Below are 72,089 nucleotides of genomic sequence, written 5' to 3'. Positions count from 1 at the left end.
AACTTCTCCTGGGACTAGATATTCAGAGTTAAAAACCCATGGGTTGTATCTTCCATACATTCAATGAGCGTGCTTTATTGCCTAGGCAATTTCTTTGGCCTTATCTTTCTCTTACCCATCATTGTCGCCAGTTGGATAATTCTAAAGCACAAAAACGTTTGTAAGTGTACTTGCCTCCTCTTGGAAGCCAAAGAGAAGTAAAAGAAAATCTCAGGAAAAGCACTATTAGATACTAGATGATATATATTCATCTATATATATTCATCATATATATAAAGAAGGCCCTTGACACACATTATGGATAGAGAAATATTCACACTAAAAGAAACATATACGATAATAAGAACACTTAAAAAAAAAGCTTAGGATTTTAAGAAGAACTCAAGTTTTACAAAAGGGAAAATAGGCAGAAAGAATTTTTCCAAAAGTGTTGATGAGGCATTTGGTATCCCAGTTTTGCTGAAACATTCCAAACTGAGGTCGCTAGACACAGGCCTCCTCAAGGCACTAGAAGTTATAGTGTGACCCTCAGGCACATACAGCACAGGCTGCCAGAGTTGAAGACTTGAGGCTTTCTGTAGGGCATTAAACAAATAAATATTCTATAAATCCACCTATTTTTTTTAAGTTTATTTATTTTGAGAGAGACAGTGCATGTGGGGTAGGGGGTGAAGGGCAGAGAGAGGAGAGAATCCCAAGCAGGCTTTCCACTGTCAAAGTGGAGCCCAACTCAGGACTTGATCTTACAAACTGAGATCATGACCTGAGCCGAAATTCAGAGTCAGATGCTTGACCGACTGAGCCACCCAGGTGCCCCAAACCCACCTAATTTTTAAACTTCCTAAAACCTTGCAAGGATTAGATCTAAATAAAGAGATAGTTTTGACTAGGAAGAGAACATATACAGCTTTTGTATTAGTTGATTTATTTAGAACAAAATATGTGAGGCCAAAGTCCATCAGATACATAAGCTTGATAAGCAAATTCTACACCCATGAGAAAGTTTACAACTTTTTCTAAACAAATGTAGTCTCCTAAAACAAGCTGCAGAGAAACAAAAGTTGCCATTTCATGGAGGATGCCAGTGTAAATTCTTTAAAGGTAGGATATCACAGTAGAACATTAAAAAAAATTTTTTTTAACGTTTATTTATTTTTGAGACAGAGAGAGACAGAGTATGAGTAGGGGAGGGTCAGAGAGAGAGGGAGACACAGAATCTGAAACAGGCTCCAGCTTCTGAGCTGTCAGCACAGAGCCCGACGTGGGGCTCGAACCCACAGACCGTGAGATCATGACCTGAGCCGAAGTCGGCTGCTTAACCGACTGAGCCACCCAGGCACCCCCACGGTAAAACACCTTAACAATCTAGTCAGGAGCTTAATGTCATGGTGAGATAATTAGTAGAGATTTACATTTGAGTTAAATCTTTATCCTTTGTAACTAATGTTTTCTAGAGGTAAATATACTTCCCTTGTCTTCATTATAGAAAGAAACTGAAAGTAGCCTTGATGATTTATATTAGCAAAAGCCTTTGTGTCAATAACCTTTTCCGCTCAAAGTTTCTCTTTCATTACTGCTATAATTGGAGTCAAAAAATTTTTTTTAATTAGGCTTTTTAAAAATTAAGGCTGAATTAAAGTAGTTAGGGCTTCTAATTTTCTATTTCGGGACTAATGTCAGTTAAAACTAGCCAGAGCACATGACTCTCTCTCTCTTAGAGATATTCACTACAGTCTCTCTCCTCCTTCCTTCCGACTACTTCATTCCAATTCCTATGGCCTGTTCCAAGTTCATCAACTGAGGATTGAATTCCTTAGCCTAGCTATTGATCTGTTTCACCCGTGCAATTTAAGATTATTCCCTCATATTATCATCCTTGGGCATAAAAAAAGATTCAAGAGCCATTTCATAAAAACTATTCCCTCAAAAATGGGGATCTTGTCCTCTCTAAACACCCTCAGAGGATCATACACCATTTCCTGCTGTACTCCATGGCTTCAAACCTGCCTCTTGTCATTCCTGTGTTCTTTACAAGTGGCCCTTTGTCCTGTTTTCCTGTCAGCACAAGCATTTGCTGACCAGTTGCAACCAGGAATACAGCAGGGAAAAAGATCATGATCTTCTTTAGCCCTAAAGCTCATGGAACAAACCTCCCAAACATCTAAATAATCCACCATAGAACCTATCATATATATGTAATCCATAAAAACTTCAAAACCTCTCTAAACTTTTATTGATTGATTGGTTGATTGATTGATTTGGCCTGTTTTCACTTCTTGGAGGAATGAGTGGATTATTGTAAGAAAATGCCATTTATTTTCATGTTAGAAATAACACATAAGTATGATTAGCAGGAGGGGGTATGGTGCTTAAATAATCGGAGTGCCCAAGATCTTGTTCTTGGAAGCAGCTGGGTGAGTAATCACTGTTTTGTGTCCTTGTGTGGGTGCAGTTTGATTATTCTTATCTGGGTCTCGAGCTTTCTTCACAGGAAGGGTAGAAAGTTCCACACAGTAATGAGAAGGAAGCCTTGCGACAGGCACAGAATATGAGCTTAGCAGAAAAGCAGTTTATGTCAGAGCCCGAAAAGACTGACAGAACAGTGTAGAAAGGCTGGGCTGCTCCACGGGGACACAGGATCAAACCAGGCCTGGAGGGTTGTAGGCATGTCCTCTCAGACACAGGAGACACCATGCTACATTTTGTGGTAACACTCTCAGATGATGTTTTGCACGCTCATTTCATTTTGTAAATATTTATTGAGCACTTCTCTGTCCCAAGGACAGTTCTGAGGTTGGTTATGTATCCATCAGCAAACATGGAGCCCTTTAAGGAGTTTTCATTCTAGTGGGGGGACAGAGACTATAAATTAGACACATAATTAATTAGAATAAAGGGGATAAAGGGACGCCTTGGTGGCTCAGTCGGTTAAAGTGTCTGACTTCGGCTCAGGTCACGATCTTGAGGTTCATGAGTTCGAGCCCTGCGTTGGGCTCTGTGCTGACATCTCAGAGCCTGGAACCTGATTCAGATTCTGTGTCTCCCCCTCTCTCTGCCCCTCCCTTGCTCACACTGTCTCTGTCTTTCAAAAATGAATAAATGTTAAAGAATTGTAAAAAAAAAAAAAAAAAAAAGGGAGTAGGAGAAAACAGAGCAGAGTGCCAGAGCTCCAGATTGTGGGTGTGGGAGAGACACAATCTTTAGTACCATGATTAGCAAGGTCCCCATTGAGGAGTGCTTTAAAGTGAGATCATGTCTGTGTTTGTGTGCATCCTTTTTATTTTTGCCTCATCTTTTAAATGTCTATTTATTTTGAGAGAGCGAGCGAGTGTGAGTGGGGAAGAGGTAGAGAGGAAGAGAGAGAATCTCAAGCAGGTTCCGTGCTGTCAGTGCAGAGCCTGATGAAGGGCTTGATCTAATGAAATGTGAGATCATGACCTGAGCTGAAATCAAGAGTCAGTTGCTCAGCTGACTGAGCCACCCAGGCACCCTGAAATCACTTCATTTTAATTAGTTAGCAAATCTTTAAACTGCTTCTGCCTTTTTAAGATTATTTTTTTATGCCCTGTTAAAGAGCAAAGCAGGAGTAAAGTGGCCAAAAGTGGTGTTAGCAGAGAAAATACCAGCTACAGAATATGAGTCAGTGGGCTGCATTGGTTAGTGTCCAGCATAAAGCAGGGCTGTGATCAATTAGTGGCATATTCCTGCGGTTGTGTTAGGACCCAGGACTGAAGGACTTGATGACTGTAGCTAACCCTCTCTTCTATAGGGACTTCTGCGGCAACTGTCTACCAAGTAGTACATCTTTAATTGTCCTCAACTTACCCGGGGTTTCAAGGATGCTCGTTGTTTTAATATTCTGACACTGAACTTGGTGAGCAAGGCTGCTTTAGACTTAGGCCACATCACTGATGATTTCATATGCCGCCTCGATTCTTAGCCTTCCCAGAATCAGTATGTCTAGTTACTTGGTACATTTCCTCCCTCTGTCCCACACTGTTTAAATTTTTGTATTTAAAATTTCTGTGTTTTTCTCATACTCTGTTAAATTATTTCTCATCTCCTTGATCTCCCCTACCTTCCTCATTAATCCCCACTCCCACCACACACACACACGCCAAGCAGAAAATGAGCTTCTTGTAAGCAGAGACCACCTATAGGCACAAAAAAATTATTTTTATTTAATGATTTTTGACTTCCAATTGTAGTCAGGATTAATAATAGCAAATATATTTGTTTACAAAATACTTTACCATTTATTGTCTTCTTTGATCCTCAAAGCAACTCTGTGAAGCAGGTAGGTCCAATAACGTTGTTATCCCAAAGCAGAGAAGACTGAGGTACAGAGAACTCACTGACTTGCTTAAAATCATACCAGCAGGAAGTCCTTCAGGAGTAGCACTTCAGTCCTGATGATCGGACTCGGAACCCTGAACCCATTCATGGACCCGGTAATCATTTCAGCTGCCATTTCTGAATTTGATTCTGTATCACCTGGAACTGCATATAGTACAAAGGTGGAATATTTCCTTTTTTCTTATAATACCTTACCCCATCCATTTTATTGGATTTTATTTTAGCTAGTCTGGTACATTAGGCCAGCATCCTTCTAGAGAATAGTATGCAATCTCTCCTTACTCTCTCCTGAGTTATCAGCCTCTAAGAAAATTAAAATAATTCTGTAAGGGCCTCTATCCTTATTAAAGCTAAGTGAAAATTTTCCTGTCCATTCACATAGACTAGCAAGTTCTAGGATTTAACTTCACTGGCCTTTCCCTAGTAAAAAATATGTCATCTCTGCATACCTTATATTACTATTTACACAATAATTTGTGGCAAATGTTTTTTGTTTTCTAGAGAGAGAAAGAGGGTGGGGGAGAGGGAGAATAAGAATCTTGAGCAGGCTCCACACTTGCTCAGCATGGAGCCTGACACAGGGCTTGATCCCATGACCCTGGGATCATGACCTGACCAAAAATCAAGTCAGATGCTCAACAGACTGAGCTACCCAAGCACCCTAATTTGTGGCAAATGGTAAGCAAGATAAGTCGTGCACTGATCACTGAGGAACAATACTGCTAGATTCCTGAGTCCATAGCCCATTTAGCCTTGCTTCATGTTTCTGCCTCAGATCCATTCCCATTCCTGTACAAAGCAGCCTTCTTGTATGTACTCAGATACATGTGAAGTCTTCATTGGTATGATGCTTAGAGTGACAAAACTATTAAGACCACTCTCTGTAAAGCATCCCTGCATTACTCTCTGTCCACATTTACTACCAACACTCAAGTGATACCCACTCATTCAGCACATACCCACTAAGGTTGTATTCTCTCATGTCCATGTATGAGAGAACCAACCAAAAACACTTTCAGCCATACCTTGGCTAACCACTTAGTCATTGGTCTTTGGAAGCCCATAACACCTGTCAGCACAACCCTCTACTCTTCCTCATGGATGGCTCTCAAGTTTGTCCTTCCTCATTCTATGAATTTAACTTCTGACTCAGTCTTCCTCTTTGTCTCAGGCATGGCCTCACTCTAATTTTCAAGAAGGGTAAAGAGTAATTGAGCAATGAGGAAGTACTGGTAAGTGGTGGAGTAAGTTAACTCTTTGTGCTTCCATCCTTAAGTCCTTAATACCAACACATATTTGACATTAATACCAACACAGATTTGACATTTAAAGGTACTGGCGTTGTACCATTCATCATTTCATTTATGTAAACTAAAGTGTTTACTTAAACAACTCCTAAAGAGGCAGAGTAGCATCCCAGGTAAGATGATGGGCTTTGCAATTAGTAAGAGCTGTGTTCACACCCATTTCCTAGTGTTGAAACCCTCAGCAAGTCACTTACCTTCTCTACACTTCATTTTCCTTGTCTGTAATGTAGGGACAATAATAGTTGCTACCTCACTTAACACAGTGTCTCAGTTAGGATGAATGGCAGAAAGTGTTAGCTATTGTTATTGACACGCGATTGTTATTGACATTTAAAAGTGCTTAAATACTTGGATTTACTGTCAGTCCTCATACACCTCCTGACAACTACTGCTGCTGTCCAGCCTGTGGCTGTTAATTGTACAGAAAACAGAACTTCTATCTCTGCTGTAGTGGAGGAGGGAGGCCTCATGTAAGATTGCAGGGCAAAGCTGTTGCCCTGTGAAGCTTAAATGTCACCATCTGGGCGTAAACAGTATGACTTTGGAAGCAAATGTTTAAGGCATGGACACTTGTCTATAAGCAATTCAGTCTCCTGACAACGTACTGGGTGGTTTTAGTATTATTTCCTACTCTGACTTGTTTAGTCTTGAGAGGTGGGATTTGGTTTTCTTTTTACATATCTTGCAAAGGTTTCAGAAACTTGAGGCAAATTATGCCCTAAATTTCAAAATGAAAGCCACTAATTTCTTCCAAGACTGAAATGTATAAAATTATTTTTCCTATTTTTCTCCTTCTGCCAATTAGCAACAATACAGATGAAAAATCTAAAGAGGTTATCCATTTACATCCTCAAGAAGACAGCGGTGTAAATCCTCAAACTCCGCAAACAAATCAGGAAAACACCAGGTACCTAATGTACATACTGAATTTGTAATGTTTTCAATAACTCAGATATCGAAAGTGAGAACAGGTTTGCGTAAGATGTTGCTCTGGCTGGATCACTGGGACCACCGGAGTTAGAAAGCTCTTCAGGAGCTGGAAATGCCTTGATTGTTGCTTTTCTTAGATTCTTGTTTCCAGGGAGCTGGGTGGTGGCTGTTGGCGCTGTGCACAGGGCGCTGTTTCCTCAAAGCATTTCCACAAAGCATTTTTGTACCATGATACTATGCACCTTTGAGAAGAAGCAAGCTTTTGTTTTTCTTGTGGAACACAAGCGTTCGGCACTCGGGTGTCCTCGGGGTTCCCCCCTTGCCTTCAATGTGCAGGATCACCTCAGGGTCCTGTGGAGATGCTGCATTTACCCCCCCTGCTTTCTGACTCCCACTGAACTCTGGGCCTCACCTGGCCTCCTGGGACTGCTCTCTCCTTCCTGTCCTCCCCCATGGGGGCCTGTCCCCACACCTCATCCCTGCATTCCACCTAGTCAAAGTACCAGCTTCCTACCATGGCTGTTGTGTGGTCAATGTTTAGCTGTTTGCTAAAGGATGGAGTGAAAAGGGAAATTACCAAATTATGTGTGCCAAAGTGGCATGCAATGCAGAGTGAATGTTAGAAATCAGTGGACTAGGGGCGCCTGAGTGGCTCAGACAGTTAAGTTTCCCACTTCGGCTCAGGTCAGGATCTCAAGGCTCAAGGGTTTGAGCCCCGCATTGGGCTCTGTGCTGACAGCTCAGAGCCTGGAGCCTGCTTTGGATTCTGTCTCCCTCTCTCTCTCCTCTTCTCCCACTCATGCTCTGTTCTCTCTCTCTCTCTCTCAAAAATAAGTAAACATTAAAAAAAAAAAAAGAACTCACTGGACTAAAAAGTGACTGCTTTTATAAATAAAGTTACGGGAACGCAGCCTTCCCCACCGTTAGTCTATTTATGGCTTCTTTCAAGCTGCAACAGCAGAGTTGAGTAGAAGGCACAGAGGCCTAGACTGCGTGTTTGTCTTTACAAAACTTAATTCAAAAACAATTCCATAAGAGGGCTTAAAATATCATTTGATTCCTCCTCCTTCCTGCCTGGTCATCTGCCTAAACACCTTACCACCTTTCTTCCATCTAAGTTCCATTAATCAGGCTCAGAATTCACTCATCTAAGGAGCTCTCACAAAGTGTTCCCGTCCAAAGTGATGTCTTTCTTTAAAGGTCACAGCACTTCCTACCCTATTTTTTAAATAAACTATTTATTCAAGACTAATAAGTGCTCATTACCAAAGACATAGAAAATAAAAATATAAAGAATATAAAAATTACCTGTAATAGCCTCCACCCAGTGGTTAGTATTTTAAGTTTCTTTTCTTTCCATATTGTTTTATATATGCAGGATTATACACTGAGATTATATTCACTGTATAATACTGAATCCCAATTTTGTTTTCACCAAATGAAAACCATTTTATCATTAAAAGCTTAAATATGACACAGAAGTCAATGTCATTTTTTTTGCCTATTAACACTATTGTATTCACTTGCTCATTCCTCCATTCTTCAAAAATGAATTAGTCACTTATAACATGTACTATACATTATGCTTATGTTTTCTTTCTCATGGTAACTTATGAGTAACGACTCCTTTTTAAATTCCCCCCAACTTTTGTGTGTAGACTTAATCAAATGAGTATAGATATATGAGAGGGAATTATTTGAAATTTCACCTTAAATAATTTTTTGGAAATGTTTTTTTTACATCAAGGTGCATCTCAAATTGTATACACTGACCGTTGACTGCCATATTAATAATAATAATATAGGAAGTCCTTAATGAATTTGTCTCAAATCTCTTTTTTAAGATTGGGATTTTGGCCACAGTGTTCCACAGGAGCAAGGCTGATCGTCTGGGACAACATATGGTAGACAAGGAGTGAGTTAGTGTCTGTACCAAGCTTCAGACTCAGACACCCAAGCCAGGTGCAAGGGCAGAGAGGGAGGTACAGGGAAGGAGGCAGACTCCAGAGCCACAGCTGCATGCTGAAGGACATGAGCATGTTCAAAGACGACACAGGTTAACAAACGGTGCTGGGAAGTCTTACGAGGTAGACAGGGAACAATGATGGGGGATCAGGTGGCAGAAATAATGAGGTGTCCGTGAGCCGATGGGTCTCATCAGGGATCAGATGTCTACTGGCAGAAGGACAGTCCGGCCGTTACGAAGAGGAGAGGCTCAGCATGGGCAGGGAAGCATTTGGGCATCATGGACGATCCAGTAATTTCTTTCAGCCCTGACTGTGTTAGGGGAGGAAGATGTGTTCTCTGGGGTGGGCCCTCCTCCAAGCTGCCTGCTTCTGGTTACTTTCCCGGCCACAACACGGCTCAGAAGAGATTCAGAGATATTTGCTGTGTTAGGATGAGCCTATGTTTCTGGAATGAGGCCCTTTTTATTTAGTTGCCCAATGCTGAGAACATTTTTCCTTTGATAAAAGAAGGAATGAGGAAAGGTCAGCTTATTCATTAATCGCTCTCTTATCTACTCAGTGTCTCAACTTATGCAATATCTTCTTGGGCCCTACAGAGCAACCATAAAAGAGGCAGTAAACATTTCTTCTGAACTCATAATTTTGTATAAGGCTACCATTAGGATTATCAGCAATAAACTCTGAGTAATTCATCTCAGCCATGCTGACATCTAAATAAAAATATCCTGTTATTTCAGTGCCCTTCCTTGACAAAGTATATAAAGCTGGAGAACACCTTGAATTAAAATGTTGGTTGGAAAGGAATCAATTCGTTTCAACAGAATAAGATGTGAAATGTGTAAAATCTTGGAAGTGACCTCACAGAGATGCAAGCCTGTGCACTTGGAGATGCGGAAGCACCCCCAGGATCTAGTCAAAGCTCCCTCCTTTTAGTCTGGATTACTGTCACTCCTTCACACCTTGTGCTGAAAGCACACACCATCTACTGAGGGGAGAAGACTGCCCCTGGGGTATATAAATAGTCTCACTTACCTAATGGAAGAAGGTGTTGCCTAGGATTTCTGTTTGCAAGTTTGTTACTCTCCTTTCTTATACTCAAGTGCCCATACTATGGAATGGGTTCATTAATGAGAATATGAAAATCCAGGAGGAAGATGTGAAAAAGAAATAAGTCACATATAATTACACTACTCAGTGATAACCGCTCAGTATTTAGATCCGTTTTCTGTCAATCTTTCTCCATATGTTTATACACACGTCTTTTCTTTTATAGTGCAAAATCTCCTAATACATCAGAGTAAAATTTGGCTATATTCATTTTTACTTTCCTTAGGATAAAAAGTATTTTCTGTTAATTAAAAAGGTATGAAATGATTCTGGGGGATAGATTTTTATTTTATTTTTTGAGAGACAGCAAACTTGCGTGAGAGATGGGGAGGAGCAGAGGGAGAGAATCTTAAATAGGCTCCATGCCCAGCCAGATGGTCTAGATCTCAGGGTCCCCGAGCCAAAATCAAGAGTAGGAACTTTGTGGTGCCTGGTGGCTCAGAGGGTTGGGCATCCAACTTCAGCTCAGGCTATGATCTTGCAGTCTGTGAGTTCAAGCCCTGTATCAGCTCAGAGCATGGAGCCTGTTTAGGATTCTGTGTCTCCCTCTCTCTCTGTTCCTCTCCCAATAGCGCTCTGCCTTTGTCTCTCTCAAAATTAAATAGAAGCATTAAAAAAAAAAAAAAAAAAAGAGTAGGACCCTTAAGTTCCTGAGTCATCTAATAGGCCTTGAGGGAGAAGTTTTTTTTAGAGAAATATCTTAAACAACGAGCTTTAGATATTTTCTAAGCTCTATTTAAGAAATTAAAAAAATTAAAGTATATAAATAAGTCATCCTAGAGTCCTTAACTGGTCTACATACTTACAGATCAAAAATTTATTTGGTGTAATATTTGGGTCATGCTAATCACCTAGAATATACTGGAATCTTTCTGGATATTTAACAATAGATTTGCATATGACTACTGCTACCTACCATATAATTCTGGGTTTTAAGTTGCTTTTAGAGTGTATTCTGGAAGTACACTGTAAAGGAGGGCTAAAAATTAATTGTTGGGAATTGGCCTTTCTTGGAATTAAAATTCCCTATCACATGAAAAAAATGTAAATTCCTTTTTTCCCACCCAGAATAAAGTAGGTTCATGAATATTGTGATTAACAACTATCTGATGGCTGGGACATTTAATTTTATGAAATTCATGAGATTTTTTTGCCTATTACATCAGTTACATATAAGAAATACTGTATATACTAACTATGCGTAAAATGCTGTATTGTCTAACTTTATATGTACTATTGAGAAATTCTATTAATCTCTGGCCTTACATTTTTCATATGTAAAGCGGGGACTAGTCCAGCTGGTCCCCAAAGTTATTCCTAGTGCTAACATTTGAACTTTTTTTCTTGTTTGCCTTTTGTGTACGTGTAAGTGTGAGGTGTAAGTTAGTCTATGACATTCAAATAAAATGTTCTGTCTCCACCACTATCATGAGAAAGGAATAAAAAATTTTTTCTTTCCAAACTACATCTGGAAATATGGTTTGTACTTTTTATTTTTTAAATGTTTGTTTATTTATTTATTATTGAGAGAGAGAGAGAATTCTTATGCTGTCAATGCAGAGCCTGATGCGGGGCTTGATCGTAGGAACTATGAGATCCTGACCTGAGCTGAAATCAAGAGCCGGAAGCTTAATGGGCTGGCCACTCATATGCTCCTGGTTTGTACTTTTTAAAGCCTCAAAAGCCAAGAGTAAACAAAATGAGTATGTGTTCCTTCTAAGCAATGCCTTCTTTTCTGTACTTGATTGGCTTCACAGTCCCTGTGCAGGTAGTGGCTCACCACAGGAATGCTCTTGCTGGTAACAGCCAAATAAGAAGGTCAACTGGCTGGCAGGTGCTTACCAGCTACAAACAGGGGTGGCACAGCTCCCAGGGCCAACATCAAAGAGGAGGCAGAATTATCCTCTGCTTAGCCATTCTCTTTCAGGTTTTCACAAATACCTAGTGTGGGATTCACCACGACAGGCCCATTCATGCTGCTACCCCCACCTCTCACAAGCATGATGTAAATATACTCATTTAGGAGGCCAGGAATCATCCACCATCTCGATGTATGTTCCAGAAGTTGGCCTCTGTTCAGTGGCATCCTCACACATCTCCCTCCACCCTACTGGCATTCATACAGTCTCAAAGCAGATCTAGCACGTAACTCACACCTGGGCTACACACGGGCCTGGTCTCCATGCTCTCCTCTTTCTCACTGCCGCAGTTGGACAAAGGCTTCAGGGGGAGCTGCAGAAACCACGACTGTTTACTCCCCTACTTCACTCAAAGCCTTGACTTGACTGCCAGTACCGTCAGGGCTTCAAGAAGTTCACTGTCAACACTCTCCTTTTGAACTAAGTCACTAAAAGGATCTCAAGGCTAAGGGTCGTACCAGGTACAAACAGAGGCGCCACTTCCTAACACAGCTTGTACTGCCTGGTACCGGACGTTTCCTGTGCAGACCGTTGTAGCTCATTCCTTATAGAGGCAAACCCCACTTCGCTCCCAGTATCTGACATTGTTAAAACAAAATCTCTCCGTACTTTCCCAGTATTTAGTAAATTCATGCTGGGGGAGAATTGGCAGACATGTTTGAGGCACGTGACAGCAACACAGCTTATTTCATTCAGTATATACAGGTATTTATTATGCACCCACTACAGACCTGGAACTGTCTAAGTGCTGGAGCTACAGCAAGAAAACTCTTACCCCTGTCTCACAGAGCTTGTCAGAACAAGAGGGAATGGGGCTCAGAACCTTTCAAATGGAGCCTTAATTGGGCCATTTGAAAATAAATTAATCAATGTGAAAAGTAATCAATTATATTAAGAATGGTTGGATGAACCCCAGGGATAGATTTTACTGATGGAAGGAAAGTTCCAGTGCAACCCCAATTCTTGAATCTAATCTAGAATTGGTAACTAGGAAACCAAATCCCAGCCAAGTTTTCTTAACCTTTAATTTACTCATAAAAAACAACAACAACAACAACAACAAACCTTACTTCTAAGACTAGAGATAGAAGGGAAAATGTTTTCATCTTATTGAGATTTAACTGACATACACCATTTTATACAGATGGCTGCAGAGAACAATAAATAGTTTTACACATAAGTATCAACATTGATCACAGAACACTTCTGTTCTATCACTTTTTTGCAACTGTAAGAATTCACAGAAACAATTCCCGCTCATTGTGTCCTTAACTAGACTTCCTTCAAGTCATCATAGAGTATCCACATTCTACAATCTAAGTTACTAAGGTTGTTTATTTTATATATCACTTCACATATATTTTTATGCAGTGCCAAGGATCTAAACATTGTTTTGTTCTGGGAGAAAGGGAAATTCCATGGTTTGTTGAACCCACGAAGTTTTTAGTACATTTCTGCTCTAGAATCCTTTAAATATATATTGTGTTTTATAATTCCAGTAGATGTATTTGAAGTTAATACAGAAAGCTTACATTTCCTCACCATTCTGGTGTAACTTAATTCTGAGTGATTCCATGAACAAAATAGCAGTTGCTCTAGAAGCTGGACTTCAACAATTTTTTTCGTCATCTGATTCCAGGTGCAGTACAGGGGCATTATACAAAACTGAAAAGCACAATGAAAATGAAATCTCCGTAATTCTATTGATGAAGTTTTGGAGTAATGGCGGGGGGGGGGGGGGGGGGGGGGGGGGGGGGGGGGGGGCGGGCGGTGGTTCGTGGCATACAGAGCCAAGGGCCAAGAAAGGACTCTGGAAGACGCCTTTGGTGCAAAACAGTGAATTTATTAAAGCACAGGGACAGGATCCATGGGCAGGGAGAGCTGCATTGTAAGTGTGGGGGGTGGCCGCTTTATGGAGTCTGGGGAGATAAAGTCAAGAGGTAGTTTGCTAAAGACTTTACTGGAGGCCTAGCTATTGTCAAGCTAAGGTTGTTTCCCTCAGCAAGGTGTACCAAGGAGACAGTAGGGAGTTCCTGGAGATTAGGCTGTTGATGGGATTAATTTTTTCTGGGAAACTGGTGGAGACTCTTACCAGTTTAACCATTAAGTTTTTTGTCCTTTCTTGTTTTGGGGTAGCCAGAAGTGTCCAAGGAAGATCACACATGTCCCACCTGGAGCAGGGGACTGGGGGTGGGGGTGGGGGCGGCAGTTGCTTGTTTGTGTTTTGCCCTGGCCTGCCTCACACTCCCTCATCACTATCACCAGAGTTAATTCTGGAATATTTTCAACTAATTCCTCTAGGAGAATGCCAAAAGTCAAATACTTTTTTAGAGTCTGTTTTTTTAACTTACAAAAATATTGTGTAGCTTCTGGCGTGGATTTTTAACTGCTTGCTGCATAGACATTCATACCAAATAAAGTCACCTATCAAAAATGTCTTAAACTTTTGCTAGGCACTTAGGATTTATTTATTTATTTTTCCAAAATTATACATCTTTGGTCACAGTTCTGATGATTTCTTTGGCATGAACCCTAAATGGAACTGGTGGTTTAAATGTCGTGTCCATTTGAAAACTTACCATATGGACAAGTTAAATTAAAAGCCAGAAGTCTGAGGGTGTTGGTTCCCGGATAGTTTTACTCACGCTGGTTGTCATTTATCTTTGTTTGCCAGCTAATAGGAAGAAAACGTCACCTTCTTTTGTGAACTCATAACAAAGGTCGTGTTACTTTTCCTCCTACTAGTCATACAGGTTTAATCACAACTCTACAAATAGATCTGGCTCATTTCAGTTTTCCACTTGACTTTCCAATGAGAGATTGTTCCACCAGAAAAGCTCTCTCTCTTAACAATTCCTCGCATCCCATCAATAACGGTTTTAAATACTTATAGGAGACTGGCAATTAATATTCTTTATCCTTACCTTTTTCGTGCATGCTCTTTCCTCTTCAGTAAAACATTTAGTTGTTCAAGGGCAAGGTCCCAGAGAGGTGAGACCCAATTTGCTAATGGCCCGGTGTCGTTTAATAATTCATCTCCCTTCCTTTCCTTTAGGGGGTGGGAGTGCAGTGGCCAAACCTTTATTATGAAATCTAGCAGGCCTTGTGAAGATCCAAGGGCAGATGCTGAGCCCTGGAAATCACAAGTATTGTCCCTAAATATGCCCGATTTCTGCCAACTCTTGAAACAAGGGCCCAGGGGGGCCCGGGCAGTCCCGAGTGCCTCAGGACACAACTGGAGCCCCGAGGGGTGCTGGCCCCACGACGACCCGCTGGCGGGGCCCTGGGTTTGTATGTTCAGGGCGAGGCGCCTTTCCCTCAAAGCGTTACTCTCCGGAAAAGCGACAAAAATGACCCTGCCAGCTCCGCTTTCCTTCCCACCCCTCCTTATCCGGCGGTGAGCAGGCCGAGACCCACAAACCTCCGGGGCCTCGCGTAGGTGCGCAAGCGGGGTCGCCGCAGGGCGGCGGGGCGCCGGAGGCAGAGGACGCAGCCGCCCACCCACCCGGCGGCGCTACAATAGCAAGACCACGCCCAATCCCGGAAGCCTAACGGACTCCGCACCCAGGCCCCGCTTCCAGTCGCCGGCTGGCCCCGCCCACTCCGGAAAGTTTTGTCACTTCCGCCCAAGCCCCGCCCAGGCCACGCCCCTGGCCTGGGCGCCTGACACCTGGGTTCCAGGGGGATTGTTGCGTCTGAGTACTGAAGTCGGGAAGGTTTTAGCCCAGCCGGCTCTGCTGTTCCCGCTGGTCTCCCGGAAGATGACGGCGTCCTGCTCGCTGTGTCCCACAGGTCCTCGCCGCCCCGAGAGGCGCTCTTCTTTATCGAACTGCTTTGTAATACTTTTGGTGGCCCCAGTGCTACTGCTACCCATACCCTCCGGTAAGAACCTGGAGAGGGTGTGCGCTCAGGCGCTGAGCCTTAGCGGGTGTGAGAGCGGGCCCATCGGACCTAGGGCCCCAGAGCTTGCTTTGGTGGGTCGGGGGCGCCCCTGGTCGTGCTGGGGCGGGTGGGGAAGGGTGCCGAAGGTGAAGACTTGTGATGCGTTGGAGCGAGGCTTGCGGGTGATGGGTGCGGCTGGTGGTTTCCCAGGGCGGATCTGTGACCCCCGCGATAGCTTGCAGTGTGCTTCTGGGCCTGAGCACTTGTCGACATGGAGTTCAAGGCGGCAGTTTGGTCTCCCTGCTCGGTGCGTGCAGCTGTTGCCAGGATCCGCGCTGTGCCTGTGGGGAGATTTGCCCTGTGTTTCTTGGACGGCTTATGCCTTGGGAAGAGTGGTGTGGTTTGTGCCCCGGTGTAGTTGTATCCTGAGGCACTGAGGACCCCAGGCTGGGTGTCACCGGGTGCATGCTTTACGGAAGTGACTAGGCCTATGGTGTCGAGTGTGGGGTATGGTGTCCAAGTGTGGGGTAAGGAAGCTCGCTGCTTGGTTTACGTGGGGGCTGGGGAGCCCCTCAGTGTCTGCAAGCTTGGCTGAGAACCGCTCTGAGTGCAAAAATGCTGTGGGTCCCTGGGGCTAAGAGGGTTTGGAAAGGCCACACCTTGCTTTTGTAACAGTCTCCTTGTTGTCCAAGATCATATTGGTGTTGGTTGGCAGGCTGTTCCTTTTTCAGGTTTTTTTTTTTTCGGACTTAGAATCATCTTCCTGTTCCTGTCCAATAGACATTTCCCAATTCCATTAGCTAATGGCTCTTTGGCATTAATTTCCTTTTTTTTTTCCATTAGGATGGGTCATATTTGAGGGGAATTCAGAATTATTCTTTTTTATTTTATTTATTTATTTTGAGACAGAGAGAGAGTGAGAAAGCATGTGCTCTCAGGCAGGAGAAGAGCAGAGAAGAGGGAGAGAGAATCCCAAGCAGGCTCCCCACGGTGCAGCACCATATGCAGGGCTTCAGATTCTATGTCTCCCTCTCTCTCTGCCCCTTCCCCACTCGCACTCTGAAAAATGAATAAATCTCTCTCTGAAAAATGAATAAATGTTAAAAAATAAACAAAAAAGAATGCTTATTGTATAACACTTAACATTCAAACGACAAACATTTTCAGTATTTGGTATGTTTCGTTCTGTCTATATGTGCACCTGTGTTTCTCTGCCCAAGTGATTTCTAGGATCCTATTAGGTATACAGTATATATGCTGCATTCTTTCCTTAATAGCATTCATTCAACAAATGTTTGCCTTGTGTGCCAGGTTCTGTGGTGGTCCTCAGGATACACTGGTGAGCAGTAACAAAACTGCCCCGTTTTCATGATCCTAATTTCACTATTGATCTGCTTGCACTCATACCAGTATAAGCAGTGACTGTTTTACTCCCCGTGAGAACCCCAGTGCCATGCACACAGCAGCAGTCAAGAAATAGTTGCTAAAATGTCTTGGGAGCGGCAGACAGCAAGCACGCTACTTAATAAATAGGTTCTAACCCCGGAGAGGTGCCCTGGAGGAAAGGAGCTTGGTTCTCTGACAGCATTTAACAACAGGAGGCAGGGGACATTTTTCTTGTGAAACAGGCTAACTCTGCCACTGGGGCGCTTCTGCCCTTGCTGTTCCCTTAGACTTGAGCATCGTCTCCCAGCCCCTTGTATGTGCGGCTCCTTCTTGTCCTTCACACTCAGTTGAGATGTTACCCCCTCAGAAGGCCCCTCTCACCACCCTGTCTCAGGTTGACCCACACACTCCACCTCAAATCGCCCCTGACCGGAAGTCACTCTTGCAAAACTGTTTTCTGCTCTCCCCGCTACACTGCAAAGAGCTCCTCTGTCTTGTCACACTTGTGGTTCCAGATGCCCATTTTTTGCCTCAGTATCAACACTCTTGTATAACCATTAAGTACCAGAAAACTAAATAAAATATTCAGGCGAGGCTGACGGTACAGGAGGAAGGTTCTTTAAAGAATCATGCTTAGGACGGCCTGTGTGAGGCGCCTGAGCTAAGGCAGGGGCAGCTGTCAGAGGGGCTGTGTCTCCTACTGTTTATGGAGAGTCTGCAGGGCTCCCAATAGTCTTGCTGGCTGCTGGTCATCGAACAGTTCATTTCTGTGTGTGGGGAGTAGAGCGGAGAGGGGCCAGTGGTGGTAATAAGAAAACAAAAAAATTTTTAAAAAGCATCAAGGTTAGATTAGCCTTAGAACTGAAAGTGGAAGGAGACTGTTATTTGGAGGAGAGGAAAAGAGAACAAATGAAATTAATGGGGTACAACATGGAAGGGAATAAAACGTAGAAACGAAACATAGGAAAATCAAGGCCAAGTTTAAGGTTCAAAGGTAAAAAATCATGGGGCACCTGGGTGGCTTAGTCACTTGAGCATTCAACTTGGGCTCAGGTCATGATCTTGAGATTCATGAGTTTGATCCTCATGTCAGGCTCTGGGCTGACAGCTTGGAGCCTGGAGCCTGCTTTGGAATTCTGTGTCTACTTCTCTCTCTCTGTTCCTACCCCACATACACTCTGTCTCTCTCTCTCTCTCTCTCAAAAATAGAGATTAAGAAAAAATTTTTTTAAGAAAAGGTAAAATCAGGACAGATATGAAATTAGGGAAAGTACAAATGAGACGTCATTATGTTGGGAGGGAAACACAGGACGTGAGTACACAGTTCAGTTTTGAAACATCTCATGCTCTCAGGAGGTTTGTAGGCAGATAGCGTTGTGCCCAGAGGCCTGTCACCTCAGAGGTGGTCAGTTGCCAGCTGCACGAGATGGCAGAAGGGAACATTTGTCTAGTTTCAAGACCAGACTCATTCTTCCCCAAGGGGTCTGCTTTTTTTTTTTTTTGGATAAAACCCACTGTGTCCTGTTGTGGGGGGTGTCGTTAGGTCTTTTATTTCCCTCTTACTATAGAAGCCAAGATCCATATGTGCTTACATGGTAGTTTCTTAGTTTCCTTACTCTACATGTTAAAAAACCCAGAGAACAGTCCTTATCTGGTCAGTTGCTAGGGTACAGAAAGGACACTGGGAGACAGGCGACAGAAGAAATGATGTGGCCAGATCTTTTTCCAGTGCTTGAAGCTTAAAGATGATGAGCTTCAATATCAGATGCCTGAGAGCATGGTCCTCCCCCTGGTGCTGTGTTTGGCAGCAGTGGTCCCTTGAGTGCCGTATTGTTTTGGTTCACAACTCTGAGGGGCACAGTGTGCTTGGTGTTATGGCTGCATGGATGAATGGAGTCAGCCATGGGGGATGAATGGAGTAGCCATGGGAACTGTTAAACACAAAAACATGTGATAGTGACTTGAGAGGTCCGTGCAGAGGACAGTCCCAGCGAAGGGGCCAGGGCCCTGCCCCCCGGGGGAAGCGGAAGATGCTTGCTGGAGAAACAGTTGAGCGGACTGAGTGTAAGAAGACAAGAGTTGAGCAGGGCTTGCAGTTGAGCAGGTAGGAAGGGGGTTCAGAGCAGAGGGAACAGTGTGATCAGAGGCTCAAAGATGTGACACGGCTTAGGGCATTCACGGACTGTGGAGCCACCCGGTGCGGCAGCAGGAGCACTCAGAGGCGAGAGAGAGGCAGAGGACTAGATCACAGAGCACATCGCTGTAAAGAGCAACGTGATAGTCAGGAATGACCAGTCACCATCATTAAAAATCAGATAGGATTTAGTATCTGTCCTTTGACGGTTCCTTGAGTCCTCTTGTTTGACTTGGCACATTGCAAATCTAAACCAAGTTTACTTTAATTTCTCTAGACTCAGTAGAAGATCATTTCTTGAGGACAGTATTGTAGAGTATGCTGGTGTAAGCGTGGGAGGGTTTCAGACGAGTGTGGTGGGAAGCAGTGTCAGTAGCAGAGCCAGGCTGCCTGGCTAAAGGTGGTGAGATAGGTAAGGAGGCCTATTCAATAACGCTAGTAGCAATGTAGATAAGAAATGATGATGATTTGAACTCGAAGGAAAGGCAGAATAAGAGATATGGAACAGGCATTTCCGTTTTAAAGACCATCTATATTTAAGTCAACAACAAAAAAAATCCAAATAATCTAGTTAAAAGTAGAAGGCATGAATGGACATTTCTATAAGAAGATAGACAGATGGCCAAGAGACACATGAAAAGGTGCTCAACATCACCAGTCATCAGGGAAATGCAAATCAAAATCACAATGAGATATCACCTCATACTTCTCGGAATGGCCAATATCAAAAACACAAAGTTGTGGATAAAAAGTCCTCCTTGTCCACTACCGGTGGGAATTCAAACTGGTGCAGCCACTGTGGAAAACATACAGAGAACATTAAAAATAGAATTACTATATGATCCAGTAACTCCACTACTCGGTATTTACCCTAAGAATGTGAAAACACTAATTTGATGAGATACATGCACCCCTATGTTTATTGCAGCATTACTTACAATAGTTCAAATATGAAGCAACCCAAGGATGGGTTGATAGGATGAATGGATAAAGAAGGGGTGATATATTTACGCAATAGAATATTACTTAGTCACGAAAAGAATGGAATCTTGCCATTTGCAGCAAGAGGGTATAATGCTAAGTGAAATAAGTCAGTGAGAGAAAGACAAATACTCTATGATTTCACTCATTTATTGAATTTAAGAAACAAAACAAATGAACAAAGAAAAAAGAGATAAACTAAGAAACAGACTCTTAAATATTGAGAAGAAATGTGGTATTAGCGAGTAGGCGGTTGGGAGATAAACAAAATAGTTGAAAGGGATAAAGAGTACGTTTATCGTGATGATCACTGAGTAATGTATATTGCACACCTGAAAACAAATAACACTCCTTGAAATTGAATTTGAAAAATTTAAAACCCATCTATTTTGTTTGCTGGGCATGTATAAGTATGAAAAGAATCAAGGGACCACACTTTGGCTTCAAAATATTATTGGAGATAGCGTGACATTTCCAAGTGGAACATGTGGGTAGGCCATTGAATATATACATTTGGCACCCTGGCTTGAGGTTGAGAATGGGGACCAGGATGTGGGAGGCAGCTCTTCTCAGCAATAATAAGGTCATGGGAGTATACATACCCACCCTGAGGGGTCTGCAGAATGAAGTAACAAGAATTCCTAAAGCAAGCCATGAGGAATATCACATTATCCAATCAAGCAGAGAGGGAAGGGTAGCCAGAAGGTTAAAAAAAAAAAAAATCAGTGTTCTGAGCAAGAGAAGAAACTATATTGCAAAACAGTGTAATATTGGCCTCAATTATTATAGTGTATAAAGCCTGCAAACTAAGTTGTAAGCTTTGCACATTTTTGAAAGTGTGTCTTATAATTATACATGTTAGGAGGAAGAAATACTTCAAATTAGTTGAATGGATAAACCATCCAATGGACATTTCTTTTTCCATACAGATCACTGTATGTGGAAGTCATATTTGGAATTCTAAAGTCCTTATCTGCTTTCAAGATAGTTACTGAAATAGAATGCAGAAAACAAGGAATACTGCATAATTTAATCATAGGAATGCTGTTATTTGATTTATTTCTTGATGGTTCCAGGATTTCTAATGACGTTATGTATCTGTATCTAGAATGGAGTTGTGTTAGCATTTCTAGCTTTTTCCCCTCCATTGTAAAATGACTCAGGGTATTCATTTTACTGGAAATGTAATGTTATTAATAAAATTCAACTGTTTTAATCCTCTTTTTAGTGCTCTGATTGCTATGACTTTGTGTTTTTTGCTTTTGTTCTGATTTGGGCCATTGATTAAAGGACATTCACATATCTTGGCCAACATAGTGGAAATGTGGAAAACATATTGCTAGTAGGTGGATTTGAGGACATGATATAAAGGAAATGTTGGACAGTGTTTATAGATATAATTTTAGAATTGATATGGTGTGAAAGGAGAGTAATATTTCACTTGAGTAGAGTTCTCTTGACCAGTCTCTTAATCTGAGGTAAGACCGAGATCCAGGGAGTAAGAAGGAAAAGTATCCTCAGGCATCAAAGTAGATCTATCTCCTTCTTCTTAGGTCCTCACCCTTATAGGAGAGGCCTCTGTGTCCTTTTAGCCCTTAAGCACTTTACTGAATATGTCCGGTCATATTATTTTACATAATTGTTCTGACAGATCTGTTTGGTTTTCAAGCTCATGGTTAATTGAAAGGGAAGAAGAATTGCCAAGGTAGAAATGACACTATTCTAGGGAGGAAAAAAAAAAACACCTTCCTTCGTCCCCTAAAAAATCTAAAAGCATAGCAGTATCGTAGCACTCCTGAACATGTGTATTGGATCAATAGCCCAGACAGCTACATTCAGGGAGCTTCTGAAGGAATGTGTGATCCATTGATCAGTGGAGGAAGATGAAATTATACAAAAGCAACATTTTTTTCACATACTACTATTCAGACTAGTCAATTTTGAGTAGCGCCTGGCTGGCTCAGTCAGAAGGGCCTGTGACTCTTGATCTTGGGGTCATGAGTTTGAGCCCCACATTAAGTGTAGAGATTTCATAAATAAATAAACTTAAAAAAAAGTAATTCAGAATAGTAAATTTTGATATTTAAATGGAATCCATTCACTTATAAAATGCTCAGTTCACTAATATGAAACAAGAAATGAAGTCTTGTGTTTTGAAAGACTTTAGTGCATATTTATTTTGACCTACGAAATTACATAATGCTTATTTAATAATCGCTTGTTACTTTAGCATTTCTTGAGCACTCACCACTGAGTGCAGTAATAGAAAAAGAAGACATATGATCCCTGACCTGTAGGAATTTGCCTTCTGAGAGAAGACTAAGTCTGAAGTGGCAAGTTATTATTAGTTTGTTTCAGGCTGTGGAAGAGCATTCAGAGCTACATATACTATAGAAGGCCTTCTTAAAGGAAGGATGAGTTTTGGTGGGTTTTTTTTTTTTTTAAGTTTATTTTATTTCTGACAGAGACAGCGTGAGCTGGGGAGGGGCAGAGAGAGAGAGAGAGAGAGGAAAAGAGAGAATCCCAAGCAGGCTCAGGGCCTAATCTCACAAAACCGTGAGATCATGACCTGAGCTGAAACCAAGAGCCCGACCCTTAACTGACTGAGCTACCCAGGCACCGTGAGGACAGGTGGGTTTTGAAATGAATTTAGAAAAAGATGGGGAAGGATGCTTGTTTACATATGTCATTAGGATGAAACCAGTAATTTTGTTTCTTCAACTTATTGTTGAAAGAAAATTTGTCCTATTCCCCAACAAATCAAAACCTAGTAGGATATTATTTTTATTTAAAATGAGCAAGGCACATCCTCTACTACCTACTCTCACAACTGGGTAAAGGAATAGAAGAATCATTTAAAATCTTGGATTTTTAAAATTTATTCTGTATTACCTTCCTGCTGGCAGACCACAGTCCCTGGTTGGTAAAAGAGAGACAATACTTCATTTTCATGTTTTCATTCTCTTATCCCTAGATGCCTGTGATGCTCCAAATTACATCTCTATGAGGCCAACTGATTTTAAAAATACTTATAATCCTGGGGAAACAGTACAATTTCAGTGTCGCCTAGGATACAAGCGTATTACACCTTTTCTTCCCATGTCTTCTGTTTGTCACGCTAATAACACATGGACACCTCTCCAGGAGGCTTGTACAAGTAAGTGTACAGATTTTTTTTTTATTGTTGTAGAGATTTCACACATTTGAGATTGCATATTCCACTAATGCATGATTATTTTTTCATGTGAATGTAGGTTTTTGATAGCAATGTAGTTTTTCAGTCTTTGAAAAAATCCTCACGGAATCTTTTTCTTGGCAATTGGTTACCTGGCTAAATGTGAATCTTAAGTTTGGCCTTATAATAGTCAAAAATAGAAAATAGTCTCATGAATTCAGATGAGCAATGCAGAATTTTTGTTTCATTTTGAAATTTGACATGAAACAACAAATTTGAAAATTTTCTTTTAGAAAAATCATGTACACATCCAGGAGATCCCACAAATGGCATTGTAATCAGCATAAATGGAAGTTTTCTCTTGGGATCACAGATTGAATATGCTTGTAATGAGGGGTAAGTAAGTTGTTCCTTGGAGGAAATAATATAAATATTTCTAATTCCGTTTTTGTTTTGCTTCTCTTCTTAAGCATTCCCATAAAGTTGATTGCATTTTCTTCCCATGTAACAAGTTGTACTTACCACCTAACAAGGCTTGGGCTTTTTATGGAAACTTGAAAGGATGTGTAATTAGTAGGAAGAAATTTAAATTGAAGGAAAGCAAAATTCTATAACATTTACCATATTTACTATGAGCCTATTGTGGGCATTAACAATGCTGACTTCATTTTTTACAAGTGCACCCTATTTAAAATGACCAAGCCTCAGTTGAAGTTGCACTTACAGAAATGAGAGACCAAATTGCCAACTGAAGATATTCTTGTATTGAGACCAGACCAGAATTCACCGGATTAACTCAATGTTGATCAACGTCTATTTGTTAGAATTTTGTGATTGTTAGAAACGTTAAGTATCTCAAAAAAAGGTATGGAACACTTAAGAACAACAGCTTTTGAGGTGTCTGGGTGGCTCATTCAGTTTAGCGTTCAACTTCAGCTCAGGTCATGATCTAAAGGCTTATGAGTTCAAGCCCCACATCAGGCTCTGTGCTGACAGCTCAGAGCCTGGAGCCTGCTTCGGATTCTGTGTCTCCCTCTCTTTCTGCCCCTCCCCCACTCACACTCTGTCTGTCTCTCTCTCCTTCAAAAATAAATAAACATAAAAATATTTTTTAAAAAAAGAGTAACAGCCTTTGTTCTATAAGGGTTCCTTTAATAGTATATATTGGGGATAGTGGCATTTATGAAAAATGTTCACTTAGAAGGTAATACAATATGGAAATGCATCTGATGTTTTTATATTGACCTTTATCCTGCTACTTTGCTGAATTTATTTATTAGTGCTACTAACGCTTGTTTTTCTCGGGTGGAATCTTTAGGGTTTTCTATAGATACGATCACATCATCTGCAAACAGATAATTTTACTTCTTCCTTTCCAGTTTGGATATCTTTTATCTCTTTTTCTTGCCTAATTGCTGTGGCTAGAACTTCCAGTACTACGTTGATTAGAAATGGTAAAAACAAGCATCCTTGACTTGTTCTTGATCATAAAGGAAAAGTTTTCAGCTTTTCGCCAGTGAGTATAATATTTGCTGTGGGTTTTTCATGAATGGCTTTTGTTATCTTAAGATAGTTTTCTTGTCTTCCTAGTTCATTGAGTATGTTTACCATGAAAGAGTGTTGAATTTTGTCAAATGCTTTTTCTGCATCAGTTGAGATATGTGGATTTGTCCATTCTGCTGTTGTGGCATATGACATTGATCATTTTTCACATGTTGAGCCATCCCTGCATCCAGGAATAAACTTTGCTTGTTAATGGTGTATAATATGCTGCTGAATTTCATTTTTTAGTATGTTTTGATGATTTTTTTGCATCATGGTTCATAAAGAGGTATTGGTCTGTAGCTTTATTTCCTTGTAGTGTCTTTTGGTATCATGTTGATGCTGATTTCATCGAATGAATTGGGAAGATTTCCCTCCTCTTAAATTTTTTGGAAAAGTTTGAGAAGAATAGGTATTAGTTCTTTAAATGTTTGGTAGAATTCACCCATGAAACCATCAGGTCTGGGGTTTTACTTTATTGGGAGAATTTCTCTTACTGATTCAATCTCATTACTAGTTATAAGTGAGTAAGTAGTCATATTTTATGTTTCTTCATGGCTTAGTTTTGGTAGCCTTTGTATTTCTAGGAATTTGTTCATTTTATCTAGGTTATCCAATTTTTTGGTGCAAAATTGTTAAAAGTACTCTCTTATTGTATTTTGTATTTATGTAGAATTGAGAGTAATGTTCCCACTTTCATTTCTGATTTCAATAAATTGAGTCATCTCTTTCTCTTTCTTAGTCCATCTAACTAAGGTTTGTGAATTCAGTTGATCTTTACAAAGAACCAACTTTTGGCTTTTCTCCTCTATTTTATTTATTTCCTCTCTAATCTTTAGTACTTACTCCCTTCTGCTAGCTTTGGGTTTAGTTTGAGAGAGTGAAAGAGTGTGAATGCGGGAGGGTCAGAGAAGGAGAGAGAGTATCCTAAGCAGGGTATGTGCTCTCAGCATGTAGTCCAGCACAGTCTGATCCCACAAGCTGTGAGATCATGACCTGACCCAAAATCAAGAATCATATGCTCAACTGAGTCATTCAGGTCCCCCTGGATCATGTGTTTTTTACATTCAGCTCATCGCTGTCTTTTGATTGGAGAATTTAATCCATTTACACTTAAAGTAATTACTGGCAAGGAGCCGCTTCTGAAATTGTGCTATTTTTTTCTATTTGCCTTAGACGTTTTTTGTCCCTCATTTCCTGTATTGCTGTCTTATTTTTTGTTTAGTTGATTTTTGTAGTGAAATGTTTAAATTCCTCTCTCATTTCTTTTTGTGTATCTTCTGTAGCTATTTGTTTATAGTTACCATGGGGACTGTAGTTAACATCCTACACTCATAGCATTCCAGTTTGAATTTATACCAGGTTAACTTCAGTAAGTTACAAAAACTGCTTATTTAAAGCTTTATCCCTACCTCTTTTGGTTGTTGATGTCATACTGATCTCTACACTAATAATTGTAATACTAGCTTCTGCACTAATAATTTATTTTCTTCTAAAAGATTGGTCTCTTAAATCATATAGAAAACAAAAATTTTATTTACAAACTATTGTTACAATAATACTAGCTTTTAATATTGCCCAGGTATTTATCTTTATTGAGATCTTTATCCATATAGTTTCAAGTTACTTTTTAGTGTCCATTCATTTCACCTTGTAGACTCTCTTAGACATTTCCTGAAAGTGAAATCTGTTGGTCACAAACTCACTGAGATTTTCTTTCTGGGGAAGTCTTAATTTCTTCCTAATTTTTGAAGGACAGTTTTACTGGAAAGCGGAATTTTGGTTGCCAGTTCTTTTTCTTTCAGCCCTTTGAGATTTCAGTCCATCCACTGTCTTCTGGCCTCTAAGTCCTGATGTGAAATCTGTTGATAATCTTATTTAGGATCCTTCATAGGCAATGATTCACTTCTCTCTCCCAGCTTTCAAGATTCTTGTCTTTGTCTTTTGAAAGCTTCTTATATTTCCTAGTGTGGGTCTCTTTGCATTCATCTTACTTGAAGTTTGTTGAGCATTTTAGGTATTTATATTCCCAACTTTCATCAAAATTGGAAAGTTTCCAGCCATTATTTCTTCAGATAGTCTTTGTGCCCATTCTATCTTCTTCTGATTGTCTTACAGTATATATGTTGGCTAGCATACTGGTGTTGCAAAAGTACCTCTGGTTGTTTACTTTTCTTCAATCTTTTCTCTTTCTGCTCCTCTGACTCCATAATTTTCATTGCCCTCTCTTCACTAATTCTTCCTTCTGCATGCTCAAATCTGTATTTAAGTCCCTAGTGAATTTTTCCTTGTAGTTATTATACTTTTCAACTCCTGAATTTCATTTTGGTTTTGTTTTAGGTTTTCTGTCTCTAGTAGATGTTTCCATTGTGTTCACACGTTGTTTTCTTGACTTTCTACATTTCTTCCTTTAATTCACTGAGCATCTTTGAGACCGTTATTTTAAAGTCTTTGTCTAGTTCTGTTAATTTCTGTTAACTTCTGTTTTCCTTTAAACAGACTTTCCTCTTTCTTTGTATACCTTGTCCTTTTTGTTGAACTGTACATTTGGATCTACTAATACGCTAAGTCCGGAAATCAGATTCTACCCTCTTCCTTCTATGTTATTCTTGTAGGTTGTCTCCATGCTGAGGATCAGCCTGACATGTAAACTGAAGGGCTTTTCTGCATGCTCAAATCTGTATATAAGTTGCTCGTGAATTTTTCATTGTAGTTATTATACTTTTCAACTCCTGAATTTCATTTTGGTTTTGTTTTAGGTTTTCTCTGGGCATGCACAATCACTTTTACTTTTTCCCACATATGCAGTTGTTCTTCAGTGTTCTAGTCTTTAATGTCTGGCTCCTGATGGGAAAAATGAAAAGTGAAATGAGGAGCAGAGGGCCCTGGATGTTTAATCCCCTAGAAGTCACTTCAGGCAGGTGGAAGGGGGCTTACAAGGGTTAGGGGCTGGTGTGACAACAGTAACTGCCTATCTCACTGCTTTTCTGTGATCAGAAGCAGAATTCGGTGATAAGAGCACAGATCCCCACTCTTTGGAGGACAGAGCCCTTTTTGCCCACCCTGGATCCCTCAGGCTGCTTCTAAGCTGCTGCAAGAACACATGCACAGCTGCCTGCCAGGGCTGGGGGCTGGGTACCTAACACTGTGTTAAGATGAAATTGACTGGAATCAGTGCAGTTTACCTGTCCAAGTCTTTCCTGTGAAGTTGTAAGCAGACTTCCTAGTTCCAAAATCTTTACATCACATGGATCCTAAGAAGTTGTCCTCTAGATCCAGGGACAGATTCCCAGTGCTTACCACTTTGCCATTGTTCCAGAATAATCTAATACATTATAACAGAGAATCAGTGAGCCTTGGGGGAAACTTCAGCTGGAAGCATTTACAGGTAGTTTCGCTATTTTTTAACCTGGTCAAGTAAAACTGTTGGAGCCTGCTGTCACTTCAGGCATACCTCAGAGATTGAGGTTTGGTTCCAGACTATCTCAATAAAGCAAGTATTTCAAAAAAGTGAGTGAAATTAATTATTTGGTTTTCTAGTGCATATAAAAGTTAGGTTTGCAATGTAATAGAGTCTATTAAATGTGCAATAGCATTATATAAAAAACAAAACAAAAAAATGTACATACATTAATTTAAAGACAGTTTTATCTACATAGAGACAGAAAGTGAGTCAACGCTGTTGGAAAAATGTGCTGATTGACTTGCATGTTTCAGGGTTGCCACAGACCTTCAATTTGTTAAAAAAAAATACAGTATCTACCATGTGCCCTAAAAAATGCAGTAAAACGAGGTATGCCTATAGTTATTTAGAGATAGCTTGTTAAGTGCTAAAAATTTAAGACATATTCTCTTCTCCGAGAAGTAGCCTTATTGAGAAACAAAATACAAAAAGATGTCAAAGCAAAGTAGTAGATGAATAGTACCAAAATAAATACCATGATTCATGATCATTACAATGAGAGTTTAGGAGATGAGAGTACTGTGAATTTAAATCATCAGAGAAGATAATGAGTAGGCATATTCCTGGGCTCCTCCTTCTTAGAAAGATACTGTAGGGGACACCTCGGTGGCTCAGTCTGTTGAGCAGCCAGCTTTTGGTTTCGGCTTTGATCCTGTGGTCCGTGGGATATAGCCCCACATCGGGCTCTGCACTGTCCGCGAGCTTCTCTCTCGCTCTCTTTCTGCCCCTCCCCCACCTCAAAATAAATAAGCATTTATAGAAACAGATACTCTGATCTAAACATTAATAAGAACTAAAACTCACCTCACACTTGCTGTGTGCCAGATGGCAACTCATCTAGCCCTCAAAACAGCTCCAGGATATATATGCTGTTATCCTCTTTGCCCAGATGAGGAAGCTGAGCAAGAGACACATTCAGGGTCTTGCCTGAGCTCAGAAAGAAAGTGAGCCACGGAGCTGGGACTCAGATCCGGCCAGGCAAGCTCGGGGGCCTCATCTCTCTACTGAGAAGAATGACAGGAGCATAGAAATGAATGTGTAATGTGATTGCTGGAGATAGCAAAGAGGCCAGCCTGACACCTAGGTATGACAGATGTGTTAGGAAATCTTTGCTCTAGGTCCATGTATGTTTCAGTGCAGAAATCCTTTATTTGGTTAAATTGCAGCTATGGTTAACATTCTCATTATATGTCACTTAAGGAACTTCTCCCTCAAGCTACATTAGTGTAGAAAAACAACCATGTAAAATGTTTTTTTATTGTCATATACATCTTGTTAACTGCTGAAGAATCCAGTAACTTTTTTCTTTTCTAGTTATCGATTACTTGGACCAAAAGTTCTTTATTGTGAAATTTCTCCTATTGACAGTAATGTACTGACTTGGAGTGACAATGCCCCCATATGTAATAGTAAGTATATTCTTTCTTTAGCATTTAGAGGATTAGTCCTTAAAATTTTGCTGTTGGGATCCTTTTTCGCGTTTAGATTAATAAAAACCACAAAGAGCTTTTCCTATATGGGTTTTGTCTATTGATATTCATTATGTTGGAATTAAAAGTGAGAAGTTTTAAAAATAACTATTAATTCACGTTTAAGAACTGTAAGCTCGATACATGTTAATATATGCCACAATTTGTTTTAATGTTTATTTATTTGTGAGAGACAGAGCATGAGCAGGGGAAAGGCAGAGAAAGAAGACACAGAATCTGAAGGCAGCCTCCAGGCTCTGAGCTGTCAGCACAGAGCCCGTTACCGGGCTCAAACCCACAAACAGCGAGATCATGACCTGAGTGGAAGTCAGACACTTAACTGACTAAGCCACCCAGGTGCCCCCACAAATTTTTTAAAAAGCAGAATTTTCGGGGTGCCTGGGTGGCTTAGTTAACTAAGTGTACAACTTCGGCTTAGGTCATATCTTATGGCTCATGAGTTCGAGCCTTGCGCTGGGCTCTGTGCTGACAGCTCAGAGCCTGGAGCCTACTTCAGATTCTGTGCCCCTTTCTCTCTGCCATCCCCCACCCCCCCCGCTTGTGCTCTGTCTCTCCATCAAAAATAAATAAACATCAAAAAAAAAATTTTTTTTTAAATAAAATTTTAAATTAAAAAATTTTTAATTTTTTTTTTAAAAGAAATAGAATAGGGGCATTGTTTTTACATTTTTGCAAATCTCTTCAAAATCTGGCTTAAAGGAAGATGTCTGGATTCAGTCTGTGGTGTTATCATAGAATTTGTAGTATCTGGATAATTTCACCATAGACTCATATGGATGAAAGTGAAAGCAGACAGTAATATCTTGATACTGTGAACTCTCAATTTAATGAATGGATATAGAGTTGACTCTTGAAAAACACGGGTTTCAACTGTGTGGATGCACTTATTTGTGGTTTTTTCACAGTACAGTACTATACATGTGTTTACTCTTCCTTATGGTTTTCTTAATAACATTTTCTTTTATCCAGCTTGTTTAATTGTAAGAACACAGTATATAATGCATATAACATAAAACATATGTGTTAGTCAACTGTTTATGTTCTTGGTAAGGCTTCTGGTCAATAATGGGCTATTAGTAGTTACGTTTTGGGGGAATCAAGAGAGAGGAGTTTCAATTGTGCAGGAAATCAGTTCTCCTAAACCCCTAAATTGTTCAAGTATCAAGAGTGTTTATAAATTATAAAGCATGTCTCAACTAACACTGAGTTCTCTTTGTAATTGCAATAATATTTTCTTATTACATCGTTAGCATCTCTTATGATGAGAACTTAGAATGTTTTTCCAGATAAACATAGGTATTTCATATAGGTGTCTTATATAGGTATTTAAGAAAATGAGTTTTATTCTAAAAGTTCATGTCTATATTAATGGTTTGAATTTGGTATAATACATTTCTCACAGAAACTTTCTTGTAAATGGATATTGGATCTATAGCCAGCTTATAGAAGTCATGTGTTAATGAATTTATTGAGGACAGTTCATAGGATTTCACTAATGTTATCTTCATCTTTTCCTTTCCTTTTGCCTTTCATGTCCTTTTTTTATTTTTATTTTTTTCATTTTTTAAGAGATATTGTGTGCACCACCTGGAAAAATCGCAAATGGGAACTATAAGATTAGCAAGGAGGAATATGACTATAATGAAGTGGTAACTTACAGTTGTAATCAGTCAAGTGGACCAGATCCATATTCACTTATTGGAGAGAACAGACTTGTTTGTACTGGGAACGGTGACTGGAGTAGTAGCCCTCCTCAGTGTAAAGGTATCGTTTCCATTTTCTTCCTTCTTCATTTGTAAATATTTTGGAAACACTTGGTAGATACTTACCTACACATAAACAAGACGGCCCCGTGTGCTTGTTCCTCCCATTAAATTGGTTTCTAATTTAATTTAATACAGGTCAAATTGACTCCAAAATAGTTCTGTTTAATAGAGTTCCCCAGCCCTTAACCTACATGTTCTTAGCAATTTAATTTATACATCGTAAACTCCTCTCTCTGTGTATGCATGAGTTAGGATTTTTTTTCTTGTAAACATCAAAAAAAAAAAAAAAAGACAGCACACACTGGCTTAAAAATAACAGTTTTATCTTCTATTACAAGATACTTGAGAGATCGGGCTCTAGGAAATGGTAGAATAAATTGTAAAAGACTGTCTCACAAACAAGAATAATAAACTCTAGACAAAACATATTTAAAAATTAATGTCAAAGAGTCTAGAGAGTGACCTAATGCAGGGAGACACAAGAGGGGATTTGATGGTTATTAGAAGAAAAGGACCAGCAAAATATTTACTCTGGGCACACAAGGTACACATGGAACATTTTCTAGTACCATATTCTATGCAATATGATAGTTAAAAAAATTTTTTTTTCAGTTGAAGTCATTCAGAGTGACTTCACATCACAATGGAATGAAATGTAGAAATCAACGATACCTCCAAAAGCCCCAAATATTTGAAAATTAGACACTTCTAACCAGCCAACCCATGAGTCAAAGGAGAAGTCACAAGGAAAATAGGAAAGTGTTTTAAATTGAATAAAAATGAAAACACAGCATATCAAAATATCACTATTTGTGGGATACAGCAAAAGCATTGCTTGGAAGAATACTTATAGCCTGAAATACATATATTAGAAAAAGAGAAAAGTCTCAAACCCATGATCTAATAAGCTTCCACCCTAAGAAACTAAAAAAGAAGAAATTAAGCTCATTATGACATTCTGGAAAAGCACCTCTCTAGGAATAGAAAAGAGATCAGTATTCGGCTGGTTGGTGAAGGTGGTTGTGGGGGTGGGAAGGGTTGATTACAGAGCGGCATGAGGAACTATTGGGCAGCAGTGGAACTTTTCTGTGTCTTTATTGTGGTAATTACATGATTATTTGCCTTTGTCAAACTTCACAGGGCTTTACACTTGAAAGGACCAGCTTTACCATATGTAGATCATGTCTAGCAAACATAAGGAAAATCATTAGTGCAGTTAACAGTAATTTAGCACAACGGTGAAAAGATTAATTAATAGATCAATTAATAGATTCTGAAATCCATCTATCAGGTCATGAGAAGTACTTTACTTCTTAAGAGATGGAGCAGAATGGGAGATAGCAGAGCACGCTGGTGTGAGGCTGACTTGTATTTCAGGCTTGTGTGCTTATATACTGGTTTACAACGTAAAATGTGTCTTTTGATCTCTGGCTCGCAGGCCAAGACGTTTGGAAAACACTGCCCTAACTCCATTGGCTTTTCTGTTTCTTGAACATCCCATTTATATATGTTATTGCTAACTGAGAACTTTCTTTTTGCATATCTTTGCATGGCTACTTGCTTTTCAACTTTTAAATTTGAACGCAAGTATGACCTTCTCAGAAAAGTCTTTCCTATCTTTCTAGAAAAGCAGGGTACTGAAATCAGTGTCAGCATGACCTTAAAAAAATACGTAGAGCTGGGGTGCCTGGGAGGCTCATTTGGTTAAGCATCAGACTCTTGATTTCAGCTCAGGTCATGATCCCAGGATTGTGAGATTAAGCCCCAAGTTGCTCAGCACGGAGCCTGCTTAAGATTCTCTTCTTCCCTTTCCTGCTCGTGTTCTCTCTCTCTCTCTCTCTCTAATTAATTAATTAATTAATTAAAATCCCTAGAGCTAACGAGAATCAGAAGTTGCTCTTGAACCTGCCCTGGATTTGTATGCAGTCGTCAGAGCTTTCTCAAAACTTGTCAGTAATGGGGAAAAAATGTAGGAAAGCCAATAAATCCAAGTGTTTTCTAAGTGGAAAAAAGTCCTAGATTTCTCTAAATGCTTTTCCCTGGAATGAAAATGTGCATACATGTAAAGTTTTTTTGGGTGTTTTTTGTTTGCTTGTTTCTTTTTGTTAACACCTTGCCTTTCATTCATTTTTTTTTTCTTCCTGCTAGAAATGACTACTGTGCACTTTTTTTTTTTTTTTTTTTTTTTTTTTTTTTTTTTTTTTTTTAAACAGCTTTCCATTAATTCTGGAGTTTCTTTACTTTTCAGTGGTCAAGTGTCCGTATCCCGAACCCCTCAATGGAAAGCTGGTATCAGGCTTTGGAAGCAAATACTACTATAAAGCAACAGTTGTGTTTTCATGCTTACCGGGTTACACCTATAATGGAACCAACATAGTTACCTGTGGCAGTGACAGTACTTGGGAGCCCGCAGCCCCAATGTGTTATAAAGGTACAATGGGTATCTTTTCCCTTTTCTCTCTCTTTTTTTTTTTAAAGTTTGTTTCTTTGACATTCAATAACAGTGGTGCCACAAATAGGTGAAATGTAGCAATTTTAGTATTCGACTCTGCCTTATTCTATTCCTTTCCATGACAGACGGATTACGGAATTCACAGAAGAATTCTGCTGTTGTGATTTTATGTGTTTTCATAGGGTCTTTGCATGTTACGTGTGTCACACAGGTATATAAATTTCTCTGGTATGGCTTTGTGTGTGTGTAAAAATGAAGTGGAGGTGGGTGGGAGATGAGGTAAATGGATGCGCATCATTAAGGAGGGCACTTGTTAGGATGAGCACTGGGTACCATATGTAAGAGATGAATTACTGTGTTCTATTCTTGAAGCCAAGACTGCACTCACTGTATGTTAGCTAACTTGAATTAAAATTTAAAAAAATTAATGGTATAATTCATATAAGTGAAAAGAAAGGAGTAAATCAGGGGTGGGGGGAAGCTAATCCAGTCTACATTATTTTTTTTTCCAGTACTGATTCCTCTCCGTGCTAGTCCTCCAACTTTGAATCATTCAGATTTAGTAACTTTCTGCTTATGTTTTCCAAAACTCTTTTAAATTCTGGGTGCAAATACCAGCAATAACCCCAAGCATTTGATACATCTACATTATTTTGTTTTCCAGTGTCGACTCCTACAAGTACAAACCCTCCTACAAGTACAAACCCTCCAATTCCGAGTATCTCAGGTTTAGTACCTTCCTGCTTTTATTTTTCAAAACCTTCTAAATCTCTAATGTTTTGCACACATTTGTCATGTTTAGTAATGAAAGGAGGAAGAACATATTGCTAGCCATTTTAAGTTGTTAGTGATTCTAAAATGATTTTCCACAGTATGCAGATATAAACAGGTATGTAAACTTGGGCAAGTTATATAAACTTTACATGTATTTACATATTTGTAAAATGCTTGAACAAGGGAGGGGCAGAGGGGGAGGGAGAGAGAGAATCCAAAGCAGGCTTTACTTTGTCAGCACAGAGCCCAATGGGGGGCTTGATCTCATGACTCTGAGATCATGACCTGAGCATAAATCAAATCAGACACTTGACTGACTGAGACACCCAGGCACTCCTGTAAAATGATTTAATGCCTTCCTTAATGAGTGATGGTAAATGTTTAATGGAATTCATTAAAAACTTTTTTTAATGTTTATTTTTGAGGGGGTAGGGAGAGGCACAGAGAGCGGGAGATACAGAACCAAAGCAGGCTCCAGTCTCTGAGCTGTCAGCACAGCCCAGTCTCGGGGCTCGAACTCACAAACTGCGAGATCATGACCTGAGCCGAAGTCTGACACTCAACTGATTGAGCCACCCAGGCACCCCTTAATGGGATTCATTTAAAACAGCACAGTGCCTGTGGGAAACTCCTAAAGGCGACTTATATGACATCACTCAAATTAATATTAGTGAAGAGGAAGGTCCTTGGCTTCTGCCTTTTAACATATTTTCTGTGCTTTTGATTTTGATGTTTTTTATTCCTTTCAGAAGCGATCTGTTGGCTCCTTGAGGGTGTCTTCCTGGTCCAGAACTATGTTTCAGTTGCTGGACTGCAACCAATTTAGTTTTGGGTTTTGTTTTGTTTTGCTTGTTTTTGTTTTTTGTAGCATAGTTTAAATTGGGAAATTTCTGCTATCTCTAGAATAAGACCTGTATTAACATCCCTCACCTCCACTAACCTCCTCACCTCATACACTAATTTTTTTTCTCTTTACTGGCATTTTTATTTGGTGATAGAAACTAAATTACTTAGCTGCTGAAAGGCAGGAATAGTCTTTATTCACTGAAATGAATCTTGCACGTTCTGCTAATGAGCTACTCTGCTTAAGAACTGAAAGATTCTTTTGCCATGGCTGGAAGGAAATATCTCCCAGAGTTCAGAGTTTCTATCTCTGAGCACATTATTTTTATGATTTATTATTGCCAGTTAACTTCTGGGATTCCCATTTTAAAATATAAAGCTATATCGGGGCGCCTGGGTGGCTTAGTCGGTTAAGCGTCCGACTTTCGCTTAGGTCATGATCTCGCGGTTCATGGGTTCGGGCCCCGCGTCGGGCTCTGTGCTGACTGCCAGCTCAGAGCCTGGAGCCTGTTTCAGTCTGTGACTCCCTCTCTCTCTGACCCTCCCCTGCTCACGCTGTCTCTCTCTCTCTCTCTCTCCCTCTCCTAGAAATAAATAAAACATTAAAAAAAAAAAAATAAAATAAAATATAAAGCTATAGTGAACATTGTTATTCATACCTTCTCATGTACTCGTGCAAATAGATACTTAGTTTAAATTCCGGGAAGTAGAATTACACAGTTCAGAAAGTATGTATTTTTCACTTTGGGAAATAATCTTTTTAAGGTCAAAATCAAAATTAATTCCATAATTTTGTATTAATAAATTTGGTGAATTGAAACATTAATTTTTTCAGAATCTGAGCTTCCTCGTACAACTACGACTCCGGGGTCAAGCCATCCGGGTTCAAGTCATCCAGGTCCAGCACTCTTTATCCTCCTTACATTGTTAAGAGCTTATAAGGCAATGCATTAAAAATGATGTCATTAATTTGCATTTCCTTTGCTCATTTTTCTATTAGGTTTCTACAATATTTTTCTCAATTTGTCCTAACTCATTATAAATGAAAGCCCCATTAATAGGAAGTGAACATTTTTTTCTGGGGTTCTTTCTTTGCTTTAATTTTACTAGTCAGTTTTCTTTTAAGATTTTTATACTCTTACCTATAGATTGCTTTTCGTAATTCTTTAATGAATTTTTTTATTTTTATTTTAGAGAGAGAGAGAGAGAGCGCGCGCACTCAAGCAGGCGAGAGGGGCAGGGGGGAGGGAGAGAGAGAGAGAAAATCATTTTTTTTTTTCAATAATCTTTTAAATATTTCTTTATATTTGAGAGAGAGAGACAGTGTGAGAGCGGGAGAGGGGCAGAGAGACAGACACAGAATCTGAAGCAGATTTCAGGCTCTGAGCCATCAGCGCAGAGCCAGACATGGGGCTCGAACTCACAAGCCATGAGATCATGATCTGAGCTGAACTCACGAGCCATGAGATCATGATCTGAGCTGAACTCATGAGCCATGAGATCGTGATCTGAGCCGAAGGCAGATGCTTAACCGACTGAGTCACCCAGGCGCCCAGAGACAGAGAGCGAGAATCTTAAGCAGGCTCCGTGCCTAGTGCCGAGGCTGACAGGGGGCTCGAACCCACAACTCTGGGATCATGATATGAGCTGAAATCAAGAGTCGGATGCTGCACCAACTGAGCCACCCAGACGCCTCACTGCCTATAACTGTAATATAGAAGTAGTATATAAATATAAGCTTTTAAATTTTCAAACATTACAAGAGTATATAGAATAAAAGATTAGTTCTCATTCTCTTTCTCTAGTCCATTACTTGAAATAACCACGTAATAGTTCAGGGTTTCTTTTTATCCATCTCTGTATATAAATAAGCATCCTTTTATGTATAGTTATACATACTTTGGTGGGGGTTTTTTCTTTATTCTTACATAAAAATGGCATCACACTGTTCATGTTTTTCTGAAACTTGCACTTTTTCCACTTCACGGATTGGGGTTGTATTTAGATTATTATATCCCCATCCTTTTAATGGTGACTTTAAGAAACACCACGGTTTATATAACTATTCTCCTGTCAGGGGTCTTTTATATATGTAGAAGTTTTATATTAACAAGTAGTTGGATATATTGATCTTTTCCCTAAAGTCTGTGTGTGTGTTGTCTTCTTTATAAAAGATTTAGGCCTTCCACACACTGAAATCTATGAACATTTCTACAGTGCATTCTGATTACTTTCTCTGCATTTAGATCATTGGTGCATCTGAAATTTACTGTGCTATGTGGTGTGACGTAGGGCTCCTCCTGCAACACCCACTTCTACCCAGTGGCAAAGTAGCAACATTTGTTGAATAACTTGTTTTCTCTCCAACTCTTTTCAAGCGCCAGTTTTTATTATATGTTAAATTCATGGGTATCTTAGTCATCCTTCTGTGGCCTTGAACTCTATACACAAATCATTTTTTTTTACCATGGGACTATGCTATGTTTTAATATCTGGCAGAACACTTCATTTTCAGAAATGTTTAGACCCTTCTGTATGCTAATTTTTCTAGATAAGCTTTTATTACCATTTTAACCATTGTAAATGTCTATTTCAGTGGCATTAAGTGTATCCACATCATTTGCAACCGTCACTACTATCTGTATCTCCAGCATATTTTCATCATCATCTGAAACTGAATCCTTATACCCATTAAACAAGAACTTTCTGTCCTTCCCCAACCCCCTCCAGCCCTGGTAACCACCATTCTACTTTCCATCTTTATGAATTTGACTATTGCAAATACCTCATAGAACTAGAATCATTTCTAGCTTATTTCAGTTAGCTAGTGTATTCTGGATTATTTCACTTAGCACAATGTTTTTTTTAAAATATAATTTATTGTCAAGTTGGCAAACATACAGTGTATACAGTTGCTCTTGGTTTGGGGGTAGCATGGATCAGAACTTATTTCTTTTTCCAGCTAAATAATACTCCATTGTATTATATACCATATTTTGTTTATCCATTCATCTGTTGATAGATGCTTGGGTTGTTTCTACCTTATGGCTATTCTGGATGATGTTTCTCTGAGTAACTGTCTGAGGCCCTCTTTTTCAGTTTTGGTGGACTGTGTACCCGGAAGTAGAATTGCTGGGTTATGTGGTAATTCTGTGTTTACTGTTTTGAGGAGGAGCCATGTAACTTCCACAATGGATACACTTAATCTGTAGCACCATGTTACAGTCCCATCAGTGATGCACAAATGTTCCAATTTCTCCACCTCTTTGGCAGCACTGTTCTTTCGTAGCTTTGGATAATAGCCATCCTAATACATGTGAAGTGGTATCTCCCTGTGGCTTGTATTGCATTTCCCTAATGATTAGTCCATCTTTTCACATGCTTCATGGTCTTTTGTAGCTCTTTGGAGGAATGTCTTTTCAAAGTCTTTGCCCATTTTTTCATTGGCTTGTTTTTTGTTACTGAGTTTTAAGAGTTCATTATATATTATGTGTATTAATGTCTTAGCAGGTGTATGATTTGCAGATGTTTTCGCTCATTCTGTGGATTCCCTTTTCACTCTATTGACAGTGTCCATTGATGGACAAAAGTCTTACATTTTCATGAAGCCCAATGCATCTGTTGTTTTCTTTTGTTGTCTCTGCTTTTGGTATCCCATCCAAGCAATCTTTGCCAGATCCAGCATCACAAAAGATTGTTCTATATGTTTTCTTTGAAACATTTTATACTTGTAGTCCTATTTTAGTTTTGTATGCATTTTGAATTAATTTTTGTGTGTAGTGTGAAGTGAGGGTCCAACTTCATTCTTTTGTTTCTGGATATCCAGTTTTCTAAGAACCATTTGTTGAAAATTTTGCCCTTTCTCCGTTAAATATTCCTAGCACCTTTGTGGACTATCATTTGACCACGGACATGAGGGTTTATTCCTGGGTTCTCTATTCTGCTCCATTAGTCTCTGTCTTTATGCCAGTACCACCCTGCTTGATTACTGTAACTTTGTAGTAAATTTGAAAATCAGGAAGTGTGAGTCCTCTCAACTTTGCTCTTTTTTTTTTTCCCCAAGATTATCTTGGGCGCCTGGGTGTAGTCAGTTAAGCATCCAACTTCGGCTCAGGTCATGATCTCACGGTTCATGAGTTTGAGCCCCACATCAGGCTCTCTGCTGTCAGCATGGAGCCCGCTTCGAATCCTCTCTCCCCTTCTCTCTCTCTGTCCCTTCCCTGCTTGTGCTGTCTCTCTCAGAAATAAACAAACGTTAAGAAAAAAAAATACTATCTCGGCTATTCTTAGTCCTTTGAGATGCCATATGAATTATAGGTTGGTCTTTCCTGTTTCTGCAAAATGTATATTCAACATGGTGATTGGGGTTGCATTTAATCTGTAGCCTGCTTTGTGTGGTATGAACATTTTAATAATAGGAAGTCTTCTAATTTATGAACATGGGATGTCTTTCCATTTATTTTTATCTCCGGTTTGTTTCAACAACATTTTGTAGTTTTCAGTGTATGAGTTTTTGTCTTCTTGTTTTATTGCTGAGCATTTTGTTCTTTTTTGATGCTATTATAAATGGGGTTTTCTTAATTTCCTTTTTGGATTGTTCATTGTTAGTATATAGAAATACAAGTGATTTGTGATTTTTGTGTGTTAACTTTGTGCCCTGCAGCTTTGCTGAATTCATTTTTTCTAATAGGGGTGTGTGTGTGTGTGTGTGTGTGTGTGAGAGAGAGAGAGAGAGAGAGAGAGAGAGAGAACCTTAAGAGTTTTCTATGTAAAGGTCACATCATCTGGAATAGAGATCATTTTAGTTCTTCCTTCCAAATTTGAGTGTTTTCTATTTCTTTTTCTTGCCTAATTGCTCTGACTAGAACTTTTAAGATTATGTTAAATGAAATGGAAAACACAAGCATCTTGTCTTGTTCCTGATCTGATGGGGAAAACTTTCAGTTTTTGACCATCGAGTATGCTAGTGACGGCATTTTCATAAATGGGCTTTATCACATTGGCATTTCCTTCTACTACAGATCAACATGTAAATAGTTTATTAAGCCCCCCAAATTTTTACTTTTAAGTAGAACCACATTGACCCCATAGGCTAATTATGATACAGTTGCTTGCTATATCATAGAATATTATCACAGGAAATGCTACTGGATTGGAAGAATACTGATAACACATAAATTTATGATATATTATGATACTACTTTTAATGGGAGACATTTAATATAGTTTATTTAAGGAAAATGAAATTACAAGGGTTTTCATACAAAGGCAAAAAATCAAAACCTCTGATTTTGGAGGTCTGTAAGTATTATTATTTTCTTTTTTTTTAAATTTTTAACTTATTTTCATTTTCCCCCCCTAGGAGCTCCTCCTACCAGTAAACCACCGTCTGAAGACACAAATGCTTTAGGTACTGTTTTGCTTATTGATAGCCTTGTATTCTGAAATCCTAGAGTTCTACATGTAAATATCATATTTCAGTTACGCACAGATAGAGAAGAAAGAGCATGTCACAAATTGGTAATAATTGGCATTTGGAGTTATTTTGATAGTGCAGATGCCATGACAGATGTAAGCAGTATGTGTCGATACCTGCAGACAGTATAGTTTTTAATAGGATTCCTAGTCTGGTGAGGTCACTTTCTTAAATACTACGATTATATATAGGTTAAAATACATAAAACATAACTTGCCGTCCATGGGGTAGTGTTCATTTTTGGTGGCAATTTGTAGATAAAGTTTCTTTCCGCTTGTACCTGATCTACATAAGCCTTAAAATACTACAGGTTGGGTAAGTTTTTTTCTGTAATAGGCTGGTGTGGCCAACTTTACACAGGCTTGCATCGTTCACATAATGTATGTTAAAGAAAATGAAGAAAAAGCTATAGTTCTGACAGTTAAATGGAAATAAAGATTTCTTGAAAAGTAGATGAGAAATATCTATTACTTTTATGTTAAACTAGTTTAGTAAGTAAGATTAACCTTTTTATAACTCTTTAGGCTTCTTATATTTTCCCTCTGAACACTGTAGTCAGACTGTCATTAAGCCAGTGAGAAAGGTGCCATCGTAAAATTGTTAATACTCCGTAATGTTTTATGAAATGTAAAGAACAGACTTAGACATGACATTTTATGCTCTGACTGTCTAGAACTTTAATATAAATATTGGCAGTTTAAAGCCGAGGTACTCCTAATACCATTTCTAAGAATTAAGATTTTGTAGTATGGTTTATTGCTCTCTGGCTAGTCAAAAATGCATGTTTAAGTTTCTACACATTATTTTCATCTCTGTGCCCTGGTGTTGCATTTACATATATAGAATCTCCTTGGCAATTAGGATTATGTCTTGTTTTTAGGGGAGAGAGGATCAGGAGGGGTTGATGATAAGATAAAATATTATTTTGAAGATTCTGAAACCAACATCTTTGTGACAGATGAGTAGAAATTTATTTATGACTCAGTCCACAGACCCCACTTTGGTGGAAAAAATACAAATCCCTAACAAAATCATAAATGATAGAATGAACACTGAAGTAAACCAACTATAATGGGGGTAATACATTTTAAAGCAATTTCCCTCTAATCTACTGAATTCTAGCTGTCCTGGGAAGCTTTACTAAATAACCTGATATGGCAAGGAGAGCACAAAACAATGAAAAGTGAGGTTCCTATGAAGAGATTTACAAGGTGGCCCCTGAATGTGGGATCAGAGTCCAAGGGCTCTGTGATCAGAATGACCCAGACTCACTAGCAGTCGTGCCAGAACTAGTCTGAGGAACTCTTTTCTCGCTGTGGTGCATAGAAGATCTGAGCAAGATTCAGTGCAGCTGCTCTCTGGGACCCCTGTATGCTCAGTAATCTTCAAACTCTTTTCATTTTTTTCTCAGGCACAGGAATCATTGTTGTGATTGTCCTTGGTGTTCGTAAGTAGCCCAAACTTTGATGTTACTTGAATAAAAATAATACTGTGAGGAAGTGCATTATTTTTAATTTATGTACTTAAATTATATTTAATTTGACTTTTCAAGATCTATAGTTTTTATAGCTTGAAATGAAGTACGCCAGTCTAGAATGGTCTGACCTTATATATAATACACTATGTTTTGTTGCTCAATGTAGATTCTTTTATATTCCACATGTCCACTTAGTAACAAATCCTAAGTATATATCTTCAGGATGATTAGCCATGACTTTGGGTACCAAATATGCTCTGGGCACTTCTCTAAACTAAGCAAGGATTCTTCCCTGACGTACTGTGAACCATCCAAGTGACTCCACAGTATGAACTTCAGATAGTGAAGAGCCCAGATGGAATTTGAATATATATGTGCTTAAATACAATGGCATTTTCTGACCACTGAAATGTAACCAACACTGACTTATTTCTGCTGCTACGTTTTGAATCTTAGAATCTTGGCAATTAGTTCTCAGAGTAATATGTCATTTGTTTCTGCTTTCTTGTAGTTGCTGGTGTTGTAGTAATTATCTTCATCTTGTTCATGTTTTATCGACACAAGAAGAAAGGGTAAATAAAAGGACATTTCTTCTAACTTACGGGCCTTCTCACTCCTGACATACTTCCGCGCAGCATTTGCGTTTGTACCTCATGCCGCCTTTGCCTGAGTTGAGCCTGCATCATGTGCCATGCCGGTCGCATCTGTTTACTAACAATATCTTAGGCTGCTTTTCCTGTCCTGGCAGCCAGAGCGATCTGCGCAGACTTGCTTCGTCTGTTACGACTGCAGGAAAAATTTCTGTGGGACTTGAGGTTTAAGGTCTATAGCAAATCGTGGGCCACCGTGGGGCCTTCCCCACCCAGCTTTCCCCCGTTCCCTAAACTGGACCAGGGGCCAAGACGAAATTTAGACCAGGTCACTGGAGACTCGGACAGTTGTATTCAGTGGAGTTTTTATGATCAAAGTTTCCATTTGTCCGTGGAGCTTAGGTAATTGTAAGAAGCTGTGCAGGGGTCCCATTCGAATACCCAGTCCGATGTCTTTTCATTTCGAGCTGTTACTTATACTTGTTAAACTGGGGAGTGAAAAGCAGCAGAGTTTGATTGCCCTCTTATGTTCTCTTAATTTACTAGGTTGCAGTAACACTGTTGGGGTTGCTGACAGGGGTAAGATTTACAAAGCACCTCCTTATTTATCTGTCAGTTAATCTATAAAAATGAAAAGCAGGGGATCTTAAAATGGAAAAAAAAAGTGTAAGTATATATCTTCTGAGCAGAATAGGGTTTTTAAACATCAAACAAATCTTAATGAAATAATTTCCAATTTATGAAAGACTTGGAATAAATCCTGGAGCACAGACCAAATCAGGTGCTTTGAAATTTAAATTTAGTGATTTGTTTTTTTCTCTATTGCTTTGAAAATAGTTGAAATCAAACTAATAATTTTAAGACTTTTGGTATTCATAGTTTTATGATATAGTTTCCCTTTATAGTAATCATCTGGTTTGGAATATGTAATAAAAGAACATTCTTCACTCATAAAGAGCTCAACTTTAAAAATAAAGTACCACAGTACTTCCACTTGAATCTTCAGTCTAATATTTGTAGAACACATGATATGCATATTTGATTTTTCAATCAGCAGCATATTTTTAAAATTATACATACGGAGCACTCTGAGTAGGAAGTACTGTTGTGGAATATTTTTGCAAATCCAAAATGTTTGTATAGAAATAGCTTCTCAAAAAAACAAATCAAAATAGCTCTCTGGGGGCGCCTCGGTGTCTCAGTCCCTATGCGTCCCACTCTTGATTTCAGCTCAGGCCATGATCTCACAAGCCCTGTAGACTCCATGCTAAGCAAGGAGCCTGCTTGGGATTCTCTCCCTCCCTCCCTCTCTCTGCCCTTTCCCCGCTCACTCCCTCCTTCTCAAAATAAACATTCAAAAACAACAAACAAAAAACCCTAAAACAGCTCTCTGCTCCTTATTTTACTTACTTTACTATTTTAAAACAATACTGCATCAAAATGCGTACCGATTCCTTACCGAGTGTTAATGATATGCTCCTAGCTACCAGTCAATGGGTCTTTTCAAGTTAAACAATTGTCTGCGCATTGTACCCGATGACAGATTCCATAGCATTAGTGATGTGAGTGATAACGTCTAAGGAGCCCCCAGAGATGTTGCTGTGGGCCCCAGGCGACACTGAGTTACCAAGCATAGGTTCTTATTGATGCACCCATAGTCTTGACATTGGAAGAAACGCCATCAAACATAAAGGGAAAAGTTTCTCCTGTTTAAGATAATTGAATTTCAAAAGGCACCACATCTATGTGTATGTTTTTAAAAAGTACCATGGGCTACAGTTTGGCTTTACATTGCTTTTCTTTAAAAAAAAAAAAAAAGTAAAGATTTCTATTATGTTCTTTCCATGCTTAATGTCCATCATCTTTCCCCCTGAAACTGAGTGTCATCTCCATAGAAACTTCCTTACAAGACTATAAAGCATATGCAGTTCCTTCTCTACTTCTAGGGGGGTGAGAACTCGGGAAGCACGGATAGTCCTAAATTGCTGCTAAAACTTGGTACAGATGGATTCAGATGTAAAGTCGTATTTGTGATGACTTCGGAACACAGTTACCCTTCTGCAGCCTCTGTCCCAAAGTTCAGAAAGAGCATAAGTAGTCATTTTTCAGATCAATAGACAGATCTCTAAGTTATTTATTTATTTTATTTTATTTATTTATTTTTTTGATCTCTAAGTTATTTGATGGAAAGTGGCCACAGGTTCGAGTGTTCTGCTCCGGTTCCTTAGTCTCAGCTGGGAATAGGACGGGCTCCCAGGGCGTCTGAAACGCCCCTTTTTCCTTCCCGTTTCCTTTCTTCACTAATTTGCTCCCATCCTCTCTAGTCTTGGAATCCGCCGCCCTTGCCCTGTGTCTTGCTATCGCTTGAGTTCTGTTTTGCTTGTCGTGACCGCGTGGTCCTAGAAAATAGATGCCATTCGTTGCATTAATGTTTTCATGTACGTGTTTCATACGTGCATGATTTCCTTTCCTCCGGTTACATCGTCGCTGGGTAAGTGAGAGTTTGCTTAAGTCTGTTAGAATTATGTACATAATCTATGTATTTTATTACCTGTGACTAAATAGTTGCTCCTTTTTTTCTGTTAAGGATATTTATTATTTGGTATAACTTAAGCCTGTTTTTAACATTATATTAATAATGACTGGTCCACTAACTTTGTAGTATTTTTTACATTTTTCTAACTTTGTAATTCTTAAGCTGTCTGTGCTTAAGTGGATGTTACAAAACGTTTTGGGATTTACTGCATAGAGTGGCCAGATCAGGTGGTGGGGGGTATAGGGGCAAAAACCCGAAAGACCAAATTAACTTGGACATTGTTCTACTTGGCTCTCACATGCTTGAGCTGCAAACGCTTCAAAACATTTTTAAAACAATAAATAACAAAGGATGTTGTGGTTAGTTGAGAGCAAACATCAGATCCATCCCAGGAAAATGAGATGTTATGGGAGAAGCTTTACAGAGGTCTTTCCCCGGGGTGAAAACAGATGTGCCGCAGGAAGAAACTGTACTTGACGCAAAAGTCAAGATGCATCTGCCTTGTCCTCAAATTGATTTCTAAGACAGCATTTAATATGCACTCTATGTATTCCCTCTACATCTAAGATGCGAGGGACAAGGACCATTTGTCCTTAAACAGTTTCTGTGTGAGAGAGTTTACGTTATTCGTATCCAGCTAATTGGTTTTAGAGGTAAATAGATTGCACAGCAATTCAGAATCCATCCATCTGCCGGGCGATCTATAAGACGTCAACGTTAAAGTAGCTCCCCACACACAATTCCTGTTCCAAGTTCCTAGAGGAGAATCAGGAAAGTCGTAATTTATTCATCTAATTGTCGGCTCTACTTCTCTTTTCTCTGTCATTCATTTTATCCTACTTGTTCTGATTCCTTTTGGTTTGTTGTGATGGTTTTATTCAGCCCTTTTCCCTTCCTCTGTTCAGCACATACCAAACTGGTGAGAGCCACAGAGAAGTAAAATTAAATTCTCTCTGAGAAGAAGAGGTGAGAGAAAGGTTTGCTTTTATCATTAAAAGGTACCTGCTTCTGTATGTTTCTTTTCAGAGATAATCCTTTCTAGAATACAAAATACCCAGTGACTATTTAAATGTCAATACCCCAAACTAAGCTATGTTGCCAGTAAACATCAAGAGAGATACATAGATTCTTGTTCCCTTTGCTAAATTATTGGTTTTTATACCATCCCTGAAGTTTTAAAAGCAAAAAACCCAAAAAACCCACATACTGTCAGACTTTTACTTTGATGTAGGCTTCAAATGAATAATGTCTCCATTGTCCTTCTATTAGACTATGTAGCTTCCTTGACCTCATAGTAACTGTGAATCCAAATGTGCAGTAATTTTTTAGCCCAGCGGGAAATAATACAGAATCTGATCATTTTAAGTGCAGGGAGGAAAAATACCCTTTTTCAGAAACTAAAATACATTTTACTTAAGTTTGCAAGTGCATTTGATTTTGTTTTTTTTAATGTTTTTTATTTTTGAGAAAGAGGTAGAACGTCAGCGGGGGAGGAGCAGAGAGAGAGAGGGAGACACAGAATCTGAAGCAGGGTCCAGGCTCTGAGCTGTCAGCACAGAGCCTGATGTCGGGCTTCAACTCACAAGCAATGAGATCATTATCTGAGCCAAAATCAGATGCTTAACCGACTGAGCCACCCAGGCATCCCGCAATTTCAACTTGTAAATATTACTCTTGAAGGCATTTGTTTTCCTTTACCAGAATATTTTTAGCGTATGAAAGAGAAACCAACAAAAAATTCCTTAGAGTTTGAAAAATTATGAATTGCATTGCCTTAGAGCCCTTTGACTACATCCACCTTGTGTCTTCGAATGAAATGCATTGGAAATATTCCTCTATTTGTGCCTGAATGTGTCCGCACAACCAGCAAGGGAGCAGATACGTAACCACCACTCACAATGTGGGTGCCCCTCTCCCTTACAGTCAGCACTTTGGGAGCAGACTCTAAAAAGGCCAAGAGGAAGAGCAATTTCTTGGTAAAAGCAAAGTGGTGTGTTGGGTCCCAGGAGCTAAGGGGAAGGCAAAACATTCAGCTAGAACTGGCAGTGGAGGCCTGCCTGACCCAGTGTGTCTTCTTGGTCCCAGAATTCCTTGGAGGCTAAAGCCAACCAGGAAGGTAGATTTCAGTCTGTCATGAGCTTTACGGTCTCTGTAACCATCTGAAGGTAATTTAAGGGATGCTGAAGATAACATGAAATTTCTGTAATGAGTAATCCGGTTTTGGATTCTCCTCATCTTTAAATAGCTTCATTGTTATGCCAAATAATAAATGCGTCTTAAGAGGTATGTTAATCCTTTTGATCTTTCTTCTATGTTGGATTCTATTTAAAATTCTATGTACCTGAAAAAGAGGATACCACGACCACACAAACAAAAGGAGTTTTGACTCAAAAAAACCTGGAAAAATAGAGCAGTCTTGGAGAAGTCAGTGACAGGCCTGACTCACAGTATAAAGTGGCTCACAGTCGACCTCAGGGGATGGCTCTATCAGGAGTGTAGTTCTGTGAGGGTGGAGGCTCAGAGGACGGCCTCCCCCACAAAGAGAAACCGGAGGGTAGCCACAGCCATGGTTAGCTGTTCCGTTGTGCAGCATCTAGCACATCCCCGAGGTGTTTGCCGGGGCGCACGTACTGGAGAGCAGCTGACGGTGCCTGGTTAGTGTTCGTCTGTCTGTCCTAGTCTGTGTCCTGAGGCCGGGACAGAACTGCATTGTCCAGTTCAAGAGTCCGTAGTCTCGTGTGGCTACTGCGGACTTGAACGTGGTTGGTCCTGCCTGAGTTGTGCTTATAAAATATACCCCGGACTCTGAAGACTCAGTACAAATTAAATGTAAAATAACATGGATGTTTGGTTAAGTAGAATACATTAAAATTAAACTTGCCTGCTTCTTTTACTTTTTTTAATGTGGCTTCTAGAAAATGTAAAATTACCTGTGTGACTTGCAGTATATTTCTTTGGACGGCACTGGACTAAAATAATAGAGTTTAGAAAGATTTCTACTGTTACTATACAGTTGTGATGTATATTCAAGTTATTTAGGAGAATCTCTTGCCAAAACACATGGTTTCCTTGATGGTGAGGGCTACGTGGGGCATTCTTGACCTCAAACTCTGATGGCACTGTTCTCTCTTTAAAAATTTCCTCTTGGAGCCAGAGTTAAAATCTTGGTATTAGGGGGGCGCCTGGGTGGCTTAGTCGGTTAAGCGTCCGACTTTCGCTTAGGTCATGATCTCGCAGTTCGTGGGTTCGAGCCCCGCTTTGGGCTCTGTGCTGACTGCCAGCTCAGAGCCTGGAGCCTGTTTCAGAGTCTGTCACTCCCTCTCTCTCTGACCCTCCCCTGCTCACGCTTGTCTCTCTCTCTTTCCTAGAAATAAATAAAACATTTAAAAAAAAAATCTCGGTATTAGGAAAATAAGTGTTTCTCAGTCTTTCCCATCAGCCCTCATTTTAATTTAAATGAGAAAATATTTACAAAGACTTTATATGACACTGTTCTGTTGTTTTGAAGAAAATCAAAAATGTAATACAGGGATAGAAGGGCTTCTAGAGAGGCAGCACTTGCACATTTGAAATTGTCTTTAAAAAATCATTTATTTCCTAGTGTTTGGTTTTAAGTGCATTTTCTACATAGTCTTTGGAATTGATTTCCTGTTGATCTCTGATACTGTCTTTTTACCTCGCCTTCTAGGAAAACCGACGTTAGCGCCACATACAGCACTTACCAGGATAAATCAGCTTCACCAGCAGAGCAGACACAGTAAATGGTTTCCACACAGTGTATCTTGTGATTCTATTAGAATGTTAAGATGTGCAGTAAAGTCATACAGCCTCTATGGAAAACATACACTTTCCTCAAAAAACTAAAAACCAAACTAACAAATGATTTAGGAGTTCCACTTATGGGTATACATCCAAAGGACACAAACAAACAAAAAACCCGGCAGCTCTCTGTTCTCTGCCTGCAGCATTATTTACAACAGCCACGACACGGATGCCACCCTCACTCCTGGATGGATGCATCGTTAACAAAAACACTGTAGACAAATAGGTGGCATACTATGCAGCTCCAAAAAGGAAGGAAATCTTGGCTGTCGAAGACAAACTGTATGGGCCTACAGGCATTTTGCTAAGGGAAGTCAGTCTAACGAAGAGAGACAAATACTGTATCATCTCACTTATTTGTAGACTCTAAAAAAAAAAACAAAACCCCAAAACCCTGGATACAAATCAGATTGGTGGTGGCTGGAGGGGCAGGGATGGATTTGGCTGAAGGTGGTCAAAAGGGACAAACTTCCAGTTCTAAGACTAACAAGTACTTGATGTAGTTATCATACAGTCTGCTGTCGGTACTGTATTGTATTTTGGAAAGTTGCTGAGCAGGAAGACATTTTTAAAATCGATGTGAACTAAATTTATTGCAATCACTTCATAGTGTATAATTATCAAATCAGGCTGTACACCTTATACACAATGTTACGTGTCCGTTAATAAAATCGGAAGGGGAAAAAAACGGATCTATATAACTTATTCTCTAGATTCCCCCCCCACTTTCATGAATGCAACTGTTAATTAAGCCATAATGGTAGAATTTTAATGTGCTTTGAATGCAGTCACCATCTTTTGATGCTTCCTTGAACCACGTGTGCATTTGCGTATGAACATCTGTCCTGTTTTTCTTAAATAACACTTGCATTTATAGGGCAACTCAGTCCAGTATTCCCAGTACTATTTAGGTGGGGAAGTTCTTTTTTAAAAATAACATTTCCAGGGATGCCTGGGTGGGTCCGGTTAAGCGTCCGACTTCAGCTCGGGCCATGACCTCACGGTTGGTGGGTTCAGGCTCTGTGCTGGCAGCCAGCTCAGAGCCTAGAGCCTGTCTTCAGATTCTGTGTCTCCCTCTCTCTCTGACCCTCCCCTACTCACACTGTCTCTCTGTCTCTTTCAGAAATAAATAACAACATTAAAAGCAAAGACTTCCAGATTTAGAGAACTGTAATGAAAAATAAATTACACTTCATTTGTAAAGAAAGTGACTTTGAAATCTTTTTTGTAAAAAGATTAACGAGAAGTCTTAAGGTTCATTTCCTCAACAACTCTAAAACGTGTTTTACATATTGTTTAGTGTAAAAAGTCTTTCAGATATGTGTGTGCTGCTTTGGCCCCTAACATTAAAAACAGTAACATTGAAAATTGGGATTTTGAACAAATTTGACTTCCTTCACTAAGAATATTATTGGAAAACACTCAAAGTAAACAAAGTCAAATTCTATGTATTTTTTAACTACTTGTAATTTCTTAGTGACTTAAGGAAGCTATAAAGTTTATGGCCTTTGTTCTTCACTTTTCCAAACGTCAGCAAACAGTCTGAGAAATCAGTTAGGAATTCAGAATCCGTTGGAAACTCCTGTATAACTTTAGAGAGAGCTCTTACACTCATAACAGGAATGTCGGCTGGGGGTACAGAGTGAACCTGTGGCCTATAGTTTTCGTTAAGAAGATTCTGTTCCTTAAGAAAATTAGATTCCACTCTAAATTCCAGCAATGGGGGGATTCTCCCCTGCACTTGAATAAGAAGATGTCTAGTTTAAACAACGTCATGTAAAAGTATTGAGTTTGGCAAGAACATCTTGATCCGATAACCTCAGGTTGTGTCAAAATCTTAGATGTTATGTGCATCTCACCTTCTCTGCTAAAAGCCGAGTAAAGATCAAGCCACGTTACTCCAGGAAAGGAAACCGTGTCTGCTGTTGGCCGAACAAAGCAAACAGCTGCGGTAGCCTCTGGGGCTCAGGTGGAACTGACCTTGACCTGAGTCTTCACACCAGGCAGGGTCTCTTTCAGTAAGCCACGGGGCAGAGAGGAGGGATGGCTGCTCAAATTCAGATTACGGTTTTTTTTTTTTTTTAATGTTTTTATTTATTTATTTCTAGGAGAGAGAGAGAGACAGCGTGAGCAGGGGAGGGTCAGAGAGAGAGAGAATCACAGACTCTGAAACAGGCTCCAGGCTCTGAGCTGGCAGTCAGCACAGAGCCCGACGCGGGGCTCGAACCCACGAACGCGAGATCATGACCCAAGCGAAAGTCGGACGCTCAACCGACTAAGCCACCCAGGCACCCCCAGATTACGGTTTTAAAAATTTTGCTTTGCACTTTTGTATTTAGTCGCACAAATTAGACCAAAGAAACGTTGCCTTGAGAAGGATATGATTGGGAATCCTGTTTTATAAGTATTGTTTTACGGATGAAGCAAGTTTATGATGCACTGCAGGTGTTCCCCCCTGAGGGATCTGGTGAGGTACCTGGGGAAGATAGGCTTGAGCAGAAAGAAACAGGAATTCTGAATTAAGTACGGAGTTGAAGTTTTACTGTACCCATTTTCTCATACATTTCAGGGATGTAGTACTTGCTCAGAAGCAAGAGATCGCTGAACTGTTGATTTTTAACAAACTGAATTGACTTTTTCAGCCAAAGATTGTTATGCTATTGTTATGCCGTCTTTCCAAAACAGACTTTTATAGTAGTTTCTGCTTCAAATTTATTTTATTTTTTATATTTATGTGAAATTGCTCCATATATGTAAATACAAATTTTTGTTTTTCAAATAATGGCAATTTTATATATATATATATATATATGTATATATATATATATATATATATGGGAAACCTTAAAATGAAGATTTTCTGTAAGGATGTGGAAAGCAGCATATGTAAAAGTTTGCTAGAACCGCAAGACTGTATTTGCAGTGAAATGAGAAGTCTCGTGTGTGGAAGTCTTTATTGTTCACATTTTGAAAATTGGATCCTCAGATGTAAAAAATAAAGTGTACGATGGGAGAATTTTCATTTGTGATGATGCGTTCATTTCCAGTGTGTTTTAGCTCAAAGCAGAGCATGCTTGTACTTGGGGCCCAACTTCTATAAGCGTTCCACTCCAGCCCCTCACATCTCAGAGCCTTAAGTGTGTCCAGGCTCCCCTCCCAGCTCATCCTGGGCCTCTCCTGCTCAGAGATGTTCAGTCACAGGCGCACAGCATCCAAGGGCAAGGTTATTCGCGTGTACCCTGAAGCTTTCTGCTTAAAATCCCAACTTTTCTTACGAAGACTTCTGCTCTATTTCTTCAAATAACCTATTGCCTGCCAAGCAGACCATCTGCCCCACGTGCTCTGCTGTGTGCCTGGCTCACTGTCGCCTGTAGCACTTCTAGTCCGGTCTGGGTCATGGACCTCTCTTCCCCAAGGCTCAGCTCCTACTGCCCATTTTGTGAAGCTTCTCCTGACTTGCCTAGTTCTCACAGCCTTTGGGATGTTACTGAACATCTGTATCTGTATACCTGTGTCTGGTGGGAGACATACATTCCCCATCCCTTTAGTTCGTGGGTATGATGAAATATTTAAAACCCAAGCCCCAACAACAATGCAAGTATAAAGTTTGATTTGTGTAATAACAGGGTTTGCTTTTGTTTATGCAAAAAGTTTTCTTGGTCTTTTTGCAGATTTGAGTTGAATCAGATTGCTAACTGTCTGAGATAAGGCCTCAGTGTTCTGAACCATGTTGCACCTGGACTCCCTGGGACATCTTTACTGACACCTGGGTCCCACCCCTCTTGGGTTTCTTTTGTAACTGATCTGGGATGTGGCCTGCCTGGGCAAAGGGATTAATCCAGCTTCCCAAGTGATTCTAATATGGAGCTAAGGTTGAGAACGTCTGCATTAGTGATTTATAAAGTGATTTATAAATTTATAATGACAAAAGCTTATATTTACAAAAGAAGATTGGGGTTTAATTCATTCAGCATATTTAATAAATCGGAAAATGTCTAAGGTTTATATCAAGGTCTTGTTGCTCGGCTAACCAAACAAGGCTCTGGTTTAAGAAAAAACGAAAGCAATCTTTACAATATCAACGTTTAAGGTAAATTAGGTTCTCTATAAAAAAAATTAAATTTTATTGGGCCTTAATTTGAAACTACACTCTGATTTTTTTAAATTAGCATAAAATATAAAGAGAGAGTTTAACAAAAAGTCTTCTGTAGGAATCCTGAAGACGGGTAGGGCAAAATATTCTGTTAAAGAATATTCCTGGTTTAAGGAAAATAGGCAGCTCCAGTATTCTAAAATGTAGTAATGCCTGCCAGCTAACTGGCAACCAAGAATGAACTTCCTTGCATATTTTAAACATTTGCATATTTCCACTCAAAAACAGGATATAACATAGTCTACTGATTTCCAGAAATGATGCAAAAGTCGAATGCCTGTGCACAATTTATTTTTATGTTTTAATTTTTTTTTTGGTCCTAAGTGATACTGCTTTCATCATCATTTCGGAAAAGGCTGCACTAAACTGAAGCGGTCAGTCTTTCCACTGCGTGGCACTGCTGCCCTCCTGTGGACTTCCCGGGCATTTGCCGTCCCCAAGTTCTTGCAACTTTTGTCATTATTCCAAGGTTCCAGCCATCCTGTGGTTCCCAGAAGCCGTTTTTAATTTCATTTTGTATCTAGTACTAACTAGGTCTTCTCTGCTTTCCTTCTGTGAAATTACCATTTTAAAAGGGCTAAACTCTGTCCCTTATTGCTTAAGTATGGGAGAAATCAAATACTGGGGTCTGTGGTCAATATTTTTCCTTCCTTCTCACTTATGTACCTGAAGGTAAGTAAACAAATCGCCACAAGTATAGATCGCATGGAGAAAGCTCCCCACTCTGATTCCTGACTTGCTACCCAAGAAAACTTGCATCCGGGTAGTAAAACTGATGTTAGCATAAGCCAGTTCTGTTAACATCATTTATCTCCCTCATGTGGTTTTTAAAAACTTGAACCATTTTATGTGGCAGGTGGTAAGCCTCGTGCGGATCTATGGGAAACAAGCAAGAGCTCTGCCGTCCTGGTGCTTAGGGCTGGTGGCTTCAGTGAGAATCTGGAAACCCCTGTTGTTTAGAAGAGCACTTAGTTATGGTGTTTGGGAAAATGACTGGTCATCTGGTCAACCAGCACCACCTGGAAAGGCTCCTTGGAAAACACCCCTTCAATGTGTATTCAATGCTTAGAAAATTCCTGGTGTAGGACCCCATGGGACTCCTCAATTTAGTGCCTAGATTAAGTCTTTTTGAAATGCAGAATCTGATTCAGTAGGTCCCAGTTGGGGCCAGGGTTCAGCATTACTCTGAGTACTATTTGTGGTAGGGTAATGACCTCCAGAGATTTCAGGGTCCTAAAGCCTGACACCTGTGAATGTCACCTCTCTGGCAGAGGGTTTTTGCAGATGGGATCTTGGGAGGGGCCCTGAATGTAACCACAAGGTTCCCTAGAAGGGAAGGTGGGGGGACCTAACTGCAGCACAAGGCAGCGTGACCCCAAAGCAGAATGCTCCGCTGCTGGCCCTGAAGATAGAGGCAGGGGCCGCAAGCCAAAGGATGCAGCTCTAGAAGCCATAAAAGGCAAGTAAATGGATTTTCCTAGGACTTCCTGGAGGGAGCCTGGCTCTACCAATGCCTTCATTTCAGCCTAGTGTAATGATGTCACACTTTCGACTTCCAGAACTGAAATAAATTATGTGGGTTTTTTTGTTTGTTTTTATTGTAGAGAATGCACAAGAATGGGGTAGAGGTACAGCGGGGGGGGGGACGGGGGGGGGCGCAGACAGAAAGAATTTTAAGCAGGCTCCATCCATACTGAGCATGGTCTTGGGACACAGGACCCTGGGGTCATGACTTGAGCCAAAGTCGAGTCATACTCTCAACTGACTGAGCCACCCAGGCACCTCTGTGTGTTGTTTTAAGACAATTACTTTGTGAATGTTTGTGTCCCACCAAAATTCCCAGTTAAAATCTTAACCCCCAAGGTGATGGTATTAGGAGGTGAGGCCTTTGGGAAGGGATTAGGTCATGAATGGGTTTAGAGCCCTAATAAGAAGAGGCCCAAGAGAGTTCCCTCAGCCCCTCTGCTCTGGGAACGCGCACAGCTAGAAGGCACTGTCTTTGAACCAGAAAGCTGGCTCTCACCCGACACGGAATCTGCCAGCGTCTTGATGTTGGACTTCCCAGTAGAAATATCTGTTGTTTATAAGTTGTCCAGTCTGTTGTGTTTTCTGACAGCAGCCCAAGAGGACTAAGAGCAACACCACGTTGTTGGATTTGTTACAGAACATGAATACACCCACGCTAGGGGGTACTCCTTACCGCAGTTGGAGTAGGAAAGACTTTTAGAAGCAAGACCATAGCGGAGTGGCTCTCACCCATTGCTTCCCATCAGAATCACCTGGAAAATCCTTAGAACAAAAATGTGAGCCCCTATCCTAAAACAGCATAACCAGAACCCATACAGGTGAGCCCGAAGTATCACCAACTTAATGGCTACTCGGGTGACTCTACCTATAAGCTAGTGTGGAGCACTACTGAATTGGTATAAACCCAAATTATAACTTGTACTCAAGGTAAGTTCTTAACCTTGCCCCAAATATGGACACGCTAGTCTGCTAGGTAGCCCCTAAAACAATACACCGGTTTCTCATTGTGGGCCAGGGCCAACATCTTACATGAATTACAGGGTTCAAGACTTACATTCTGTTCTACCTAGATTGGATTTGTGTCATATCAATTCATCTGCACTCATTTCCACAGATGGGAATTATTCGCCAGCTTACAACTTGTGTGAGGCTTAGATCCAATCCTTACACATCTACGGCTAAAGGTGGGATAAAACTTAAGTAATGAGGACCCATGCTTCACATGCATTTCCTATCTAGGTTGACAGCATGGCCTTAAAAAGATTCAAGATGTCTCCAGGAGAGGGATGCCTGGGTGCTTCACTTGGTCGAGCATCTGCTCACTTGACTTCCGCTCCAGTCATGATCTCACATGGTTTGTAGTTCGAGCCCTGCACTGGGCTCTGTGCTGTCAGCATGGAGCCCGCTTCGGACTGTCTGTCCCCTCCCCCTGCTCTGCACCTTCCCTACTCACTCTCTTTCTCTCAAAAATAAACATTAAAAAAAGAGAGGTCTCCAGAAGAAACATTCTGCTTACCAATTTGTTATGAAAACCCAACTTGGAATGGCAATTTTAAGTAAAAGGGCAGTTTTAGGTAAAGTCAGCATCTGGATGCATGAAACGAAATAATCCTGTGAGAGGCACCTCGGTCAGGTGGCACATGCATTTTGCTTCTCATGACCTAGCCGTGTGGCACTGTGTAAGCACTCGGTGGGAGCGCAAAAGACCACCTTTGCGGGAAAGATGTGAGTCATTGTTTTTGGGCTATGATGCTAAACTTGATCTTCCTGCATTTCTAGCATCTGGGGGCCAGAATCAGCATAGCCTGAGGGCAGAATCCTTGGTGTCTACTTGTTTTATGGGCAATACTGAGGCTGGAGCTGGGGACATGTTAGAGGAAGCAAAAGTTGGCTGAATATGCTACAACTGGGCCCAAGCTGTTAGACCCACAGGGCCTCCTGAACCTAGCACACCCAGGGAGGGAATAAAGCCATCATGAGTCTTAACAATCCCCACCATCACATCCTGGGGATGAGAACACAGATTCTTCAATCAACAGCCTGAAATAGCCCTGCAGCTGCAGTGAGGGGGTGCGTCACACCCCCCCCCCCGCCACCGGCAGTTTTCCCAGCAGATGCTTCTCACACACCCCTACCCCCTACCCCCCGCCCTGGCAGGGCAGCCATCTGGGGGATGTGAACGTAGAAAAGCTTCCCAGGTGCTAGCGTTGCGACCACTTACTGAGAGCCGCTGGCATGAAGTACCGTTGGTAGCTCACAGGGGGCCATGTGTCTTGCGTAGAATGCTCACTCAAGGGGCCACAGCCTTGCTACCTGAAGATTCCCCAGGGTTAATCCCCTGTGAAGTAAAATCTGGCTAATTGCTGAATACCTTCATGGAACTGGTTCTCCCTGTCTTCAACGGTTGATAGAAACTAAGAACCAAAAGAAGATCTCCTGTATCTTTTTTTAAAGTTTATTTGGGGAGGGGCAGAGAGAGAGAGAATTGCAAGCAGGCTCTGCACTGTCCGTGCACAGTCCAACGCGGGGCTCAAACTCTCAAATCGTGAGATCATGACCTGAGCCGAAATCAAGAACTGGACAGTTAACCGCCTGGGCCACCCAGGCTCGCTCTCCTGCAGCCTTTATAAAGCAACTGAAATCATCAGGCTGCTCCCCTTTACCAGCCACGTGGCAGTATGTTCAGTTGTGCTAAAGCTTCCGGAAGGAATACTGACCACAGAGGTGCCAAGGCTGCACGCAGCCCATTTGGAACCGGCTTCAGTTTCCCCTTCGTAAAGGAGCATCCCTCAGCCCAGGCTTGAAGGTTTCTCTTTTCTGTGATCTTCTCTCTCGTTTTATTTCCTGGCCCACAGGATTTCATTCTTACCTAATGGGCTTTGTTTCTGATGTGCGTCTGCCATAACCTCCTCCTCCAATTCTTTAGGAAGCAGGTGAGTCTGCATAGCTTAGTTACATGTATAGGACCCCACTTCTCACGGCACTACTGAATAGAAATTGATTAGATGATAAACAAAGACATGATTGATTGAAGAGAGTAAAATATTTATTCAGATCAGGACGCACAAACAGACTCTTAAAGGGAATTCAACACCAACCATTTATAGAATATACAGCATCACCGCATTTTAGCAAACTGCAACTGAGGACACCAGATACATTACAGCGATTTGTTTTTGAAAATGCATTAAATTCTCTCTTACCTCTTCAATAAGGTATCAGAAATGCGGTTAAAGAAGTTAGTGAAAAAAGTGTGATCGTTCTTCCCCCACGCTCCGCCCATCCATCTTCCGGGAAGCCACAGGCTGCTGCTCACCAGTCTTGGCGTGAGGCTTTGAGGCTGCTGCTTTTCCCCCTACATCATAACCGATTTCAAATGGTGCTAGACAAAAACAGACTCTGAACACCAGGAGAAATCGGTCAGCCTGTGTAAGAGATGGTCCAGTGGCGCTCCTGGGGGTCCTGCCCTTGACCGTGCAGGTGGGTAGTCTGATTCCAGCCGCACTGCAAGTGCCGCTGAATGTTCCGGGGCCTCTAGGAGCAGGTGCGAAGCTGAGGGGGACGGAACCAATCTCCAGGTACACAGCCTCGCCCCTCCCCTGTTACAATCACGTACCAGAGCCTGCATCACCCGATCTCTACGTTCGAAGGCCCTATGGACAGGTGAGCGCCGGATGGTGCCCGCAGGTGCTGCAAGCTCGCACCACCTCCAAAACACGGAGTTTCTTTGAAACACAACACCCTCCCCGCACTGTCGCCCTTCCACAACCGACATACACTACGGTGCACTTTCCTTTTCAAGTTCTTCCTCTCTTGGACAGGCTCAGGCGGCAGAAGGAGGGGGTCTGTCCCACCAGCGAGGTCTCCTCTGCGGGTGGCCCTTTGCTGCGCTGCAATTCTTACTCCTAAAACACTGATTTCAAATGGTGCTAGATACAAAGATGGAAAAATCTAAGCCACCATGTGAAACCAGCTTCCAGAAGAAGAGGATCTCAGAAGGACGATGTAATCGGAAGCCCCAGGTGCTGCCCTGAGGAGATCCGTCGTCTTGTAGTTCCACTTGGGACAGGACATCTCAGTCCATTAGAAAGGCACAGAGGAGAGTTACCCAGGGATGCTCAAGGAATGTGAAAGTCGCGACTGATGCTTCACACAGATGGTAGCAATGCAAACCTCGTGAAGTCTAGTTCATTCTAGACAACAGTTCTAACAGTTTATTACACATATGATGAAGAAAGTATCCCAGAGCTATTATTAAAATGCATTCACATTTTCATTAGCATTGCCTGCTCTATAAAACATCTCACAGCACGCAGTGTTTTCTGATAGTGGGCCACGTCATCAGGAAACAAGCACCCTATCTGCCTAGAAGGTTCTAGCCAGTACACCAAGGTGAGTTTCACCTGCTCTGGGGCAACTCTTGATGTGCCCTATTCAGGAAGAGCCTGAGCTGCCTTCCCAGCCTTCCCAGCCTCACGTAAGGGTCAGCACATCAACAATTGTTATTGAACCTCTGCTGTGACACACACAAAATATATGGTGTCCTGACATTGTGTTAAGTAGATAATCCTCTAACACAAGGACTGAGTTTTGTGTTGTTTTCAAAACTGGTCTGAAAATAAGATTTGCATCCTGTGTTCAAATTAGATTTCCCATCTCCTAAATGTGTGTCGGTTTTTTTGGTCATCGGAAGCTGAGAAAACAGGTCGGTATTTCCTGGGATACCACAACTAAGGAAGGAGGAGACAGCACAGAATCTGGATCTTTCGGGCTGTCTACCGGCTCTGAAGGCTTCCAGATCCAGGCCTGTATTTATTGTGGCTCCTGGAAATAACAGCATGTGCTACTCCAGGAAAAGAAAAGAAAACGAAATTCAAACACTGAGGTGTGCTTTTTAATTGTGTCAGCCTTGTGAAGCAAGGATCAGTCCTGTGCTTGCAGGAAAAACTGCTCCTTAATGTAGTTCAGTAACCCACCCATGGTCACGTGACTACTAAATGGTACAGACCCCACGTCTAACTCGAGTCTGTGTTCCTGTCCCTCTGCCCACTGCGCCTGCCCTGCGGCTGTCATCTCATTCTGTTCTTGAACTCAACTGTGAGCAAGCCTGGGGCAGGGGGAGTCCTGGGCAAGTGTCTGCATGGCCGTGGATGTGACTGACTGCACAGCATGTTTAACCAGGTGGAGATGGGAGCCCAGCTGGTCCTGTGAGGGGCCCGGTCCCCAAGCAGGCTCACCCAGTCCTCCAGCACCTCTGTAGCCCCTGCGCTCCCCCGTGGCATGGCTACGGTTGTGGGAGGCGCTGGAGATGAACCACCAGCGATGCCTGTGCTGGACTCCGGATTCTGACCCCGGCCGGCACTGGGCTCTGAGCCCAGCGGCTTGGTAAGGCCTCGGCCCCCCATGGAGGAGCTGGGTGGTGGCTCTGACACAGGGCACCTGCAGTCAACAGCTGGGCCCCGTGAAGCAGGTAACTTCCAGGGTTTTAAGGTCAGGAAGTTAAGTAGTCAATGGCAGTCATTTCTGTGGGGTCCTATACCATGAGGGGGGTGGCGGTTGGCCTTTGGTACTTCTCAGCCTTCCTGCTCTTTACTCCAGCTGACCCCTTCCTCCTTAGCAACTCCTGACTGCCAGTATCCACAAAACCTTCCCCAAGGTACTGTCACACAGGGGTCTTTCAGTGATCCAGACAGCCTCCTTCCTCCCCCAGCAGGCCTCTGCGTACCCTGTTCCCTCTTTCTGGAACATTCTCTTGTCGTCCACTTTCCCAGGGCTACCACCCCCTCAACCCTCTCCCAGGTACCGCGGGTTGCCTGAAGCTCTCCCCAGGTGAGCGAGGTGCTCGGTTATGCCCTCTCATAGCACCTGGTTCTTTCAGGACGCACATACGTCATGTGGTCATCAGGGGGATTAATTACTGTCTCCCCTGCTACCCAGGGAGCATCAGCCCTGAGTTCAGAGGGGGAGTGGCACATGGCAGAGGAGCAACTGAGGAGAGAACTGAGGACCATGAACCAGGGTCTGGGCCCCCAGACCGAGTTCTACAGCATTCAGTTCTCTGGAGGAAGAGATAAGTCATTCACAACACATGAGCATAAACACTCTACGACAAGAAAAGGGGGGCAGTAATCCCAGTACAACACCTTTTGCCCTCCCGACCCCACTGGATAGGAGTCTGTTCGGGTCTCAGCCCTCCCAAGGAAACCACGCTTTTCTGGCAAACTCCACTGAGCAAGGATGCACTTACCTGAAGCTAGCTGGTATTTCTGGTCACTTGTCGAATGGAGCGGGTGGTTCGGCAAGGGGCTGGAAGGGGCTTGCTCTCCCTGGCCCCCCAGCTCGAAGGCCACCGAGATCTGTAAGAAGGCAGCCCGTGGAAGTCCCAGCCTGCGAGGTCTCTGCTGTCAAAGGCAGACGGTGTGATCCTCTCAGCCTGGCCCAAGCGTCCCATGCACACGGGCTAGCGGCAAGAGTTTGGTGCGCTGTCAGGGAAAGAAAATCGCCCAGCCAGAGGGCCCGGTATGCCACCATGCAGGAAGAAGGTTTGGGAAGCTCAGTGCAGCCTCCGTCCACTTCTGTGCAGACATTCTATTTGGAGGTTTTTCCACCCCCTCATGCCTAGACACTCCTCTGCCTGGGCAGGGACCGAGCGTGCAGGAAAGGTCACCACACAGTGACTCAGAACACAGGGACTTTAATTCCTGCTCGGCCCAGACTTGAGAACAGGGGCCTGCACTTCCCTGGAATGGGCCTCAGTTCTTCCAAAAAGAGGGAGGGCTCATGCGTTCAAGGGCTCGAGGGTTGGGGCAGGAAACTTAGGACAGAGAAGCAGAGACTGCGCGCAGAAGTACAGCGACCTGGAAAGGACGGATTTTCTCTAAAGGCAGGGAAAATTGGATACATTAAACAAACAAACAAACAAAAAACGACAAAAACTCTGTGTAAGCCCAACAAAAACATCAGAGGGCTAAATATAATTCACGGGCCGTCGGTTAAAGGACAGTCTGGAGATTGCAAAGAGAGCTTCTACGGCGTTCTAGAAATGATGCTGTCTGTGTCTTTTAAAGTCCTAAAAATCCTATGCCAGGCATGGTGCCCAAAAAATAACACGGGAGGAAAACGGGAAGGAGAGGAATCTGGTTTATGAGATCCATAAGCAAACCCACGGAACGGACAGACATGCACCCCCAGGAACCGAAGGCCGCCAGCTTGTTCAGGGCTACCACAACGACGTGCTCAAATCCAGAACGCTGGGCAGGTTCCTGGGAGGCAGCTTCTCCCTCCCGACCAGGCTGGGTGCTGAGTCACGGCTACTTACGCGACTGACGCAAGCTCCAGCCGGCAAGGGGGAGGGGTGCCGGAAGCGGAGCCCAGATCAGGTCTTCCTGCTCCCTGGAATGCTGGTTTCCAGGCTCCGGCAGTGACCACGAGTCATCTCAGTGAGAGAGGGGGCGTGGGGGGGACCCTTTTGAAAATGGGGACGGTTCTGCGCTCTAGACGGTCCTTGCCCATTGTATGTGTGAACCCAGAGGCCCGACCCAGCTTCCTGTCACTCGGCTCCCCGCCAGACCCAGTGTCCTGGACATTTTGTCTTGAGCTGTCAGGGTGGGGGCCTGTTGCCAACTAGCTGTGGTTAATGAATCAGAGGAAAGGGTGATAAAATGTGTATGGGTATGAGCACAGGGGGCGAGGGAGGAGGCGCACACGGAGCTGGCTCTCTTCCTGTTTCCCGGCAGCCTGGCCCCCAGAAGGTGGGCTGGGCACCCCGGGATCCCTACGCGTCCCAGGCCCTGCATCCTGAAGCGGGAACATCGTGCTCTAGACCTGCTGAGCCCCTCAAACGCCTGTGGAGGTGACAGGACAGGAGGTCACGGCCTTCTCACATCACGTGGGCCCCGCAGCAGCAGTTCCGGTTTTCCCCGGGGCAGGGGTACCGCGGCCTAAGTTCCCAGGCAGCCGCTTTCCACCAGGCCCGGTTCTCTGTCCCTCCTCAACACCAACGGAGCCCCGCATCTGGAAATCCTCCAGGTTGAGTACAGGCCCAGGGTCGGACTGGCGGCCGGCCGGAGGGCGGGTGGGATGCCGCAGGGCGTGGGGGGCAGCGGGAGACAGCGGGGAGCGCAGAGGAGGAACAATGGAATGAAGAGGGGGGCCCCCCACGCTTCCCAAGAGAGTGGCTCAGCTGAGGCAGAGGAGCAGGAGGGGCAGGGCCCTGAACCGCTTCCCACAAGAGGAGAGTGATTGTGCCTACAGTCTGCTACACAAACACAATGCCCACCACACAGTTCACGGGTCCAAACCACCTCCGGCCGAAGGCAGACCACCGCGGCTTCTCCCTCCCCTGTCCCAAACCACGTGCTCAACACAGCAGAGACAGATGTGCCAGTGGGACTTCGGTCTCAGGTGAAATCTAGCTCAGAAGGCTGGGGGGGCCGGGTCGGGGGAGGCAACGCCCTAGGGCCCAGGTTCCCTGCTCCCCAGGCGGAGCTGTGTCACCCCAAGCACGGACACAGGACCCCACCATCACCCCGCTCCCAGGACCCTGTGCCTGCTCGCTGCGGGGAGCAAGTCTCTGTCCCCCGAGCCCCTCTGGGGGCTCAGCCCCCTCTCCTTCTGGAGGGAGAGCAGGCCGCCTGCACAGTCGGACAGCCTCCCCGCAGCGTGGCCTCCAGCAGACTCGGGACGCCGGGGGACACCCACTAACCTCCGAGTGGAGGTTCTCCCGGTGCCTGGGCACAGCCCTGGCGGAGCACACGGACTGGGGCACACCGCAGAACGCGGTTCCACTCCTCTAGCTGGGGGCACGAAGGGGACACAGAGGGTATGTCCAGAGTCCAAAGCCAACTTGGAACACCTTCCTTGCCGGCTCGCCCTGCAGCCGGCCGGCCAGCGGCTGTGCCTAGGCCAGCCTTGTTCTGTTATCGGGCCTCAGGCCTGGAACAGAGAGTGGTGGGAGGAGGCAGGGCAAAGAGGGAGGGAGGCTGGCGGGGGGGGGGGAGGAAGTTTCACAGTCTAGCGCACTCATATCAGATCAGAGAGAGGGGAACACGTACCACTTCCCCTTTACAGGCGCTTCTCTGCCCCTGCTTTTGTTTCGGTTCCTTCCCCTCTGGACTGGGGATGGCTCTTCTGGTGGGCTGGGCAGGGGCAGGCGCCCAGGTACCCGGCCAACTGGGCCCTCGCCCGGCTCCATCTCGGGCCTGGCAGGCTCCCTCGGCCGTTACCCGGCATGCCCTTCTCCTTGTCAGGGAGGCCTCACCCTCTTGTTTTCAAAGTTTTATAACAGTATTGTTTGTTGTCCAGCAGATTAAATTCTTTTGGAGGCTGGAGGGTGGAGGCGGGGGTGCTGAGGGAGAGAGAGGAGGGAGAAGAGGGAGGGAGAGAAAATACAAACAACTTCCATTAGGGCCAAAAGATTAAATGAGTTCCTTTTTGAACACAGAGTTCACCTGTCTTGGAGAGAGGCCAGTGGCCAGGAGCATGTGTTCCCTTCCTCTCTGTCCCCGTCCCTCTCTGTCGTCCTCACCTAAGCAGGGTGACATGTGCTCTTGGACTTCCAAGGCCACTACTCAGGGTTCAAGCTGCAAATAAGAAACAGCAAATAGTTAGGGGTGGGGGATTCATGCTTGAGCAGCTCCTTCCCCAAACAGGGGACACGACTCTGTTTGGGGCCAAGCGGCTTCCCGCAGACACGCAGACACGCTGGATTCCGGTCTCCTCGGGCTCTGCACGGACCACTCCAGAACAAGGTAGAGAAGGGGTTTCTGTGGGCAGTTCAAGGATGGCTCTTCTCCGCAGTGAGCCTCTGGTCTGTTCACATTTGAAATAAAAGTAATACATTCAATGATGTCTGAGACTGGAAGAATGGTCCCCCCGAGGAAATGGTAGCATGGATGCGTGGGGAAATATTTGTGGATACCTAAGGAGCGTGGGAGAGGGGAAAGCGGGAAAGAAAGGGGACAGAAATCAATATAAAATAAGCAGGAACTTACAGACCAGGAGGGCCCAGCGAAAGGTCCCCAGTCTGTCAGGCCTTTTGATGCAAAGCTGTGGACATGACACAGAAGGATGTAGGATTCTCTACGCGAAATCAGTCCTCATTTAGGCACTGACTGGTTTATGTCAGGCTTTGGGGTTACCAGTAAATCCTATGTCCATCTGAACACACGTGTGCCTGGGGGGCTGCCCTGAGATACTCCCCTTCTGCGTCCTAGCTCCTTCCCAGCAAGCCATGTCTCTCCCTGGCTCCCGGCCCACCCGCCAAACTCCTATCAAAGGGCCTGAGGGCTGGGGCATCAGCAAGGGTGGGTAGTGGCAGTGGTACAAATACAGGATTAGAGCCACTCAGGGCTCTTTCCTGGCAGCGAGGAGGGACAACATGGCTTCCCCTTTTTTTTCTCTGCAAATGCTATCAATCCTGTAGGTTCAGATCTAGGAGTTCTCTTGGCACCAGGGAACAAGGTTAGAGCTCCAGGCCCGACGCTCACGTACCCCCACCCGGGGTGGGCTCGCCTCCGTGGCAGAAGGAAAGGATGCAGCCTGCTTGAGGTCCTGGTACTGGAAGCTCATGCTGTTCCAAGGGGAGTCTCACGGTCCCACACACCCAGGACCCGAGGGACCTTGACAGGGACATCCAGTCCCTCTTCTGAGATAAAGAAGCTCTGTGTTTCTTTGGGAGCCCTCAGCACAGGGGCCGCCACAGTGCTCCCTGGAGCCCGGCCTAGGTTGCCTCCCAGCTACGGGTCCCTCCACCCTCCTTCCCGGCCTCCAGGAGAACAGAAAGATCGGGGTGTGATATGACGCATCTTCACACAAAAGTTACCAGAGGCCTTGTCCAACAACACAATTCTGCTGTGGATTCCCCACAACAGGGCTTCTCTACAAGCCAAGCCTGTACCCGGGGAATACAAACGGACAGACATACGCGTGCTGCCACCCTGTCCGACCCCGATCCTTCAGGGAACGTGCCCGGGGTGAGCCTAAACCATCACGAGTTAAGTGTGCTACAAATAAAGACAAGCACTTCCCTCTCCCTTCATAGAGGCTCTGGATCTATCTGAATAAAGGCCACACGGCCCAGAAGACAGGCAGCCCAGGCTGTGCCTCGAGCCTCCTCATAAAGAGTGGGCTTACACTCAGTATGCAGGGAACTCTGTCGCCTAGGCATTCTCTGACCTACCTTCCCCTCTGTGGGGAAGCCCTACTTTTTCAACTTTATCATATCAGAAAGCAACAAATTCAGAGCCAAGGTCCTGGTTCTACCGTCTTGCACTGTACACTGGCCAATTCTTCCAGCGGGGGCCGCATGTTTATTACCCAGCAAGCAGATAACATGTATACAACGCACACGCTGGGCAGAAAGCTCTGGGCACACCTCATAAATCTGTTGGAAAAAAGTGTCACAGACCCACACAATGGGGCTTCATTTCTAGGGAGCCACATGGTAGAAACTGGACTACATGAAGGCATGAAGTGCCCTACAGATGTGTCAGAATGGTCTAAGGCACCGTATATTCCAGAAGCTTCCAAATGAGGGAGTCTCACCAGAAACACATGGAGAATGGCTGGCTCCCTGGTCCAGGAGTGCAAACCATGTTTCATATGAGCTCCTGCTGAGAGAAGCTGAAAGCATCCAAGGACAGGAGAACCCGGGCATTCTGAGGCTCCCTTGCCCACTCAACGTTTAGAAAAGAAACCCGTGAACTACAGAGATCAAGTCAGCTACCCAAGCAGCACTCGCCATCCCTGCCCTGCCCCACTGCTTGGCTGAAGAGCACAACTAAAATCCAAGGAAATGACATCTGGAGTCAGAGGACCTGGGGGTGGCGGGGGTGATCCGAATTAAACAAGTACAAGAAACTGGACTTCAGCAGGGCTGTCTGAGGCTGAGCTTGACCAACCACGGGGGTCCCAGACCCTCTCAGGGCCACGTGAGGCCCAAGCAAGCCAGCAAATCTGAAAAGAGCTGCAAAAACAACGCACAGTGTATGTAATATGTTGGTCACTGATCAATCCGGCTCCTGCCCGAACGCGGCCCGGATGCCCGTCTGCCACACTACGCCGGGGGCAAAGGCGGTGCGCTCACGGCCACGAGTCCCAGGCTAAGCGTCCAGTAAAGCAGCACACGGATCAGATCTTGAAGACAATTTAAAATTATTGCTAATTTTAAAACTCTGCATTCCATGTGGCGGACTGTGCAGTGTGAGCCTGCAGCCCCAGGGGCTCCTACCCACAGGGCCTCAGAGAAGCGGGGGACACATTGGGGCCTGAGGCCACCGTGGCCCCAGGCTGGCATTTCACAACAGCCAGCGAGGGTCTGGGGCCTTGAGCTCCCCTGCACGTGTTTATTTTTGCTACCTTTTAAACAGTGACTCAAGACTAAAACACCAAAATGGAACAAGCCACTCGGAGATATTTTTGTTTTTGTTTTTTCTTTTCTCCCGTCTTTTTCTTTTTCTTCTTCTTCTTTTTTTTTTTAATAGAAGGGCTTAAACAACCACATGAGAAAAGATGGCTAAATATAAAGGAAGACTTCCTGACAGCAAGGGGCACAGACCCTGAATAGACGTCTCAGGGAGGCCCAGGACACAGGATTCGCAGCCCCATGTTCTCTCCAGGATCCGGGACCATGGAGGACGGCGCTTCCTCCCTGGAGCACGCCTGCGTCTCAGGTCAGCGCCCGTGGCACAGCAAGGCTCCCCCGCAGCTCCCGTGCTGCCCAGCTCCAGACAGGCCTCTTGGTGGGAGCCAGAGGTCTCAAGCCCGGTCACCTGGCTGACCCTCCTCAGCCACCCTCATGCACTCTCCGGCCCCTCCGCGCTCGTTCCTGAGGAGTTCCTGGAAACCTGTCTCCACCCACCTGCCCTAATTGACGGTGACCTGACCGCATCTCTTCAGAAAACAGGCCTGTAGCTGTTCTGGATCCTTCAAGGCCCCTCCCCTTTCCCATAAGCCAGGCCTCCTTGTTCTGGACCTGAGTTTCTGCCTGAGAAGCTCCTCCACGAACACCCAGGTGGCCCCCAGGTCAGAGTGGGCAGGCACCTCTAAGAGGATTCTGGGTCAACTCCTTCGTCTTATACATAATGAAACTGAGTCCCCAAAAGGTAAAGTGAGTAAGATTTTACCAAGAGAGCTGGGGCCAGACGACGGGACTGCTGAGTCATCTACACCAGGCCACGTAAAGCCCACTTTCCTGGAGCCCCCACAACCACACCCCAAGACCCACGTGGCATCTTCGTGCAACATCTGCCCCCTGGCAGCAGGTGGCAGTGTCTGAGGTTCAGGTGGGCCAGGCTTGGACCATGGGGCCAGAGAGGGAAGAATCACATGGCCTGACTCACCATAAGCTTCTCCCCTGTAAACAACTCGCAAGCCCTGGAGCTGCACATGCTGGAAACATCCCCTCCCCCGTCTCCAGCCACCAACTTGTCTCAGCCTCTTTTGGACACAAAACTCACTAGACCAAGCATCTGGCACAAGGTGACTTCCCCTCCCTCTCCCGCCCCCTGACCTTTCCCTATCGCGATAATCTGGGAAGCACGTGCTCTGCCAGGAGAGGCTGAGCTGAGTTCTGTCTCCTCCAGGCACATATTTTATCGGTGATTCGGCGGAGACTTAGCCCAAGTGCTCCCCTGTCTGTGTGGATGAGAGAGGGGCACCGTGACGAGGCAGAGACACCAGCTGCCACCTGGTGGTGGTGGTGGGGGGGGGTGGGGTGGTGGTGGAGACGTTAGGCCAAGAGCAGCCATGGCTAACGGAAAAACCTTCATTTGCTGGTGACCAAAGGCTTGACGTCTACTGCCACCTTGATTCCTGACTCACTGAAAGTTCTTGTAAGCTTGGGGGACCTTGGGTGATTTTTCCAGCTGTTAGGAAAAGAGAGACATTAGCAACTGTATCAAATTAAACTCTGGAGGCTCCATCAACATGGCTTCCCCAGGTGGTTGAGAGCCTTTAGCCTCTTAAATTCCCTCCTTGACCAACATCTGGATCTCCACTCCTTATGGGTGGGTGTCCCCCTTTTCGTATATGTATTTCCTAATACCCTTTCTAATTATTATGAATGACCTCTCCCTATACCAGAAAGTACATCCAATGGGAGCAGAAACTTGGTTTTGTAGAGTTCTGCGTCCCCAGCACTTAGCACACTCCCCGCCACGTAGCAGCAACTGGACGCATACTTGTAGAACGGGTGTATCTGCCACGCTCAGCTCTGCCTGTTCATGGACACCAGGAACTAACTGCCTCTGCCCCCGCCCCCAGAAAGGGCTACGGCACAGCTGTGGCCAGTGGCTGCCATGTTCCCCTAGGTATCTGGCCCTTTCACTCTGGTTTCCATCAGATCTCCCTACTGCCTAATCTCTGATGGTCTTAGCTCCCCAGACGTCTGACTTGCGCCCAGGAGGGTGAAGAAAAAGCACAGGCTTTGGAATCAGACGTGCCGGGGTTTAAATCTCAACAATCCCGCTTGTGAAATGTGTGACCTTGGTAAAGTTAATTACTATTCACGGCTTCTTTATCTGTAGAAGGGAAGTGATACCTACTTCGTATGGTTGCTCTGAGGATGAAATCAGATAAGCAAAGAGAGACTCTTAACGCAAGTCACTTTCCCTTTCCTGGGACCCTTTGCTGGGACCAGGAGTCCTGAAGCCTGTCTCATATCCTCATGCGTCATTACAGCCCTGACCTGGGCTCCACGCACACACAGGCCCATTCCAGGCCGCAGCAGGCAACGCACCGGACGCATCCTCCTGCCCCTCCTCCCTTCCTGGCCTCTATCCTGTGGTCAGACGACAAGCAACCATGTCCCCACGTGCTCTCTCCATCCTCAGGCCCCTGTCCCTTCCTGCCCAGGCTCGAACTATTGCATCAGGCTCTCCGCAGGCTTTGGGGCCTGGAGGTGTTCTCTGGCTTCACCAGCTCATGAGCAGCCTCCTGTGAAAGGAGCCAGCAAGGAATCAAACCCAGCCTGGGCCTTCTTCGCAAACACTCCAAGGCCCAGAAAAGCAACGCAAAAGGAGGGCCTCCCACAGACAGCCGGCGAGGGGAAAGAGCAGTATCTCTTTCATATCTCACAGGGAGGCACCATGCCCAAAACAGTGACCAGCACGAGGTACACATCCTCTCTAAAGCTGTGGCTGCAGCCTCGGAGGCCCTCGTGCCAGGGGACAGAGCCAAGATATGCATTAAACAATTCACAGCCCCGATCAGCTCAGGATTCAGTGGAACAGAGAAGGTGCTGACCAATCAGGTCCCCGGGCAGGGCCCCTCCCCAGCGCCTCTCGGCCAAGCCACACCACCGCAGCTCCACCAGCTCTGTTAACCTCTGCTGGACCCCAGATGGAGAGGCCCCACGCTGCCTCCTGGCACCCAGACCGCAGGGATCCAAAGGTTGAGAACCAAGCGCCAGATATGCCCGGTCACCCCTCTCAGGGAATGCCAACCGTTCTGCTAGCTTGGCTTGTGACACGTCATGCCCGTGTCACATCAGCGGAAGCCAGGCTGGTAAGCAGGGAGCAAGGAAGGAGACAAGGAACAAAATTAGGAAAATCAACGGGGAAGCATCCACCCCAGCTCTGGAAACACCAGAGGCCCCACAGACAACGGCATCACAGGGAGCCAAGTCAACCTTCCCTCTCTGCTTTCCACTCTGATGATCCCAATGCAGCCAGAGGCAGGACAGGGCTGTGAATGGGAGCGGCCGCACCGCACATATGGGAGCAGAGGCTCCCGACCATGGCCGGCGGCTCCATCTGGCTCCAGCCCGGCCGCCTGCACTGGCCAGACTCGAGCCGACACATCTTGAGGGACTTGGCCGGCTGCTCCTCATCTCCCCAGCTGCACCAAAGCTGATCTCTCGTCTTTATTCGTGTTCCAGGTCCAACACCCCTAGCCATCCCTCCCCACATGACTGCTGGAGGGGCTGAGACCTGTCAAATTCCTTCAGGGAAGAGGGGCTGGACTCTTCCCAACAGAGACACCGGACTCTTCCCAACAGCCTTAGATTCCTCACTCGGGAGGACCTCAGGCTGCTCACAGCCAACTCAGAGACTCCTGTCAGATGGGGAGAAGAGACACCGACAGGCAGAATTCACTGGTCCTTCCTGGCCAGCAGTGGGAAGGGGGTGGGGGGAGAAAAGGGCACCGTCATCCATGAGACGCGAGCAGAGGTGGGATCCTGCAGGTGCCTCCGGATATTAGCCAAGCACATGGTAGAATTAGCCGGCACCACTCCTTTTATCTCAAGACCCCAGACAAGCCTGCTGTCGGCTAATTCCAACCTGACCCTGCTCGCCCAGAGCACTGCGGGCATGCATTCGACAGGAGAGATTTCCTGGTAGGCAGCGTTGCAAGCACCTACGGTTTGCTTTCGGAACTGCCTGGAGAATGCGACAGACCTCCGGAGTTCTGCAGTCCCAACCTTGTTTTTAATCACCGTTGCTATTACCGTGACCAGCATCGAGTGAGGCGGGGAGAAAACATTTGTACGTCAACTGCCTAGAGACACACGACGATGGCTTACTAGGCCAGGCCAGGAATTTTGTCTTTTTGTTTTTTAAGGTGAAGGCAATGAGGGCCTAGAGGAAGAAAGTGATTCACTCAAAACAAAACAACAGAACAAAACAAAACAAAACAACCCCCAAAGCAAGCCCCCCTGCACATACAAGTAGAGAAAGAACCCTGGAGTCTACTGCCCAGCCCGTAGTCTAAACTCCAGGCTACAGCTGCAGACGCAAGCCTCCAGGTGTCCATAGTCAGAGTGAACAGCCACTGGGGTTCACAAGCAAGGGCGCACCCAAGTCCCAGGGACACTCCCTGCACCCGATACGGCTACAACCCAGGATCTCAGGCTGGATGTTGGGGGCCAAAGAGAGCTCCCGGCCAGTCGCTGTGGGAGGCCCAACTGCTATGCTGAGTGCCACACCCAGCCGTCTCCCACACCCCGGCTACCCGATCCCCTCCCCCAAGCCCTTGTCGGTTACTAACCCCATTCACAGAAAAGCCAGGAGTAGGAGACTGGAAAGAAGAGAGCAT

General features: G+C 43.1%; 1 protein-coding gene across 1 annotated transcript; it reads left to right on the top strand.

Moving 5' to 3' along the window:
- Window positions 1-15,225: 15,225 nt before the first annotated feature.
- LOC120230484 (membrane cofactor protein-like) lies at window positions 15,226-50,067 on the top strand. Its single transcript, XM_039230067.1, has 12 exons — window positions 15,226-15,468; window positions 22,944-23,126; window positions 23,438-23,540; window positions 29,464-29,558; window positions 31,209-31,403; window positions 33,654-33,836; window positions 34,522-34,584; window positions 36,310-36,372; window positions 40,837-40,884; window positions 42,362-42,397; window positions 42,939-42,999; window positions 49,242-50,067. Exons 1-12 carry the CDS (start codon window positions 15,348-15,350, stop codon window positions 49,312-49,314), a joined length of 1,224 nt encoding a protein of 407 aa, XP_039085998.1. The 5' UTR covers window positions 15,226-15,347; the 3' UTR covers window positions 49,315-50,067.
- Window positions 50,068-72,089: the final 22,022 nt, after the last annotated feature.

The sequence above is a fragment of the Hyaena hyaena genome, unplaced genomic scaffold (assembly GCF_003009895.1).
Source record: "Hyaena hyaena isolate Hyena2069 unplaced genomic scaffold, ASM300989v1 scaffold_43, whole genome shotgun sequence".
NCBI lineage: Eukaryota > Metazoa > Chordata > Mammalia > Carnivora > Hyaenidae > Hyaena > Hyaena hyaena.
This window is presented reverse-complemented; position numbering and strand designations above follow the sequence as displayed.

Coding starts and splice junctions, on each gene's coding strand:
- LOC120230484 (XM_039230067.1), top strand. CDS start 15,348: ATGACGGCGTCCTGCTCGCTGTGTCCCACAGGTCCTCGCCGCCCCGAG. Junction 23,541..29,463: donor GAATATGCTTGTAATGAGGG/GTAAGTAAGTTG, acceptor TTTCTTTTCTAG/TTATCGATTACTTGGACCAA. Junction 33,837..34,521: donor AGCCCCAATGTGTTATAAAG/GTACAATGGGTA, acceptor TTTGTTTTCCAG/TGTCGACTCCTACAAGTACA.